The sequence below is a fragment of the Crinia signifera genome, chromosome 11 (assembly GCF_055691185.1).
Source record: "Crinia signifera chromosome 11, ASM5569118v1, whole genome shotgun sequence".
NCBI lineage: Eukaryota > Metazoa > Chordata > Amphibia > Anura > Myobatrachidae > Crinia > Crinia signifera.
Window position 1 is genome coordinate 31,086,692 of NC_139227.1, and position 72,089 is coordinate 31,158,780.

The 72,089-nt window shown below is 45.0% G+C and overlaps 1 protein-coding gene across 1 annotated transcript; it reads left to right on the forward strand.

Annotated features, from left to right (window-relative positions):
- Positions 1 to 11,590: 11,590 nt before the first annotated feature.
- LOC146046024 (uncharacterized) lies at positions 11,591 to 45,500 on the forward strand. The gene is made up of 4 exons (XM_083165190.1): positions 11,591 to 11,713; positions 40,346 to 40,535; positions 41,855 to 41,943; positions 43,688 to 45,500. The coding sequence occupies exons 1-4, from the start codon at positions 11,594 to 11,596 to the stop codon at positions 43,868 to 43,870; spliced, it is 582 nt and encodes a 193-aa protein (XP_083021316.1). The 5' UTR covers positions 11,591 to 11,593; the 3' UTR covers positions 43,871 to 45,500.
- The last annotated feature ends 26,589 nt before the right edge of the window (positions 45,501 to 72,089 follow it).

Genomic DNA, 72,089 nt, shown 5'->3' on the forward strand with positions numbered 1-72,089 from the left:
CTGCACAGCACGGGTGCAACCTGGGTGGAGCGCCTCTCCCCCCATGGTCAGTAGCGTTTCCAAACCCCCCCCCAGGTCAGCAGCTGCAACAGCCTCCCCCCGGCAGTAGCGTTAGCACCCCCCACCCCGGTAGTAGCTTTACCGCCTCCCCCCCACAGTAGCATTAGCATGCGCCCCCCCCGGGCTGCTTCGAGTTGTTTCCCGGTCCGGGAACTTTGAAAAATTGGACTCCCCAAACATAGACGCGTTTTTTTTTCAGATTCATCCTGTTTGACATAATCTGAACGTCGATTTGCCAGTAAAGGCTAATCCCCAAACCCTACTACTAAAGGTTTGGAACTACTACCCCTGATGAAGTCATTTTTATGATGAAACGCATTGGGCCTTTTTCCATCCTAATCGAATTGAACATCGGTTATCGTGTCTGATGTGGGCTGTGGTGATGTCATTGATGCGATCATATGCTTTGCGTTAGCTCATTTGGAGACATGAAGGACATTACAGTTGTGAGAATATATATATATATATATATATATATATATATATATATAGAAAGCACTTACACCCTTGCAGAAAGGATTGGAGCCGTCACACAGTAGTAGGTGAAGAAAAAAAGGGTTTATTGCAATTACATCATTGCACAAAGAGACAGCTGCCGACCTGACAGCCGTTTCAACTGCATGTGAGCACCTCTGATGAAAACTGCTCACATGCAGTTGAAACGGCTGTCAGGTCGGCAGCTGTCTCTTTGTGCAATGATGTAATTGCAATAAACCCTTTTTTTCTTCACCTACTACTGTGTGACGGCTCCAATCCTTTCTGCGAGGGTGTAAGTTTTTTCTATATATATATATATATATATATATATATATATATATATATATATATATTCTCACAACTGTAATGTCCTTCATGTCTCCAAATGAGCTAACGCAAAGCATATGATCGCATCAATGACATCACCACAGCCCTTCCTGCTTAGTGTTCATTTGGATGGCGTGATTGTGGCATTGCCAGGCTTGCCTGCCCATCTTGTTAGCAAATAAAAGCTTTTATAGTAGATACAGCTCATAGCCGTATAGCTCATTTGGGAGCTCAGACAGAGGCAGAACTATTCATTGGGGTAACAGGTGCATTGCATTGGAGCCCCTAAAGATTAACATTCACCCCACTGCAGACCATTTTGAGCAATATCGGGACACAGGACATTGTGCTTGCAACCTGTAACCCACTGTCTCTCCATGTCACCCTGTCCCTATAACTCAGGGGTGGGGAACCTCAGGCCTGGGGGCTGTATGCGGCCCCCCGTAGCCGGTCTGAGTGGTGGCCCTCCTACCCGCCCTGAAGCTTTGCCGGGAGTCAAGTACAGGGGAATTCTCGCGAGAGGTCGGTAGTTCTCGCGAGATTCCTCTTAATCAACAGCAGTCGGAGACTGTCAGCCCTATTCAGCGGAGCGTGGGACGGCTGCAGCAGGACAATTTGTAAGAGACATTTTTACGTTTGGCCCCCGAAGGTTTTTTCCCCATACAAATGGCCCTTGGCACAGAAAAGGTTCCCCACCCCTGCTATAACCCATTGCACCCTGTCACCTTCTGCCTTTCTTAGTCCCCTCTGCCTCCCATTGCCCTCCGTTGTTCCACTTTGCCTCTCTATGTCAACCTCTGCCTTATGCTTTCACTCTCTGTCTCCCCCTGCAACCCACTGCCACATGACACATTGTGAACTTGGGTTGGGGTTGGAGGGGATGCGGTCATCTATTAGAATGAACTTAGGTCTACAGTCATTAGGTCGACCCCACTAGGTTGACTGGCAGGAAGGTCGACCTGACTTAAGGTCGACATGGGCCAAGGTCGACATGACTTAAGGTCGAATTTGCATAAAGGTCGACATGAGGAAGGTCGACTGGTCATAAGGTCGCCATGGGATTTTTCACTGTTTCTTGAGCCGACATGTGCCGGCAGGCGGTATTTCATGCCCTACCATCCACTAGGGCGTGGAGGAGGTTATTAAAGCTGTGGCGAGCGAAGCGAGCCACCGTGCCCGAAGCATTGTGAGCGAAGCGAGCGCTGCGAGGGTCCGATTCTCATTGCCAACTGTGTCCATGTCGACTGTGTCGACATTCGGATAAAAAAACAGTGGAAAAAACCATGTCGACCTTATGACCAGTCGATCTTCCTCATGTCGACCTTTATGCAAATTCGACCTTATGTCATGACGACCTTGGCCCATGTCGACTTTAAGTCAGGTCGACCTTCCTGCCAGTCGACCTAGAGGGGTCGACCTAATGACTGTAGACCTAACTTCATTCTGACAGATGTACCGATTCCGCAACCTGGTTGGTTAACCCATGTAGAGTAGATATGTATACAGATTAAACTGCACATTTGTTTACATATATAATTTGTGATTTGTGCCTCCTCTCCTCCACCCGGAATCCAATTGAGTTGTTTTTCAATTTCAATTTAAAAATATGAATAAACTATTTTATATTACATATCATGGCATTCTAATTGTATATAAGTAAATGTTTATGTATTAGCCTATATAATGAAACATCAAACGGTATATACATTCTGGAAGGTGCTAGATAAATAAGTAGAATGCTGGTTGGTTGCTATGGGCAACAGCTCAACTTAAAAAAAAACACGCACTTCAGTAAATATACCGCAAAGAGGGCGTCTCATGCAAAATGCCCAAGAGTTCCAAATATAATTCTCATTTTATACATACGTCCCTGCCACCACTAGTATTTAATCGCCATTTACTGACTGATTAATCCCCAACTGCAAGTACAGCCTAATTAATTTAAGATACTATTATTTCCCTGCAGAATTGTAACATTACTCATATGATGCCAGTTTAACATATTAATTAATTTTAGAACACTAAAGAAATAAGATTTTTAAATACGGCTATTGTGACACAAATCTCAGGGAATAAAAAGTTCTAATTAACTGTCATACGGTTCAATCAATAATAAAGGGCCTGATTCAGACCTCTTCGCTTTAATCAGCTAAACACCACCCCTGAGGTGCCCCCCCCCCCCTGCAAAGTGAAACCCGCACTAGCATGTAAATGGATGTGCACGCTTACACATCTGCTCACCATCGAATGATTTGCCCACCCTGAGGATGCACTGGCACGCCTGCGTTCGCATGGGGATGTCCAGCGTTTCTATGGGCCATAAAAAGCTGGTTGTGTCCTCTGCGTCCTCTCCATGACTGCCCCCCTGCCTGCACATCAATGAGCCATCACCCCAGCGAGTAAAACTCGCCCATGGCGTTTGCACATGCGTAAACCCCCACAATCGCCCAGGGTAGCAAATTCGGTACTGAGCGATCAGGTCTGAATTGCCCCAAAGCAGAAATAATACATAGAGGGACAGATTTCATAAAGTTGGGTATAAAAAAAACACTAAAGATCAATGGCTTTGGGCCTAATTCAGACCTGATCACACAGCTGCTTATTTTTGGAGCCCTGCAATCAGGTAAAGTGGATTCTCAACCCGCACAAGTCTGCGAATTGCTTAGCACGGGCTCCGAAATTATTGCAGGCCTGCGATTAGCTGCGAATCCAAATGATTTTTCCAGTGTGTGCAGTCTGTGCTCAGCCCAGGACTTACTCGGCAGCTACAATGGAATCAGGCTGATCGGGGCCGGTGCTGACGTCACATGACTTCCTGTGAAAACACCTGGGCATGCCAGCGTTTTAGCTGACACAGCCCAGAAAACAGCCAGTTACCACCCACAAATGTCATCTTACTGTCAATCAACTTGTGTACGACCAGTGATCAAAAAGCAGCAGCATTTTATCACAGGATGGCTTCGCACATGCGTACTATGGGCCCTATGTATGCACAGTCTATCGATACTTGCCCGGCCTGCTTATTATCAGCCATGATCAGGTCTGAATTAGGCTCTTTGACTAATTGGGCCTAAACACGGGTGACTGTGCTGAGCGATAGCTAGAAAGTTTTCTCCCCCCTGGCAACAAAAAATTTCGGGACCTGCTCATTCAATATGCACTGCACTGGGTCTCCGCTCATTAAATATGCACGGAGCAGGACCAGCTGCCTGGGTCGCCTGTCAGCTCAGCCAGTGGCGCCCACCACAGACCCCGCTGGTGCCGCTCCCCCGCGCCGCCGCGGGGTCTGCCACCCGCTATTTTCCCTCGTGGTCCACGACCCCCATAGAAGGAGAATAGAATAAGTGGTGAGCGTAGCGAGCCACCGTGCCCGCAGCGTGGCGAGCGCAGCGAGCACGCAAGGGTTTTTTTTGCGCTCGCCATGCTGTCTGGCTCCGGGCATCCGGGATCCCGACGTCAGGATAATGACTGTCAGGATCCCGACCACACCACGTTCCTCCTACTACAGTATATCACAGAGTCACTACTCTACAGACACTTCTCCTAATACCGAGTCGGCTTACGTCTCCTAATTATTACTCTCCCCAACCCTTATCGTGAAATTCATTCAGTGTTCTCCTGGGGACAGCTCCTTGGATAAGAAACGTGGCTGACATTTTTAATTAGTACAGATATTATATTTATACTGTATATATCCTCTAGATGCAATCTATCACAAAAGGGTGGCGGCGCTCTGTCATGCAGAGCCGGCAACAGGGGGGTCAAGGGGGACAAGTGTGATGGGCCCCGGCAATCTGAGGAGCCCCAGAGCTTCTGTGCCCAGAGCGGCCACTGCCTGTACTAGCTGGCCTGTCAGTAACTCCTAAGGCCTGACTGTCTACTGTGTGTGTGCCCAGCCACCTGTGGCCACTCTGCGTCCTTTTAAGTCAAGGCAGAAAGCAGACCAGCAGGAGCCAGCAAGACGCAGCAGCCAGGAGTCAGGCCAGCAGGATGGAGAACAAGAGAATTCTGCACTTGAAAGCAGGATCTGGAGCCGCGAAAGGTTAGGTGAAGCTCATGCAGAAGAGGGTTGTGTGGGTTTGGGACTAGGTGGCGGGATGGGGGGCCTCAGAAATATCAATGTACAGGGCCACAAGATTTCTGTTGCTGGCCCTGCCGACATGGAAGCGCTCAGCGTTTCTTGGGTGTTCCCATGCAAACGCTGGACGTTCTCATGTAAATACGGGAGTGACGTGGTGTGCCGGGGGCGCGCTGCTGACAAAGATTTCCTGACAGGTTACACATTCACCTTCCCACCAGGAAGCGTACATATTGAACAATTTATTTTAGGTTCCCTTTAAATTTAACCGAAAAGTTCAATTACACCCCACACATGTAAACACCCAATCTGCCATCTCATATACTAATACAAGCTGCTTTCCCTTATTTCCACTCCTGATTTTTCATTATACATATAATTATTCTGTCCTCAGAAGAGTTGGATAAACAGGTTATTTGTAGAGCGATGAAGTCAGACGTGCAGAGTTGTTTTCAGTGGAAATAGCTGATTAAATAGCGATTTATAGCATGACTAATACACAAACATATAACATCAACTTAATGCAAGTGAACAACACAATAAACATTCTGGAATGTAATGCACTTTCTTCTTGCTTTGCAAAATAGGATGCGGTCGCTGCATTGGTTTCTTACCTACATGGGGTAGAGCGAATTCCGAGTCACCAGATTCAGGGGTATTGGAAATCGGATCCTAGAAGGGTACAGGTGAAGTAAATAGTGAATTATTATAAACAGGATGCAGTCAGCATGCCGTATGGGTGTGGTATAACCCACCGACAGTCGGGATTCCGACAGTTATTAGCCCGACGTCGGAATCCCGACTGCACAGCTGGGGGAGCGCAATGGGTACTTGATTCCTAGCACGGCCACAATCGCGGGCATCGCGGGTAATTTTTAGTGGTCTGCGATGCGACCGACGCGATGCCCGCGATTTGCCATTGAAATGCATTGAAAAAAGTCAAAATCGCGTCGGTCGCATCGCAGGCGGCTAAAAAAGGCTTAAATGGTCCAGACGCGATGCCCGCGATTTCCGCTATAGCTGTCCTGGACCCCGGCCTCTGGAAGGGCCCGGGCAGCTCATTTTGCCCACCGGAAACCCCCCCCCCCCGACTGCCTCCTCTGTGCTGCGTTCAGTGCGCTGAACAAAGTAGGTACAGGAGCGCAGGCATATTCAACCCAGGACACCAGCGGCCAATTAAAATGCTGCACCGGCTGTTGAGCCAATCAGAGCTTGCGTACCGGCAGACAATCAGAGCATTGAAAACCCTTACTTCAGACACCTCCATAATTATAAAAGAGGCAGACAAAGGGGGGGGGGGGGGTCTGGTAGTCCAAGATAAGAGAGACTATCTTAAGGAGGCTTATAATCAATTAAACGATACTTCATTTTACAAAATTTTGAAAATAGATCCTACATCACTATTCCTAACAGAATATAAACAACTTCTAGATGAGGCACGTACAAATGATATTATTTCCAAAGAAACCTGGCAATTTCGCTATAATCCCCATCCCATCACACCCACTTACTATCACCTTCCCAAAATTCACAAGTCACTAACCACACCCCCGGGCCGTCCTATTATTTCTGGTATAGGTTCCCTCACTTCTAACTTATCACATTACGTGGATTTTTTTTTACAACCTCTTGTTCCCATGCTCAGGTCACACCTGAAAGATACAACACACTTCCTTCAGAGAATCCAAAACATCTTGTGGAAAGACTTATATGCTTTTATGACCCTTGATGTAAAATCTCTCTATACCAACATACCCCATGAACTTGGTATCAAATACCTTACCAATAAACTAAGGAGAGATAGTGACCTGACATGGGACCAACAATCTTTTATTATCTCTTCTATCTCATTTATCTTAACTCACAATTATTTTTTGTTCTCCAACACACACTATCTTCAGGTGATGGGCACGGCCATGGGGACCAGATTTGCGCCAAGTTATGCCAACCTATACATGGGCGAGTTCGAGGACACCCATGTGTGGGGCGGCGACTTTGGCGCGAATCTGGTCTTCTATGGCCGTTATATTGATGATCTATTTATAATTTGGGATGGTGATTTAAGTTCAGCACAGCACTTTGTCACATCACTTAATGAGAATTCGTTTAATCTTTCTTTCACTTCCAATTTTAATACCTCACATATTGATTTTTTGGATATTTCCCTAAAAATTGTAGATTCACTGATCACCACCGCCAACTTCACCAAATCAGTAGATACTCATTCATACCTCCATTTTAATAGTTCTCACCACAAATTGTGGAAAGTAAACATACCGAAAGGTCAGTTGATGCGCATACGCCGCAACTGTTCCTCAATAGAAACTTTTAATATACAAGCCTCAGAAATCCTTAATTCCTTCAGACAGAGAGGATATCCAGACCCCCTCCTACAAGATGCCCTTAAAACAGTGCAACAAATGGATAGAGAGGCCCTCCTAACAAACACCTCTAAGAAATGCTCTAGGAATGATCATGAAATGACAATTGTGTTGAAACAGCGCATATCAAGTTTACAGGACTGGTAACTATATCAAGCACCTTATAAGCCTCTTGCTATTTTTGCACACAAAGCCTCATTTGCCTTTCTATTGCCACAAATCTAAGTGACTTTAACAAACGGCATCCCAGCTAAACCAGCTTTTATTCTATGTTTCATGTTGTTTGTTCTGTTTGTCTATTGTCATTGTGCACATGTACTGTGAAAGGGGGGGGGTTATGAATTGTTATGAATTCTTATTCTTTATGTTATTTTAATAAAAATCGTTTATTTTTTACCATTATGAATTGGTCATTTAATTACTGAACGGATTTGCGCTTCTTAAAGGGACAGACACTTGTGTGTGTCTGTCACTTACTTTTTACATTCTTGATCATGAAATGGCCTTCATCTGTAAATACAATAAGTCACATTTCCAAATCAGACAGATAATTAATAAAAATTATAGTATTCTTAACCACGATAGAATTCTGAGAGACATCTTACCAGATAAACCTTCTATTGTATATAAAAAGAATAGATCCCTGAAAACGATTCTAGCCCCCAGCCACTTGAGGACCACCAAAGAGCAAGAAAGAGACACTCCAGATTCCTGGTTGGTCTCTAGACCAGCAGGTTTCTATAAGTGTGGTAAAAACAGATGCACGATGTGCAACCACACTCCAAGAAGAACCACTCAAATTACACACGAGAATGAGACACTCTCCATTAGAAATTTCATCAATTGCGATAGCAATTATGTAATTTATCTTCTTTCCTGCACTTGTGGCCTAAAATACGTAGGCCGGACCACCCGTCCTTTGAAGATAAGGTTTATGGAACATCGCCGTAACATTATGAAAGGCCTAACGAGTCATAGTGTCCCTAAACATTTTTTACAAACACATAACAAAAATCCCAAAGCTTTACAAATAATTGGACTCGAACACATACCCGTATCCTCAAGAGGTGGGGACAGATACAATACCCTATGCCGCCAGAAGGTATACTGGACCTTCAAATTAAATTGTTTATTTCCAGATGGATTATACGAGGCACTCGAACTCAACAGTGTATTATGAATATACATCTATATGATGACTATTTGGTTACATCTGCAAATGTACCCATACCCTTAGAGGTAATCCATGACCCTCAATGTTATCTTACCATATTGTGATTATATATAGAGTAATCCCCAATAATAAGTTCTTATACCATCCATAAATATATAATGTCTTAGATCGAACTAATTACTGTGTAACTGTATAATTTAAGTGGATCATACTCATTATTGTTAATATGATCTTTCTACTACCTCATTCAAATTATACTCATTACTAATTCAGATATTCATCATGTATTCTCTGTCTGTCTTTTGTTCATATCATTTTTTCATTATTTCATTTTTTCATATTTTATATATATTTATATCTTTATATATTGTTATATATTTTCATTTATTTATTTATTGATCTCTTTATAGATATCTATTTAATGAGAAATCATTACTTTAGATCTGCCCAGCAGATATAGACCTCTATTAATAATATTAATCTGGCCAACTATTTCTGGTGTCCATCTCCTACTACAATAACAATAATAATAATAAAAGAACAGTGCACGAATGGCAGGTCAAACAAATTATTCAAGTGTGTGCTTTTTTGTTTATGCCCTCTTAGAATACATTCATACTCGTTTTAGAGCGTATCAAATTGTATATATATTAATATCTATCATGTGTCAAAAGACACATATCTCCGCCAATCATGCTGCACGATTCAGCTATCTATAAGATGCCATCCACACGCTGAACTGTACAGACTTCCGCCAACCATAACGGGGAAGTACTTCGGCGACGCACTTCCGCCCTGATATACATGAGTTCCGCAGGGCCGGTGTAAGGCTTCTCAACACCCTAGGCAAAACTTCAAGCTACTCCCCCCCCCCTCAAAAAAATTATAATCACGTGGTCTTCCCATCCCCAACCAGGAAGGTGGGCAAGTACCCTGCTTTACCTAGAGGCCATCTGCACCCTCCCCTTTGCCACCCACAACAGAGTACAAGGAGGGGGGGAGGGGGGCAGCAATGTAGGGAAGTATGTCTCAAGGGAAAGTATGGAGGTGAGGTCTTAGAAGCAACCTGCATTAAGTACAACAAGGATTCTCATAGACATCCTTGATTTTTTGATTTGCAGACTTGGTGGCGCCCCCCAGATCCTGGCGCCCTAGGCAAATGCCTAAAGCTGCCTAATGGTAGAGCCGGCCCTGGAGTTCCGCCAACCACAGCGGGGAAGAACATCAGCGGCGCACTTCAGCCCTGACTCACGTCATTTCCACTGGTCACAATATCCAGAAACAACTGCCGTATTAACGGCACATGGATTCAGCGTTTTGAGACTCCCTGCCCTCCGTGCACTGTCCCACGATACTAAGAAGGTAACTACCCTATCTCCAAAAGCTGTAGATTACAACTTACAGAAACTTCTTCTTTACTGTGTACATCACGTGACTTGCTCCGGTCACGTGACTTGAAACTTTATAGAGTTTTTTGCAATACAAAAACGTACAATACTGCTGTTTATGATGTTATTTAATGAATTATTATTAGATACTTATACTCCTGTGCATACCAGTTTTTTTAACTAATTTTATTTATACTGAATCAACTGTTTTTATATGTATTTACTGTGTTCAAATAATTGGGAACAAAATCACCACCCATTCTACCCGGGCAACACCCCCCTAATTAACTCAGGGTATATATAGAGTTTCCCCTGACATACCAGTCATCATTGCTCCTGAAGAAGACGTGCCAACACGTCGAAACGCGTTGAGCTGACATCAGTATCACCTGCATCTGCACTTTACTCATCCAAGTCTGCATCTGCACTTTATTCATCTACCCGGACCAGCTAAATAATTCAAGGTATCCACAGTCTCAGCAATTTCTCCAATACAAAGACACATCTGGGTTATCCCAAAAACCCGAAAACAACTCCTTGTGGTCTTTCTGAGTGAATCTGGATCCGCTACTCGCTGGATATTCTGCCGGGACTGCTTCTTTCCTCCTCCCCATTATATAGGAGAGAGACTGCCGAACACGATTTGGTAAATATCCGCCACTACAGAGGTGCATCTGAACTGATCACATTTTCCACCCTCTGGAGCATTATCTCTCCAATTGCCCACACCCAATCCCCATTGGTGATTTAGAGAATTCTCTCAAAATGTCCATTTTTTTATGTTTTAAATGATGTATAATAAATGTTTATATATGGTTAATTTGTGTTAGACCCTTTTTCAGTATAAAGCCAGCGCTGTATGACTTTGTATCCAATCAGAGCTCGCGTACCGGCAGACAATCAGAGAGGCAGTGCTGCATTTTAAATGACCTCCGGCATCCTGAGTTGAATAAGCCTGCACTCCGGGACCTCCGGGCTGCAGCTCAGCGGACGAGAAGGTGGGGGAGCAGGAGCCGGGTTATGGTAAAGTCAAGTGAGGACTGAATGTATGAAGCCATTGTTCCAGCCTAAGTGAACAGGTACGTGCAATCCCGCCCATGTGCATGGCTGCGAATGCATCCACAGCTGTGCACATGAGGGGAAAACCATTCAGAATCCCTCACCATCTAACAGGACTGAATTGGGCCCCAGGGCTGCTTCGATGTGTACAGCCTAAACCGTTCTCAACATAAACCCGTCTCTCTCTCTCTCTCTCTCTCTCTCTCTCTCTGGGAATTCAATTGTTTTTAGCGCTGCTGATATGTGGAAAATTGAGAAGGCGCAATAGGGCTTATTGAAACATCTCTGATCATCAATGAGTTAAATCTGGTCCACAGCAGTAGGTCAAGAAGTGGTATCATTGGGACAGCAGGCTGTCTGCTATAATATTCGACAGCGTTTCATGCTATTTTGTTTTCTACTATGACCGGTCCTCTAACATTTTACATCGCTATATTAATGCACAAATTGTTATTTGACTTTATAGTGATCCCCGTGTACTGAAGTTAAAAACAAACTAATGACCAACTCCATGAGATAAGACTAAATAACGTCATTACTGGTGCTTTTAACATAAATAACATGTAATGAATATTATGGGTTCTTAAAAGAATTTATTAATGACTCTTAATATCTGCTCTGCAGTTTGTCATTAGGAGGCAGAGGAACCATGCAATTGTTGTTGTCCTTGTACACATCACCACCGCCTCGCACCGAGATTTGTCTATATAAATCTAATTCTTGTGTGATTTCCGAAACCAGTTGGCTCGATCTAGAGACCCTCCATAAGGTAAGTTTCTCCTACTCTTCTGCTTATTCTTTAACTAGAATGAAACATATACAACACCAACATCAGATGTATTATAGCGCACAGATGTGAGGACAGAGATAAAAGGTTTAGAATATTTAATACAAAGCTTGATGACATTTGTAAAGCTTCTTATGATCATATGTAATCTATGTTTTCATGAATTTGATTTATACTTTTGATTATTGATCAGTTTAAAACATAAGCAGATTTTAAAGAGGGTGGCATATAATTGCCTGGTATCAAGTGAGGATGGCATTATAAGGCATGATATATATTTTTTGCAAAATTAGTACAATTTATTTTTAGAACTGTCCAGATTTGGCACTGTAATCAGCCCCATACATCAGCCCCATGATTACCCGACCCACCTGCACCACCAATCCGCTGACCAGATCTGCAAATAAAATGATCATATTGATGTAAACTTTTTAGGGCTGGTAAGGTTATGTCTGAGGTTGGTCTTATAAAAAGTTTGCAGCCCTAAATGATTGTCAGTCATAAATGATTGACAGTTACTGACTTTTGGAGAATAGCCTGTTCTAGACAAACTCACAGTTGTGCTATTGGGAGGAATTCAGGTACTTATGTATTATCTGGGCTCCCATGTTAAATGCACCCCATTTTTTCATACCTCTACTATCAAACTACGCATGGAGTTGACTTTATATAGTGTGGCGAGCGCAGCGAGCCACCGTGCCCGAAGCGTGGCGAGCGCAGCGAGCCCCGCGAGGGGACGCGGTCTCATAAGAAAAATGGGAGCCCAGATATTACAAAAGTACCAGAATTTCATTTAGCCATTGATTCCCAGGCCCTAATTCAATTAGCCCCGGTAGCTGGCAGCTTTGGGGATCTCTCTTTCTTTAGGATTCTTTCAGCACCCTAATAACTAACCTCTTTTAGCAGCTGTTAACTCGAAAACACATGGATTTGGAAACTTATCCTGGATCGATGTGTCTTTGCGCGAAATTGGGTTAGTGCCCCGAAGGAATAAACAGGATGTAATTGAATAGACCAATTGTACCATCAGACAAAATATTGCAGTCAACACCATTTTTTTGGTTTGTTTATTTTATTTTTTGGTGGGAGACTTTAACGCTAGTAACTGATTTCCCACTATTGTCTATTTCATTATGAAGGACATGACAGTGCACCAAGGAACAGTAAAAGTCTTTTGAATTGTTTTATTTCCTTTCGGTGATTGGTGCTTTTAAATGTAAACCCTTTATCGGATTTGCTTTCAATATTTTTAGGTCTTTATGGTGAAGCTCCACTATTTGGAAAGGGTACTTATGATTTTAAAATCGGGTCAGAAAAATCTCATTGAATCACATCCGATATCGCATGCGATCCGATGCGATTTTCCATAGGATTCAATGTTAACATAGTCCTGTTCATTTCCCCACTATCCAAGTGGGCATAGAGTTGATTTTATAAAGCGTGGTGAGCGCAGCGAGCCACCGAGCCCGAAGCGTGGCGAGCGCAGCGAGCCCCGCGAGGGCCGCTGATTACTTAAAATGTTTTCCTTAAGGTAAGGTATACAATCACAAAATCGGGCGCCCAGATACTACATAAGTACCTTGGAATGTTAGTAACCAGCTTCTGTTGATCATTGTAAATTATTCCCAAATAAATCAATGGGGGGAATATTTTTTATAGTTTGTGAATTCTATGTAGATTATATTCCCTTCTTATATTTTACATTGGTTAGATACACTCACTAACAGAATTTATTTGTGTATCAAGTTTGCATACAGTGCTGCTGTGAGATGTGACTTACCCCCATTTATTTATTATTTATTTACAGTTTCTTATATAGCGCAGCAGATTCCGTTGCGCTTTACAATAGTAGACAGTGATAAAACAAACTGGGTAACAACATACAGACTTGGAGGTAGGAGGGCCCTGCTGCAAGCTTACAATCTACACCGGTACCCCCATACACCTCTGATGGTGTCCCTGATTGTATGCTCTGCACCCCATACCTGACCACCCCAGCTGCCTCATTATTCACCTCCAAACAGCAGGTTACGCTGGCTCTGTGTACAAGCAGTGCACACGTGTCAGGGGATGACATCACAGTTACCCGCCAGCAGGGGCGGATTGGGAATTAAAACCAGCCCGGGAAATATCTCGAAGCAGCCCTGATGGGGGGCGGAGTGGTGTCGTGTGCCGGAGGCGCGCCAATTTTTTTGGGGGTGTGGCCTATCAGTATGGGGCGTGGCCTATTTCACCAAGTTCCATTATACATATGCCACACACCGTCATGCCATTATACATATGCCATACACCATCATGCCATTATACATATGCCACACACCCTGATGCTCCATTACACATATGCCACACACCTTGATGCCATTATACATATGCCGCACACCCTGATGCCATTATACCCATGCCACACACCGTGATGCACTATTATACCCATGCCACACACCCTGATGACATTATACATATGCCACACACCTTGATGCCATTATACATATGCCACACATCCTGATGCCAATATACATATGCCACACACCTTGATGCCATTATACATATGCCGCACACCCTGATGGCATTATACATATGCTGCACACCGTGATGCCCATTATACATATGCCGCACACTGTAATGCCCATCATACATATGCCACACACCGTGATGCCCTGCTTCTGAGGGTCGAGAGAAGTGCCAGACATCCGCCTATATACTGTATAAATATATATATATATATATATATATTAACTCTGCCAGTCACACTAGTCACAGTGCCTTGTTTAACCTGTGGGTAAAACACCCTCCCACCTCGCGCGGGCCAGTGTAGATGATCACACTGGCGGATGCAAGGTGGAAAGGCATTCCCCCTGCGGAAGGCCTCTCTGGCAAAGCAGCAAGGAGAGCGGGTATAATGCTATGTAAATTTTATGTGTCTTTGTAACTTGAAAACAGTTATCATATAAACTTAAACCTCACTAGACTGCCTCTGTGAGCTTATTATTTCCGAGTGCCGCACCACTGGATATATATATATATATATATATATATATATTGTGGAAAACGTATTTGCACCTCAAACGCCATTGGCGTATTACGGTCGGCCTTTACGCAATACTCAGGCGCAGTCGCGTCTTATTAGCATAAATTCACGGACAAGGACGGACGTAATGCATTAATGGCTAAATCATAGTGATATTCCTGTTTGTATGTACATTTGTGTATTCCCCAAATACTTGGAATATGATCGTCCATACTTTATATGTAGAAATGTTGTAATTGCCGCCACAGACGCAAGGTCAGTATGGTGATTGTAATGTGATCACAATACATGACCTTAGATATATTTTGACTGTGTAATCTAGTGAATCATTATGTGGGACACCAAGGACAAATCAATTCAAAACAGGTTCTTGCCTCATGGCCAGAAACAAAGGGAGTATCTAAAGGAAATGCATCATGTGGACAGGAGGGCCAATAAAGAGAGGCCCAGTCTCTTTGTTTTGGCCAATGCCAACCAAGATTGACTCCCCCGCCCCCTTACCTGCTCCCAAAAACATACTGTGTTTCTTAGGCTCTCTCTGATCTCCCAGACACACCAAGAAGATGTGATCCAAGGAGGACTCTTTTCCCCTGTCTCTGTGGCGGTAATTGTATCCATGTGTTTATGCTGGTGTTAGGATGGTCGGGCCTGCGTTCATTTACATGTATAGTTGTTATAGTTTATAACCTGTGTATAGTCAAAACAGTATTGTGTAAGTACCATGTAAATATCTGTTACCCTTTTTGGACCATTTTCCCATATAATATACTATCTGTTATCTCAAATATAACCGTGTGTCTATGTGAATCATTTCTTTATACTTATAATGGCATCTCAGATGCGAAAGAAAGGTTTATTATTATAAGTGTGGATAGCGATTATCGCTGAAAGATAACCGTCAGTAACCTGAAAGTTTATATTGTGTGGTATTTTTCAATATATATATTCTTAGGAGATTAGTCGTATTAATGAGTGATTCACACGCATAGTCACATGTGGGGCCGCATTAGACATGCAGTATAGATTTATTTCTGGATAAGCATATAGTAATGTATATAGGTTTATTTCTTATCAAGCCAGTGAACAGGATCAACTTGCGGGGCACACTGTACAATGGATTCAAGAGCATCTATTCATATGCTAATGTGGTTTACAGCTTTCCAAAGTGTCTGTGAATAGGAGAGCCTTTAGAACTCTGAGTTAGGTATCTGCTTACATCACTATGGTAACCTTGTTGCAAAGGGTAACGGTATATGTATTATAAGGTAACGAATATAAAACCAAGAGAATATAGTGTAACAATAACTTTAGTCACCGGTTTGTTATCATAACGGTTTTTACAATTGACGCAGCCAACGTGGGGCCTACAATCTTTAAAACTGGCACAGCGATACGGAGTGCATCTCATAATGCCGGGGTCACTTTTAACGCGTGAGAGTGTACCCTGAGTATTAATTGAGAGGCGTCCGAGCTGTATCGGTTTGAAAGTTGGTAGGAGTTAGGCCCAAAGACGGTGAAATTGTTATACTGTATTTAAATAATTTTTTTCTCTCATCCTCCCTCTCTAGTGTTTTTTGTTGGTACCTGTACTATAAATCATTGAGTATTGTGCATAAAGACTGTTTTGAAGTGCTGAAATTCTGTTTGCCACAAATGAGGGATTTTGGGTGTTTGAATTGTCTAGATTGAGATACCCATTTATCAGGTCTGTGTTAGAGTTGATAACAAAGCAATTGTAATTTAGCTGTGTGCTGTAAACTGACCCACAGTTTTCCTTCCCCCGCGCTGCTGCATTCCATAAGATAAAGCATTATAGCAGCAGCTGCAAGGAGGGGGAGAAGGAGGAGGGACAGAAGCAGGAGGGGGTTTGAATGGGTTTGTTAAACTGTATTAGCCAGAAGTGTACAAAGTTTTTTTGTTTTTTTAAGTATACACAAGGTGATAAAGGTATAGAGTTATAAAGTGTGATTGTATTGTTATAAAATTGTAAGCTGTGATGCAATTGCATTACTGATGTATGCATGTGAGTCCAGTGAAATCACACTCAAACTGTATGCTAGCACGTTTATTTTTGACTGAGTATACAGACGCACCTGCGTTTACTTGTACACGTGCGTTCGGGCCTGCGCCCTTTAGGCGGACGCATTAGCGATCCATTTCCTTTACAAAATATATTACCAATGATGCAAATACTTATTGATAATGTATTTTAGATTAATACAATCACAATTTATTCGATTTTACATTGTTATTGCATTTGTTAAAACAATTCAAACACCTTTTAAGATAATATTTTGAATTTTAAGGGAATATGTCCTGGAGCAGTATTTGGGGACAGAACTACCATGATGGGAATATTTTCTGTACAGAAAAATAAGTCTGCCTGTGTGAGTCAGAGAGTGCAGTGAGTGAGTACCAGTCAGTAGGCAGTAGGCATTGACTGAAGGTGACCAAAGATTCACCAGAACAGGTGTTGGTTGCGGAAATCCAGATCTGGTAGATCGGTGATGATTTAAACTAAAACTGCCAAGTTGTCGGTTCTGTTTAAACAGAGAGTCACCAGAGGTTACAAGAATCAGTACTGATTTCTGTAATTAACCGTGCTACTGTTGCGTATTTACTATCACCTCAGCTATTAGGTAGTTCAGAATTTGCCAGAATAGGCAGTAACTAGGCTGAGGTGCTCTAGTGGTTCCCTCAGGCAGTGCGGAGGGTCCATTAGCCGCTCTTCGGGGTAATAGTTTGGTGGAGGAACTCAGAACTCCATCGGTCGCTTGACAGAAGAGGTAGCTTTCTTTTGAACAGAGGGGCCGTCTATAGTAAACATAAGGTATCCAGGAATAAGTGACAGCAAATGGGGAACAGAAGTTCTCAGAAGGAGGCTGTTAAGAGGGGCGTGAGTGTCATGCCCAAGGAATCTCCGGGATACATTATGGAAAAGAAATATGACATATGATGTGTCATACCTGAATGAATGGGTCAAACTGACCAAAGAGTGTGAGGTAAAGTTCCCTGATACTGGTAGTTTTGGTCCTGAAGTTCTGCTCACAGTGAAAGATAAAATTTGTCTTATTTCATTTAAAAAGGAAAAGTTATAGCAAAATGATTCTGTAACTATGTGGCAAACAGAAGTTCAAATACAAAGTCATAAGAATTGTTTAATGAACGCGGGCCCAGCTAACTTGAGAAGTACAACTGCACACACACCCCATGTTACATTACCAAGTGGGCAATTACCGCCACAGGAGAACCTAAAATAAATGTACCATCTGAAAATTGTATTAACTTGTACCTTGTTTTAAATCCCACTTAAGGATCCTGAAAGTGAAGCCAATGTAATGCTGACCTCAGCCGCCTCCTACCCGATAAATGTGTGCCAGAGACAAGCCCAGTTAAGGAGGAATTATAAGAACTCCCAGTTAGAGGAGACGGCTGACGCCAGTAATCTACAAGGAGGGGCAGGTAAGTATGACACACCAGACACCACAGAGACAACCATGTTAGAAAACCAAGAAATTACTTGTGTACGCCCACCTTGCACCCGTCATGCCCCTTATGGAAAGCCAGATACGGATGGGGTGATTCCAGTAAGGCAGGTGGGTATACATTGCCCTCTGACAAGGACAGACTTAATGTTTTGATCCGAGAGTTCCCTGACCCAAGACAAAACAAAACGGCCTGTCAAAAGTTTATCAGAGATTTAGGAAAATTCACATAGACTCACAAATAAGGATTGGAGTATCATATTGGGAGCCTGTCTTTCCCCATACATTGGCCAGGTGGGGGAAAATAGGATTTTAAATGGTGTTGACAATCAGGAAAATATACGATTAATTAATCTTCAATTGAGCAAGTATTTTCCTTGTACTACTGAGTACAACAAAATCTTTAGCATTCGGCAAAAGAACACTGAATTTCCTGATGAATATTTTGACAGGGCATTGACAGACATTTCGAGATTTACAGGCATCCCTGACATTAAGACTAGTGAGAGCCTAGACGAACATGATGGCATGAAGTGTTTGAATCGGACCTTTGCAGCATATCCCCAAAGGGTGGTAACAACCCATTGGAAGAGGTAGAGATGAGAATTTTTTTTTTCCCCACTGATGGCAGCTGCCACAGAGACACCAAAATGGGAGAATTGTGCACTGGCTATACCGTAATAGATGGAGAAGGTATAGTAGAGACTGGGTCCCCTTGGACCATCTCTCTCAGCAACAGTGGCTTAATTAGTGCAACTGATCAAGATGCGTCAGCTGGCTGAGGGAAAAGCAGTCAATACCTATGCCAACTCTAAGTACGTTTGTTGGGGTAACACAAGAGATTTGGAGCCCTATGGCGCCTCAGAGATCTTGTGACAGTAGCTGACACTCCAGTGGCGCAAGCATTGTATATTTGAGGACTACTGACAGCCGCACAGCTGCCGAACGGAGTGGCGGTTATCTAGTGTAAAGCCCACACCTTTGATAAGGATTCAGTGTCACTTGATGATAGCCGTGCTGGCGGGACAGCTGGGTGAGCTACGCGCTTTGTGAATAATGTTTTTGTTCCCCCTGTAAATATCTGTGTCTTTATATAGAGGTGCAAGATTTGTGTTCCCTGCAGGAGAAAGCAGTCTGGAAGCCAAAGGGATGTGGACAGGAATGGAAAGATGGACAAGGAAAACCAGTGACTCCCAGAGCATGCCACACTGTCATGGCAGAGATAGCCTATGGCTTGACTTGTCTTGGTAGGGAAGGTATGTGATAACTAGTCAAAACTTACTGGTGGGCCCCAGAGTTCGGTCCACAGGCAGGTAAGACGGCAATGTCATGCCTTACTTGTCTGAGGAAAGACACTGGAGAGGCTGTTCCCACAGAGCCATCTCCACATTCCCTCCTCCAGAGGATTCTTTGCAGGTAATACAAATTGACTTTGTACAGTCCACTCTAGAACTATTTAGGAATTTATTTTGATTCTCTTAGTATGTGTTGATGTATTTGTTTAGAGATATGGTATCCCAAAAGTACACACTGTATATGAAAAGTCTTCCAAGTCATGTGTAAGCTCCTAGGGATTGATGGTAAACTCTATACTCCTTGCGGATCCCAGGAAATTGAGCAAAGTTATGGTTAAAATAAGGGTTTGCTATGGCCTGAGGCATTGCCGATAGTGCTGTATAGTATCAGAACCACTCTCAGAACTCCACTTAACTTGTTTTCTCCCTCCTCCCTTCGAAATATTGCTCAGAAGACATCCACATTATGATGACGAAAGTATAATAATAAAGTGACTGTTCAATATTTTATAAAAAAAGTTGAGAATGCAGCAGAGGAAATCGACAGTGTTGACATCTGAATTGCCTGTAAAGGACTGACATTGTCTTGAGCCAGGGGACTTTTGTTGTGATCTAAAATTTGTTTTGCCCAAGTTGTTTGATAGATCGGTGAGAAGGACCAAACCAAGTACTATTGTTCAGCACCACAGCAGTAAAGGTTGCAGAAAAGGAAGCTTGGATCCATCGTCCCGTTGTAAAAAGGTCAATGTCCCGGAAGTGGTTGATGCTAGAAGCGACGAGAAAGAAGTATCGCTAGAAGCTCTTGTTCCGGGGAGACTGAGAGATGACTAAAACCGACATATCCAAAAAGGAAAAGGCAAAGGAAAGACTACCCTGATTATCCCCTGGCCAGACGAAGAAAGAAGAAACAGGCAGAAGATGAAAACTTTACTTTGTTCCTGTGTTTTTCCCATCTCTTTTCTCCCCAAGGTGTTGCCGCTACCAAAGGGTGGATAAGGAGAGGCGGAGTTCTGACTATGATGTTTATTTTTATCTGTGACAAGCAAGCATTTAAAAGGTGTTTTTGTGAATCCAAACGAATGGTGTTATTTAGGTGGAGCGATGACCCTTACACATGACTCATTGGTAAAATTCTCAAAGAAATGACTGTCCCCCGCTCTCTCAAGAAATTCTCTACATCATCCTGGAAAATTGTTTTGATATGATACCCATCAATGTTTCTTCCATCATCTTCTATAGGTCATATGAAGGTTGTTCACCCTATTACACCCTGCGGCAAGGTTATACAACACACGATCAATGCAGGAACACCACACTTACACACACACACGTCCCCAAATGTATCATTCCAGTCAGGCGTGTCTGGGCTGTGACCCTCTAACTGTTGCAGGGCCATGGTTTGGACATGCCGACAGTAAGTAAATGTACTCCCCCCATTTATTATTAATCTTGGATTAGCCATAGCGCAAAAATGATACATCCCCTCTTACTGCACATACACACACGATCCACGCTTCACAAACCTTTCATTAATGAAAATTTGTATAACAAATTTAAAATTTTTATGAAATATGGAAATTAATGCGAAATTATGAATTATTAATTGTGTAGTGTGATAGTTTTATTTGACTATCAAAGGGTGGACTGTGGAAAACGTATTTGGCGTATTACGTATTAGCATAAATTCACGGACAAGGACGGACGTAATGCATTAATGGCTAAATCATAGTGATATTCCTGTTTGTATGTACATTTGTGTATTCCCCAAATACTTGGAATATGATCGTCCATACTTTATATGTAGAAATGTTGTAATTGCCGCCACAGACGCAAGGTCAGTATGGTTGTAATGTGATCACAATACATGACCTTAGATATATTTTGACTGTGTAATCTAGTGAATCATTATGTGGGACACCAAGGACAAATCAATTCAAAACAGGTTCTTGCCTCATGGCCAGAAACAAAGGGAGTATCTAAAGGAAATGCATCATGTGGACAGGAGGGCCAATAAAGAGAGGCCCAGTCTCTTTGTTTTGGCCAATGCCAACCAAGATTGACTCCCCCACCCCCTTACCTGCTCCCAAAAATATACTGTGTTTCTTAGGCTCTCTCTGATCTTTCAGACACACCAAGAAGATGTGATCCAAGGAGGACTCTTTTCCCCTGTCTCTGTGGCGGTAATTGTATCCATGTGTGTATGCTGGTGTTAGGATGGTCGGGCCTGCGTTCATTTACATGTATAGTTGTTATAGTTTATAACCTGTGTATAGTCTAAACAGTATTGTGTAAGTACCATGTAAATATCTGTTACCCTTTTTGGACCATTTTCCCATATAATATACTATCTGTGATCTCAAAAATAACCGTGTGTCTATGTGCATCATTTCTTTATACTTATAATGGCATCTCAGATGCGAAAGAAAGGTTTATTATTATAAGTGTGGATAGCGATTATCGCTGAAAGATAACCGTCAGTAACCTGAAAGTTTATATTGTGTGGTATTTTTCAATATATATATTCTTAGGAGATTAGTCGTATTAATGAGTGATTCACACGCATAGTCACATGTGGGGCCGCATTAGACATGCAGTATAGATTTATTTCTGGATAAGCATATAGTAATGTATACAGGTTTATTTCTTATCAAACCAGTGAACAGGTTCAACTTGCGGGGCACACTGTACAATGGATTCAAGAGCATCTATTCATATGCTAATGTGCTTTACAGCTTTCCAAAGTGTCTGTGAATAGGAGAGCCTTTAGAACTCTGAGTTAGGTATCTGCTTACACCACTATGGTAACCTTGTTGCTAAGGGTAACGGTATATGTATTATAAGGTAACGAATATAAAACCAAGAGAATATAGTGTAACAATAACTTTAGTCACCGGTTTGTTATCATAACGGTTTTTACAATATATATATATAGTCTCGAAGGTGCGGCACTCTTAACTGCTGTTCAAGAACACGAAGCAGGAACCGGTGGCTTTACATCAACGTTTCAAATTTTATTTCATTTGTCATCAGGATATCCTGATGAAAAATGAAATAAAATCAAATGGTCAGGGCAGTTCGAATTTGTAGTGATCAGGATGCAGTGGAACAGGAATTGGACAGAGTTGCCGAGAAGTTTCGTCAGAGGGGATATTCCCTTAAGACGCTCAAAACGGCCAAAGAGAGGGCATTGAAGTTAAAGAGGAGTGACTTACTGAAACCTGCTGTTAAAACCCAGGGGGAGGTTTTTCCATTTATCTCACAGTTTGATACATCTAGTACAGTGGTACCTATTGCCAGTAAGGCACTTTGGCCTATTTTGGCAAGTGATAAGGACTTACCGGCCTTTAGAAAAGTCCGCCCTCTGGCGTGTTACACCAGAGGACGGAATCTAAGAGATATTTTAGTACACACAGATGTGTCTGGCTTTGATAAAATGACCACAGCTAACACGCTGGTGAAAGCACCAGGATGCTATAGGTGCCCGAAATGTGTCAGCTGTGGCTACCTAATCACCGGTACTAAATTCAAAGACCCTCACTCCTCTAAACTATTCTCCATTCGACATGTTCTTACATGTGATACACGCTATGTTGTGTATATGGTAAGTTGCCCTTGTGGCTTATGCTATGTCGGGATGACATCGCGTAAGTTCAAGGAAAGAATGGCCTCCACCAGTGGCAAAGTAACAAGCAAGGTGGCTGAGCAACCAGTAGCGATGCATTTCAAAGAAAAGGGCCATTCTCTAGCATCTCTTAAATACCAGATTATAGACCATGTCCCTGAATCAATTAGGGGTGGAGACCGCTACAAAAAACTACTTAGACTTGAAGCTAAGTGGATATTTACGCTTAATACAGTAGCACCCCATGGCCTGAATGAGCGGTTGGTATGGAGTTCATTTATGTGACTATTAGGTTTTCTAATATCATGTTGAGCTGTATGATGTCCATCTGGGGCTAATGCTAGGTTCAATTCTATAATATTTTGTGATTTTGATGCCTATCCATACTCATGCTTGATCTGTGTTTTTCATATGTTTGTTTGTATATATGCTTCTATCTTTCTGCTTATTTTTATTTTTTTATTTTTCATTATGTATTTGTTGGTGATGTCCTATATACGGTTGGCGATATTATTTTGTACACCATATGGGCAATTTGCAGCTGGGTTGTCTGCCCGGGATAGTGTGAGTACCCGGGACGGCAGCCTGGCCGGGGTGTGTGGCCACTCACCTGTGTGGTCTGAGCTGTGTGAGAGACAGTTCAGCCACAGGAGATGGTGACTGGTCACACACGTGATACTGTTTGTCTATATTTTGTTTATTATTGTGCCCACTATTTTGATGTACTGTAGTCCGTACCCTTCATTAACATCTATTCTCACCCATGGCCTCAGCTGTGGCGTTACTATGGGAGCGACGCTAGCGTGGTGAGAGCCGTGGGCGTGCGCTCCGTAGGTGACGTCACGGTAGCTTGATGGGTTGCTAGGCTACCAGGGGAGCAGCGGCGGCTTGTGAGAGATGCCATCAGCTGTTCCAGGTGCCGGCGCCGATCGAGGGGCTCCCGTATAGTGTGAGTTGCGGGTGCTCCCGTCTGTGTTATACGTGAGCGGGTCGCCGGCCGGCTTCTGGTTACCATGGCAGCAGATCAGCGTGTGAGAGACGGTGATGCTGTTGCTGTGCGCCAGAGCCGACTGGCGTGCAGCAGAGGCGTGTCTGGCGTGGCTGAGGGCGTATTGGCGGCAATGTGAAGGTATTTAAAATGTGTTTCATTGTGGTGATATTTGTACCTGTTTGAAGTCTCTTGAGGAAGGGGTTGCACCCCGAAACGGCCCGTCGAGGCTCAATAAACATCTTTTCTTCAAAGAAATTGCTGCAGTGACGTGCTTGATCCTCTTGGGGATCCCTGCTTTGTATATATATATATATATATATATATAGTAGAAGATAGTAGAAGAATGGGTAAGGCATCACTCCAGGGCTTAGAAGAAACAGTATTTATGGTGAGACGGTCAACGCAGTTTCGGGTGTTACCCCGTCGTCAGGACCAAAATGAGCACTGCCTCACAATAAATACTGTTTCTTCTAAGCCCTGGAGTAACGCCTTACCCATTCTTCTACTTTATTTGGTGGGCATGCCACCTTGGATGGCACCCAGGCAAGAGTCTTCTGAGTGCGGGGAGTGCCGGACATCAGCGTGACTTATATATATATATATATATACAGTCCACTTCTGTCAGCACTTAATGAATAATACAACAGCAATTTCGGTGCACTCCAATAAACAATAATGCAAAAGTCCAGGAGATAAAAAAGACTTCACAGTCAATAAATCAAATAAGCATCGCTGTAATCAGTGCCAAGAGCTTTCGAGGTTGATACTTCTTCTTCAGTGTATGTTGTGCCCCGAAGAAGAGGTATCAACCTCGAAAGCGCTTGGCGCTGATTACAGCGATGCTTATTTGATTTATTGGCTGTGAAGTCTTTTTTGTCTAAGTGCCTCCTAACTCCTGGACTTATATATATATATATATATATATAATCTATAGGGTTGACTGGCACTCTCTTCACTGAGGTATATGCCACGGTGCCTTCCTCAGATGGGTATACAAACAGTAGAGTTAGATTGAGGGACCTGGGGGGACCCCTAAAGAAACAGGCGGCACTCGATCAGCTGGATGGGTAGAATCCAAATTTTATGTGCAAAGTTTTCAAAAGAATACAAGCATGTCTGCCTGACATGCTTGTATTCTTTTGAAAACTGTGCACATAAAATTTGGATTCTACCCATCCAGCTGATCGAGTGCCGCCTTTTTCTTTGGGGGTCCCCCCAGGTCCCTCAATCTAACTCTACTGTTTATATATATCTATATATATATATATCTATATATATCGTGTTCATTCTAGCACCCGCCATCTTTGAAAACCCATGTAGTTCCCCTTCCCTGCCTGGGGTGTCGCTGTCTGCTGTGGTGTTTCTAGTACAGGTCTGGTTTGCATATCAGTGCTGATATACAGACCACACTGTGCTAGAAGCACTACAGCAGACAGCGACACCCCAGGCAGGGAAGGGGAACTACATGGGTTTTCAAAGATAGCGGGTGCTAGAATGAACACTATATATATATATATATATATATATATATATATATATATATATATATATATATATATATATATATATATATAGCATAACCATGGGACAAGGCTGCACACACTTACTCCATAAATGGAAGGGAGTGCTGAAACTCACAAAATGGTATAACACAAAACTTTGTATTAGAGAGCCAGCAACATCAGAATAGAAAACATTTTATTATAGGCATATAGTGCAAAAAACGGACAAAAAAGCCATTAAAAAGCAGAGGAGACACTACTTATCAAGACCGCAGGAAGAAAGGTCACTGGTAACATGCATGGTCTCACTCCACCAGTCAGTCATAACACCCGACAGGCTGTTTCGGTGCTCACACAGCACCTTAGTCATGGGCAACAAACTGAAGCAACCATACTCATATATATACCCCCACAGGCTAATAAGTAGAGACAGGATTATATGCAACAAAAAAAGCTTGAAATATGCATGCAAATATGCATGACAAATACTTAAAATATGCATTAAAAGTGTTAAAATATGCTACATTAAATAATAATAAAAAGTAATTTTTAACTTATTTATTTAAAAATCAGAAAACAATTAGTTGCAAATAAACCTAAAAAATAGGCCCACAGCATCTGCAGATGTCAGTATGCTGGCTGCTACAGCATACTGCAGCGTCCAAAGCTCTTCTTGCATCAACTGCACGGACCCTCATCTCCAGCGCAGATGGATCAAATGTCAGCATAGCGTGTGAGGGCGGCGCAGTGGAAGGCTTCCTCCCTGCGCCGCATACTCACTGTGACACAGCATTTTCTCCGCGCCACGTGATGTCACTACCCTTCTGCCCACCTCCTCTGCTGCAGAAGTCTGTCTCTTGGTGTAAAGTCCCAGGGCAGGGGCAGACAAAAGTTCAGGAGCTTCGTAATGGCATCTGTCCTGACTGACTTTTATCAACATGGATTGGCAGCCTAGAGCAGTGTCAGTACATCCAAGGTTCCCCACTCTGCACACATATTGCCCCAGCCTGCACACTCTACCACTACCTGGCCAGCAGCAGGGCAAAGCAGTGCTGTGACTCGCGGGTGGGAAGAGGACGTAGCCTAAAATATGCACCATCACTAGATTTTAGGTAAAATATGCAATAACCAGTGAGAATGGGAAAAATATGCAAATGCATATGCAGATATGCAAATGCATATAATCCTGTCTCTACTAATAAGCCTGATTGTACTCACCTGCCACGCCGGGAGTCTGTAACCAGCGCAGCTGCTGGACCCGGAAGTGCGTCACGGTCGTCCAGGCAACGCTGGACGCCGGCTGGCATCAACCAGGAACTCAGACACGAAAAACCGGAAGTGCGTCATATCGTCATAGCGACGCCAGACGCTAGACGCTGGAGACCCAACACCATAGTAAATCCTAGGCATGCTGCGCTGGTCACATGACCAGAAAACGTCAGCACAAGCGCAGGTCAGCTGACCTGAGCGCTATCTACCAGATAGCAACTAGGAATAAACTCCAAAGGCGCATAATCGCGTAATAATACAAAAATTATGAAAAATTTAATAAATAGCGTATGGCGCCATAATGAAGTATAGGTGTTGTTAATGGGGGTCAAAAATGGCAAGTAGTACAGAAGGCATATACATGGCATGGCTGATACATGGAATACACAGTACAACAGACAGACACGCACACACACACATACATAGAGACACACAGAAAAAAGGCAGAATAGAGAACCATAGTGAACAAGACCACTATCCAAAGGATAAAACAAGCAGCATAGTGTTATCAAAATATGACATAAATATGTACATTAAAGCTTAGATAATAGGCCTGTAGGACAACCACGTACAAGTAGCTACTGCTTCTATAAGAAGCAGTGTAATGATTGATATTCATTCAAGCCATTGGGAGTAGTACATTTGAGACGGTGGATCCACAAACACTCCCGCTGGAGAAGTAATTTATTACGATCACCCCCACGTCTCAGTGGGGGGATTTGGTCAATGGGCATTACACAAAAGTCCTTCATGGAATGTTTCACAGTGGCAAAATGCCGAGCCACTGGAGGGGTGTTGGCATCCATTTTGGAGAAGGCTTTCTTTATAGAAGAGCGGTGGGCCGCAACACGTTCTTTTAGGAGTCTCATGGTTTTTCCCACGTACATCATAGAGCATGGGCACACAATGACGTAAATGACATAACGACTATCACAATTGAGATGATGTCGTATGTCATAGGTACGCCCAGACACTGGGTCAACAAACTTGTCACCCAACTTCAGGAACTGGCAATTGACGCAACCGTGACATTTAGTCACTCCCATCTGCTTTTTCAACCATGTTGGATTTTTGATGGGTCCAATATCTGAGGGTGCGAGTACATCCCTAAGGTTGCGGCTCCTCTTGAAGCAAAAAAGGGGAGCTTGTTGGCAAAAGCGTCCCATTGTAGTGTCCGATTGCACTATATGCCAATGCTTCAGCACCATTTTACGGATGTGTGCTGAAGCAATCGAGTAAGTACTCGAAAAAATCAGTCTGTTGTTATCCAACTTTTTATCTCGTTTGATGAACGTTTGGTCACGGGGAATCTCCAAACAGTGTGTCACCGCTTCCGCAACTTATTTTTCATTGTATCCACGTTGTAGAAAACGGGAGCCCATCTCAGAAAGTGCTTGTGGCAAGGCGTCTCTATTGGAGGTTATACGTGCCACCCTAAGTAACTGTGACATGGGTAATCCCCTCTTGAGGGGTAATGGATGAAAGGAATCAGCTGCCAACAAGGAGTTCTTGTCCGTGGACTTTCTGAAAATGGATGTTTGAATCCCGTCGACAGTCCGTGTCACACAAACATCCAGGTAGCTTATGGTAGTTTCACTATATGAAACCGTAAACTTGATCGTGGTGCCCAAGCCATTGAGGACATCAATGAACTCCGTCAGCGCCTGCTCACCCCCAGTCCACACCAAAAATAAATCATCAATATAACAAACGTAAAAGTGAATACATTTGGAAAAAACGGGGTTCGCCATGATATGTTGTTTTTCATATAAACTCATAAATAAATTAGCATAAGAGGGCGCCATGTTTGACCCCATGGCGGTCCCTCTTAGCTGCAAATAAAAAGAGTTCTGGAACAAAAAATAATTTTTCTTCAAAATAATATCCATAAGCAACAACAAAAACTCAACAGGTGGACCAACATAGTGTGGACTGGAGGCCAGCAGAGCGCGGACAGAGTCCATCCCATCCTCATGCATTATATTAGTGTACAGGCTTGCTATATCTAGAGTCACCAGCAGGCAAGACTCGGGAAAGGTGCCAAGTGCTTCCAATTTCTTAATAAAATCATTGGAATCCTGTAAAAAATAATCAATATGTTGTACAACATATTGATTATTTTTTACAGGATTCCAATGATTTTATTAAGAAATTGGAAGCACTTGGCACCTTTCCCGAGTCTAGCCTGCTGGTGACTCTAGATATAGCAAGCCTGTACACTAATATAATGCATGAGGATGGGATGGACTCTGTCCGCGCTCTGCTGGCCTCCAGTCCACACTATGTCGGTCCACCTGTTGAGTTTTTGTTGTTGCTTATGGATATTATTGTGAAGAAAAATTATTTTTTGTTCCAGAACTCTTTTTATTTGCAGCTAAGAGGGACCGCCATGGGGTCAAACATGGCGCCCTCTTATGCTAATTTATTTATGAGTTTATATGAAAAACAACATATCATGGCGAACCCCGTTTTTTCCAAATTTATTCACTTTTACGTTCGTTATATTGATGATTTATTTTTGGTGTGGACTGGGGGTGAGCAGGCGCTGACGGAGTTCATTGATGTCCTCAATGGCTTGGGCACCACGATCAAGTTTACGGTTTCATATAGTGAAACTACCATAAGCTACCTGGATGTTTGTGTGACACGAACTGTCGACGGGATTCAAACATCCATTTTCAGAAAGTCCACGGACAAGAACTCCTTGTTGGCAGCTGATTCCTTTCATCCATTACCCCTCAAGAGGGGATTACCCATGTCACAGTTACTTAGGGTGGCACGTATAACCTCCAATAGAGACGCCTTGCCACAAGCACTTTCTGAGATGGGCTCCCGTTTTCTACAACGTGGATACAATGAAAAAGAAGTTGCGGAAGCGGTGACACACTGTTTGGAGATTCCCCGTGACCAAACGTTCATCAAACGAGATACAAAGTTGGATAACAACAGACTGATTTTTTCGAGTACTTACTCGATTGCTTCAGCACACATCCGTAAAATGGTGCTGAAGCATTGGCATATAGTGCAATCGGACACTACAATGGGACGCTTTTGCCAACAAGCTCCCCTTTTTTGCTTCAAGAGGAGCCGCAACCTTAGGGATGTACTCGCACCCTCAGATATTGGACCCATCAAAAATCCAACATGGTTGAAAAAGCAGATGGGAGTGACTAAATGTCACGGTTGCGTCAATTGCCAGTTCCTGAAGTTGGGTGACAAGTTTGTTGACCCAGTGTCTGGGCGTACCTATGACATACGACATCATCTCAATTGTGATAGTCGTTATGTCATTTACGTCATTGTGTGCCCATGCTCTATGATGTACGTGGGAAAAACCATGAGACTCCTAAAAGAACGTGTTGCGGCCCACCGCTCTTCTATAAAGAAAGCCTTCTCCAAAATGGATGCCAACACCCCTCCAGTGGCTCGGCATTTTGCCACTGTGAAACATTCCATGAAGGACTTTTGTGTAATGCCCATTGACCAAATCCCCCCACTGAGACGTGGGGGTGATCGTAATAAATTACTTCTCCAGCGGGAGTGTTTGTGGATCCACCGTCTCAAATGTACTACTCCCAATGGCTTGAATGAATATCAATCATTACACTGCTTCTTATAGAAGCAGTAGCTACTTGTACGTGGTTGTCCTACAGGCCTATTATCTAAGCTTTAATGTACATATTTATGTCATATTTTGATAACACTATGCTGCTTGTTTTATCCTTTGGATAGTGGTCTTGTTCACTATGGTTCTCTATTCTGCCTTTTTTCTGTGTGTCTCTATGTATGTGTGTGTGTGCGTGTCTGTCTGTTGTACTGTGTATTCCATGTATCAGCCATGCCATGTATATGCCTTCTGTACTACTTGCCATTTTTGACCCCCATTAACAACACCTATACTTCATTATGGCGCCATACGCTATTTATTAAATTTTTCATAATTTGTGTATTATTGCGCGATTATGCGCCTTTGGAGTTTATTCCTAGTTGCTATCTGGTAGATAGCGCTCAGGTCAGCTGACCTGCGCTTGTGCTGACGTTTTCTGGTCATGTGACCAGCGCAGCATGCCTAGGATTTACTATGGTGTTGGGTCTCCAGCGTCTAGCGTCTGGCGTCGCTATGACGATATGACGCACTTCCGGTTTTTCGTGTCTGAGTTCCTGGTTGATGCCAGCCGGCGTCCAGCGTTGCCTGGACGACCGTGACGCACTTCCGGGTCCAGCAGCTGCGCTGGTTACTGACTCCCGGCGTGGCAGGTGAGTACAATCAGGCTTATTAGCCTGTGGGGGTATATATATGAGTATGGTTGCTTCAGTTTGTTGCCCATGACTAAGGTGCTGTGTGAGCACCGAAACAGCCTGTCGGGTGTTATGACTGACTGGTGGAGTGAGACCATGCATGTTACCAGTGACCTTTCTTCCTGCGGTCTTGATAAGTAGTGTCTCCTCTGCTTTTTAATGGCTTTTTTGTCCGTTTTTTGCACTATATGCCTATAATAAAATGTTTTCTATTCTGATGTTGCTGGCTCTCTAATACAAAGTTTTATATATAATGTTAGGTTGTAGACCGCACTCTCACTGTGGAAGAAATACGTCAGCGGTGGGGTGTCCTGTGAAGGGGTGCAGAGTGTACTCCGAACTCCAATTTACAGAAAGTGGTTTCTCTAAGGCAGAGACACAGGCACTCGCCACTTTATCCAAAAATAACTCAGATTTTTGGTAAAAATAAATAAAGTTTATTTCTCAAATGAGCCAGCAGTTCAAAGAGGTTATACACATCACCAAACTCCGACGTTTCGGTCTGTCAAAATGGACCTTTATCAAGGAGCCTAATAGAGCACAGAAAACAATGTAAACAGCAAATAAAAGCTTCTACAAGTTTAGGTACTCATAGGGAATGCAACATAATACAGACATATGCAAGTAAACTTACGTTTTCAGGTGAGATATATGGTACAGCAAAGCCATAAAGAAGCTGCATGCAAACCAGCATGGAGCAGTGGTGGTAAACACTGAGAGGTGCTGGCTTGGTTTAAATAGCCCCAGAACGGAAATGAATAGCGCTGTATGCCGCCGGAGACCCTGGTGACGTCACTTCCGGTGTGACGTTACCTGGAGGGGAGTTGGACTAGTGACACGCAAACAAGATCCGGAAGGCGGAAGTAGCGCTTCCGTTGGTTGGAACGCATCGCTAGGTATGCGTTCCACCTAGTCTCAGGGACTGCGCTCAGACCTGCGATGCGTATAACGCATCGCAGGTGAGGCTATATAGGTGCGCACATGAGGTGCTTTGATCAAGCACCCGGCGTCAGTATCTGAATAAAGTGGAGTGTGTGCGGGCGGGGGATAGCGCGGTGGTGACGTCGAAAGCCCTGTTGGAACGCACCACCCGGAAGTGTGCGTTCCAGGGCATAGTGTCATGAAAGGGAGACGGCGGTGTATTATTGCCAGGTTGGAACGCTACATATTGTAGTGTGCGTTCCAGGGCAACGCGCCAGTGGGCGCATATTGGGTCAATAGGGAACACAATGGTGTGGACGTCAGTGCCTAATTGAAACGTAACCTGATTAGGTATGCGTTTCAGGGCATAGCGCAATAAGCGCATCAGTGGGCATATATGTCATAAGGTCAATAGGGGAGGTCAATGCCTCATTAGGTGTTCAAATAAATGGTATTCCGTTCTGATGGGGAAAATCAATAAACCAAAACCAGTATGCAAACTAAGTGACTAATTGAGACATATAGTGTTAGGTCAGATGGCTATAAACACCACTGTGCAATATTAGCATTTTAAACACCGATAAACGAGTTGAGCCGACTGTGGTCAGAGTAAGGTTAAATAGATAGGGTGTCAGTGAACCCAAAGGTAGGTTATGGGGAGTGACATATAACAGCACCTACTGGTACAGAGGACAAAAAACCAGAGCAAAAGAGAAAAGAAACAAAAAGAGAACAAAAGAGAAAAAAAGGGAAATAAAGGAGAGGGAGCAAGAACCTGAAATTGTGACAGTATAATTTATACATTTATTTCAGAAAGATATTAAGAGGATTGTTTTCATTAAGGCCCCTAGGGGCCAATGTCCCAAGTTCAAAAATCCATCTGCTCTCTTTCTTTTTTAGTAAGAGTCCACGGTCACCACCTCGCGGAGGAGGAGGTACCCAATCGATTAGCCGACATCGTAGGCTGGCGATCTGATGTCCGGCAGAGAGAAAGTGTCTTGGGATCGGTAGGTCTGTTTTGCCAGTTTCCAAAGCTGACCGGATCGAGTTCCTGTGGTTGGCCATACGTTCCCTGAATTTCCGGGTGGTCATACCAATGTATGCCAATCCACAGGGGCAAGTGAGCAAATAAATTACATGGTCTAAGAGACAGTGTAGCCGAAATCTAATTTTTATGGCTTTACCTGATAAGGGGTGTGGGAAAGATGGACCGGTCAACATAGCATTACAGGTGGTACAACCGGTGCATTTATAGCACCCAGGGCGTTGGGAGAGAAGCCAGGAGGTGTTTTGTTTGAGATCAGGTTGGATCATGGGTCGCATGAGGAGCTGCTTAAGGTTTGGACCTTTACGGTATGCCATCATAGGACTTGCATGGCGTTGTAATTTAAGGTGGGGATCAGACGATATCATTGGCCAATTTCTTTGCAGGCTCTTGTTGATAGTGGGGGATGCATGATTGAAAGTGTTCACAAAAGTCATACGTGGACTTTTTTGGGGGTGTTTGACCTCATTGTTGCAATGGTGTGCCATTTTGGTTTTGGCTTTTTTCAGACATCTATGAAGAATTTTGTTGGTGTATCCTCGGGTCTTAAAGCGTTCAGTCATGGCTTCCAACTGTTCTTCCATAATGTCAATATTGCTGTTGTTGCGTATCACACGCATATATTGTGATACCAGCAAGTTCTCCTTGAGGGCCGGGGGGTGCTGACTGCTTGTGGTCAGAAGGGTGTTTCTGTCAGTCAACTTCCGAAATAGACTTGTTTGTAGATGATTGTCAACAATGGATACACAGATGTCAAGGAAACTGATGGAGGTAGGGTTGATAGAGTGGGTGAAGCGGATCGGATGGTCCGTCGTGTTGAGGGTGGAGATCATCTCGAGTAGCTTGGTTTCAGTGTCTTGCCATATCAGGAATATATCATCAATATAACGTTTGAATATCGCCATCTTGTCGCCGAATCTAGGTAGGATGAACTGGTCCTCGTATTCTTGCATGTAAAGGCAGGCATAGGATGGGGCCAGATTGGACCCCATCGCGGTTTCCGCAATCTGGATGTAGTATTTCTGTTGGTGCATGAAATGGTTGCATCTGAGGATCAGCGTGGCAAGGTCAATGAGGAAATCGGTCGGGGGATGGAGATTAGATCGAGTGTCTAGTTTTTTCTTCAGAACCCTGAGGCCATCGTCGTGCGGTATGACAGTATATAAAGAACTAACGTCCATAGTAGCCAGCAAGGGTTGGTCGTCCAGGTTGATGTTCTGTAGTTGTGCGATGAAATCGCTTGAGTCACGGACGTATGTGTGCCCAGATGTTACCAGTGGTTGTAGAAAGTAGTCGACGAAAATTGCCAGGGGTTGCAGGAGGGAATTGCGAGCAGAGATGATGGGCCTGCCCGGGGGGTTGGTGTCTGACTTGTGAATTTTCGGCAGTGTGTATATGATGGGGCAAACAGGAAAAGGTACCGTGAGGAAGCTGTGGTGATCTTTGGAGATCCAGTGGTGAGATACGCCAAAACTCAAGAGTGCATCAACCCTGCGTTTGAATCCAGGGATTGGATTTTGGGAGACCTGGGTATACGTCTGGGTGTCCGAGAGCTGGCGGAGTATCTCAGTATTGTACTGTGTCCAATTCTGGATGACAACAGCGCCGCCCTTGTCTGCCGGCCGAATGACTATCTCTTTATTACGTTTGAGGGTAGTCAGAGCTGTACGTTCCATGGCTGTAAGGTTCTGATAGGATGGTTTCTTTTGGGTGTTCTGGATATCAATCTCGATCATCCTGGTGAACGTCTTGATTGATGGATTGGCGGAGACCGGGTCAAAGGACGAAGGTGGTTTGAATTTGGTGGTAGTAGATGTGGGGGTGGTCGTCGTGATGTCGTTGTTGAAGTGCTCTTGAAGCCTCAGTTTCCTCCCAAACTTGTAGAGATCAACGGATGCTTCGAACGGGTCAAAGTGGCATGTAGGGACAAACGACAGGCCCTTGGAGAGCAGAGAGATCATGGAGGGAGTGAGGGTCATGTCAGAGAGGTTGAAGATTAGATCTTCGCCTGCCTGCGTACTCTTTTGCCCAGAATTTCCTCGGCGGGGGTGTGGCCTTGGCCTCTTCCCTTTCCTTGTCGGTTGTTCCTGCCTCTGGGTGCAGGTGGGCCGGACTCTAAAAAATCCGACTGTGTGCCTGATTGCTCAGTATCAGAGGCCGACGTGGATGAGCCCGTGTTGAATCGGTAGGGGTTCCTCTGTGCTTGTCGCCTTCCTCTGTAGGGGCCCGGTGTGCGGCGGGTACCTTGGTCACCTGATAGCCAGCGGTAAACGTTATGGTTCTGGTAGTCGGTGGTGACTGTTGCTAGTTTGTTCCTTTTGAATGATACAAGATCCCGCTTGTATTCCTCAATCTGGACCCTGAGCTTCTCTATCAAATTGCAGCTTTTGTCGCTTTTGATAGCTGCCAGATGGGCAATGCCGAATGAGTCAATATCCGTTTTGACTTTTTTCAATTCAGAGCCGACCTCCTCCACTACCAAGAGCATTAAATCGAGGGAGCACTTATTGAGTACTCCACACCATCGGCTGCAGAAGGTGGGATTATTGCGGCCGATGGTAGGAACGTTGGCAACTCGAAATCCCCGTGGGATATACTTCTTGCGGTGATAATCAGAAAGGAAATGCCCATGTAGTGTGAGATCGGTCTCTCGTTTCTTCAGTTTGAGGAGCCTGAGGTATAGGTCGTTTGGTGATTCGGTTGGTAGAGCATCAAACTCTAGATGATCAAACAAGACTTTCTCGGCGTCGTCATCAGTTAATGAGACGATGCCTAATTCAGCCTGGGATAGCAGTAATTCATCCAGGAAACCGATTCCACCTGTGGCCATCACAGTGCAGGTCCTGGGGTTTATTTGTGGGAGCAGCAGAGTACTCGGATGATACACAATATACAGAACAGTGGAAGAGAACAACAGCGCAGGTACGATGAGTAACAATAGTTTAGAAAAAAAGAGGAGAACAATTATATAGATGCTCTGGAGCGAACCCTCTGGTTACAGAGGTGATGATCATACATAAACACTTCAGTGTGTAGTTCCAATCCTGCACCAGATTAGCTGGGTTGCAGATGAGGTGGGTGACAGGTCAAGGATGCCTGAGTTTAACCAAAGGTATCCGGTAATAATGTTAGGTTGTAGACCGCACTCTCACTGTGGAAGAAATACGTCAGCGGTGGGGTGTCCTGTGAAGGGGTGCAGAGTGTACTCCGAACTCCAATTTACAGAAAGTGGTTTCTCTAAGGCAGAGACACAGGCACTCGCCACTTTATCCAAAAATAACTCAGATTTTTGGTGAAAAATATATAAATTTTTATATATATATATACATATACATATACATATACATATACATACACAGTACACACACCAAGAATGCAGCACTGCAGACTCCATATGTTTATCACATTGTCATCGGGATCCTGTAGGAGCCCAAATTCAAATGACACCACACGGAATTAGCCCAAATACATGTAAATAAAGCCACACAGAATTCAGCAAAATTCTGTTATGTGGTGGGAGGGGGGTCTATATGCTGTTATGCGGGGGGGGGGGGGTGTCTCTTCACAAGTGTAAAGGTGCCCATACACGCACCAATCCTGGCGCTCGTTCTGGGCTAAACTTGCATCCATCGCATCGCATGCCTAGTGCATGCAATGCAATGCGATAAAAAGACAGTACAAAAAGTATGTGTAGCACATACTTTTTGTACTGTGCGATGAGATGCCGTGGGAGCGCGCATCTCATCGTATAGCATTGCACCGCCGGGATTGGTGCGTGTATTGGCACCTTTAGCTGCTGCCTGTGATGGAGTTTTGTGCCCCTTTAAAAAAGTATATATACACACACATAAGGGGGGCACAAAACTCCATCACATGCAGCAACTTATATGCACTTACACCTGTGAAGAGACCCCATCACACACACCCCCTCCGCATAATAACAAAAAGAACCCCCCTCCCACATGCAGTACATATACATATATTATATTAAACCCAGATATATATTTTTTTTTAAACAGAGCCCAAATCCCAGTGCCAAAGAAAAATATGACAGTCCCTTACACTTTTTGCTGCTGCTTCCGCCTTCCCCCTCTTCAGCTGCTCACTCAGCCGTCCCACCCACGCTGCAGCCGCTCACAATTATAGACGCTGTGTCTTTGCAGTGTAGTCAGTCAGTGGCCGGGTGCGCGGTGACGTCACAGCGCACCCGCGATCGATGTTCTGGCCACCTCTGCATAAGAGCCGCGGGAGGAGCTGCGTGGAGCTGCGCATGCGCAGAAGCCCTCCCGCGGCCATCTTTAAATCTCCCAGTGCCGCAGGCAGCCGCGGCCATCTTTGTTGTGGCATGTGATGCTGCGGCCGCGGCACGCTGTAGTCGTGCGGTCCGCGGCCCAGCCAGGCAGGCGAGCGGCCTGTTCTGGTCACTTATGGACCGGCCCACCGGGAAATTACCCGGTTTCCCGGTGGGCCAATCCGCCCCTGCCCGCCAGCTATGATGCTATACTGACACATCAAGCTTACCTGGGTCGGCCATTGGTGTGTACTCAGTCTAAGGGGTACATTTCCAAAGCTTCTAAAAAATTAAGAGGGGATTTTGCCCATAGCAACCAATCAAATTCTGCCCCAGCCCCGATTTCGGTGCATGTGCAAACCTCAGCAGCGAACGGCTTTGTAGCAAGTTACCCACTCGCCAGGCAGTTTGCTGCGGGGAGGGAGGGCCGGGGACATGTAGGGAGGCACGCCCAAAGTTTTATGGGCATACCCCATATGAGCATGGTGATGCCTGTTGGGGGGGGGGGCACTGACAGCACATGGCGTCAGCGTCTGCTCTGTCTTCAGCGAACAGCAACGGAAATAAAAGTCAGCGTCCATCGAATGATTTCTCTTCACTTTGGCCGCATGCTAGGGGATGTGTTCGCGTTCACAATCATCCCCTCGTGGGATTCGGCGGGGGGACATTCGGCCAGGTGGCGGGCGGTGTTTTTTGGGCTCGCTAGGCAGCAAATGAACACAGCCTGGCGAGCCAACCTGAATCAGGTCCAGAATGTTAACAAACATTTTTAGGGTTAGGGTAACGGAACCCAATAAATTTGGACAATTCGGCATGACGTAGATAATTGGGTGGGATTCACGGATTGCTGGTTCAGAACACAAAGTGATCGGACTGACTGACAAATAGTAATATGCTGATAGTTTATCGACCGTCCTATTGTGAGACCGCTACTAATACTATACTAGTATATTGGGCATATTCATGATTCGCAGATCTGATCTTTGGATATAAAGAAAATCTGCAAATGTCAGTAATGCCTGGACGCACACTGGTGGATTTGAGAATTGTTAAATTGGTAAGAAAATTGCAAAATTTGTAAATCTTTTTTTTTTAATTGCTAATAGAAAATAATATAGTAGAAATCTAATGTAGATAGTGCAAATCTAGGGGGTTATTCTGGTTCACTCACATAGGCAAATTCCTTTTTCAAATATACAAAACCATGTGCACTGCAGGTGGGGTAGATGTAACTTGTGCAGAGAGAATTAGATTTGGGTGGGGCTTTACTTCAAAGTGAGATCTATATTGCAGTGTAAAATCAAAATATCCCACCCAAATCTAATTCTCTATGCACATGTTACATCTGCCCCACCTGCAGTGCACATGGTTTTGTCCATTTGAGAAGGAATTTGCTTTGCGAGTGAACCAGAATAAGGGCCCTAATGTGTTCACTGCAGCATTCGATTCGATGTCCATCTGCTGCCTGAAGCCAGTGTTGAAGTAATAGCAAATCAAATGCACATCGATTGAAAAATCAAATAGAAAATAGTTGAAATTGAAAAGGAGCAGTATTCAGAGCAGGTTGAATAGTCCATATCTAATAGAAATCAAATCAAAAAAGTAATTAAACCTTGTGTAGGCACCTGAAGGTACAGTATCTAGACACTGTAAATCAACTGGAGTCAGTTTAGGATGATGGTTGACAAGTCAATGTAAAATGCACTGTGGTCCCAATATATGTTTGTAGCAATGGGGGTTTACCATGCGATGGAGGGATTATCGTCAGACTGTGTATGTGCTGTGGTTGCATTGCGCATTCCATTTGGAGATGTAAACAGAGTATATATGGGAACTCACAAGGCTCCCTGTATCCCCGATGTTCCTCAGTTTTGCTGTAATTGTGTATGCAGTTGTGATTGAGATTACAATCGCTCAGACGGGAGTCTCTTTTCATTTCTGTCCGGCAGCTTCACTTACCAACATTAGCAGCTCCTTAGCCTAGTCTTGTGAATGCCAGTTGCTTTTGCCTGTGAACCTAAATAAGACAATTGATGTTGTTGACATTCTGGCAATGTCGACTTTATATCAGTGTCAGCATTGTAAATGTTGAAATCTGACATGTCAACATGCTGTCCATGTCAAAATCTAGAAGGTCAAAATTCAGACCATGTTGACATTCTCAGGTCAACACTTGCAAATGGTCAGGGAAGACACACGCAGAAGTATCTCCTAACCAGGGCCGTTCTGCGGTAAAACAAAAACTTTCTGCTTATCAAGTCTCAATGATTTGATAGTTGGCGGCCATTGAATGATTTCTCCAGGGTTTCCAAACATAAATCAGTGGAGACTGAATTATATTTACAGGAATGCCCAGTGTTTGCATGTCGGATCACCACCACTGCCCCTAACTGTGCGAGCACCACACTGCCAGTGCAGGTCAGAGGGCGCTTGCACAAAAGCCCTGCACATAACTAACCATCGGTCCACCGTGCAAATGCGTTTTGCCTACTTTGAAACCTTGCACAGCAGAACGAACCGGGCCATAAAGCAGCCCCAGCACGCCCTTGTGCGCTCACACACAACAAGGTGACGTAGTTGTGGTTCAGCTAAGGGGGGTGTGCCACAAGTCAGGGAGAATGCCCCCATCTATCTGTATGCCAGCTACTGGTGGGCAACACAGGTAATCAGGTGGACTGAGAGCCAGAAGACTGCTCCAATCAACCAATCCTGCTCTCTGTGTGACCGGACCAGCCCCACGGGCCATCGGCCCTAATAGCATTTGCCAGAAGTGAAACGCAATTTGTTCAAATTGCACAAAAAGATGACAAAGTCTCTGGCAAAGAATATTTATACTATAATGTGTATTTGTTTTATTTCTATTTTATAGCCTTCAACCATGATGCTCAATACAGTCCTGATGTGTGTGGCAATGTCCCAAGCGATCCAGGCCATGCTGACATCAGACCCTGGCAATGCCAATGGGAGACTTGCAGACTTTAACTCTGGAACCTATACGGGCAGATACAACTACACAGGTTTACTGCGCAAAGTGAAAGAATCCGGGCCGGTCGTGCCAGGTAAGAGCCATACAGGGGGAAATTTATCAAATCTTGGAGAGAGAAAAAGTACAGAAGTTGTTTGTAGTGCCCCAATCAGCTTCTGTCATTTGTCTAGCCTGTAAAATGAGAGAATCTGATTGGTTGGTACTTTATTGCTCTCCAAGTTATGAACAAGATGTATTTTTCTATAGAAACAAAAGGATTCAAAACCTTGATTTATTTTAAAAATGGAGGCACTTTCTCTGGGCACTGTTAGCATGAGCTAACGGATCTTATTCTGGTCCTTTGGACCCTTCATTCACATGCATGTGCAAACGCAGGGTGTGTGCAGCCAGGGTGAACAAACTGATTGCCCGGGCGCATGCATCCAACATCTGGTGGGGGGCGTGGAGGGGCGTGAGGCGGCGGGCCGGGCCATTTACATATGGGAATGTCCAGCGTTTTATTGGCGTTCCCGTTTACTGGGTGTTCTCATACAAATGCCCCAATGACATGGGTGCGGGGGTTGGTCAGCTGACATCACTGAATCTAACTGGGTGCTATGAGCATCCCATCTTCACTAGAATTTACCCCTAAAACTAGGATGTACTAAGGGGAAAATGCGGTAAAAACCCCCGTTTTCAGATTTCGCATTTTCAAATGTACTTAGACCTGGCCACCGCGTCTTTGCCGGGCAGGGTATTACCACCTTTGCATGGCAATACCCTACAGAAGCCTATGGGCTTCTTATCGCCTCCTGCCGCAGACACTGACCCCACTCTGACAGTCCCATCCTCCGCCAAAATCCTCCTCCCCTTGCAACATGTCACAGCTGGAGGACCTGCCGGCTGCAGGGGGGAGGAGGAGGCGCCAGAGACAGCTGTTGAAGCCCTGGGATGTGACGGAGACTGCCGCAAACCACATCACAGGTATCGCTGGGGGCCTCCGTCACCGCATTGCAGCACTAGCCACATATGTTAGTACAGGTGGGGGGCGATGTATTTTGATACATCCCGCCCTAAGTGTTATCTTTCAGTAAAGCTCCAAAAACCCCAAAACAGATTGCTGTAACATTTATCAGGTACTTATATGTTAGTTAGGCGCCACCTATAGTTAGTAGGCTCATACGTCGGCATGGAGTTGATTTTATATAGTGTGGTGAGCGCAGTGAGCCCGAAGCATGGCGAGCATAGCATAGCGAGCCCCGTGAGGGGACGTGGAAAACTAAGCAAATAGCTAAGTGGGTGCCCAACTAACATGTAAGTACCATTTATCATCCCCGGCTACAACCCTGCCCTGAGGACCCTACACCTTTGTAGCAGACATAGGTGGTAATAACATTCGTCTGCGCGTTTCAGGGAGCTTGGCAAGATCCGAATTGATCAGAATGGACACAGGAACAGCTGAAGAAGATCTGATGGAGGATTACAGTCTGCTGGACCCAAGGGTAAATAATACACATATTAAAAAAATGCCTGTTACCTATATCCAATGGAGGCCTTCAACAATTCTCTAGGGGACAAGCCTTACCAATATAAGGGTTGTGGTGTCACGAAGAGGGTTATGGGAGGGGCGCATCCTCACGGCCTGATCCCCCATCATTCTGGGTGTCGCAAAGTGCCACCCAGCTGTCCTCAGTGCCAGCAACTACACAGTGGGAGGAGCTGAGTGCTGCAGGTAATGTTACAGTTCAGCACCCGGTTCCTGTCAGTGACGATGAGCCGCCATTTTGGTGACACCCCTTGAAGGGTGACAACTGGGAGTGAAGCTAATGCCTATCCAGTCTGTCAATACAGATGTGTACGTCATGATTCAGGTTGGCTGAGGAATAACTGAGTTGTGTTTTTGGAATATTCAGGGCTAGTAAATTACTTATGATGGCCACCGCATTACATGGCAACACGTGGGTGGGGGCGGTGATCAGGAGGACCAGTAGCAATGCAGTCTCTTGTTTGCAGCTTGTGATTTGTCCTCAAGCTCCAAACCCCCCTCCTCATGCGTTTCTGGGTGTAGCGAGGTTTGGACGGGCCCACAGGGTACAGGAGAAAGCCCCCAGTGGGGCCCCACTGACAGAGGGCCCACCTCCTCCTCTAGGGATCAGGTGCACTAGTATTATACTGTAGACATGTATACACTAGCAGTATTTACTATATAAATCTATATAAATTTATCAGGGGGCGCAGATCATGCGCTCCCTAAGACAGAGGTTCCCAAGTGCTGTCCTCAAGGCACCTCAACAGTCCAGGTCTAGGGATATCTTTGCTTGTGCACACATGGTGTAATCAAACTGACTGAGGTACTAATGAAGTCCCATCTGTCTACTCGTGAAACCTGGACTGTAATGGTGGCTTGAGAACTGTTTTCAGGAAGCATTACTCTAATGCATGGGTCCTCAAACTGCGACCCTCCAGATGTTGTGAAACTACAAATACCAGCATGCCTTGCCACAGTTTTGCTATAAAGGAGTGTTAAAACTGTGGCAAGGCATGCTGGGATTTGTAGTTTCACAACATCTGGAGGGCCGCAGTTTGAGGACCCATGCTCTAATGTTTAGCCACAGCCCCTCTAGAGACTGGCCACACCCTAAACATGGGCTCCTGCCACTGCACTCTTCACGCCCCAGTCCGGCACTGGATTTAGCTGTAGATGAAATGGAGGAACCCTGGACAAATAAAGCGATACAGCTAGGGGGAGAACTTGTACACTACCACACACCCTTTCACTAGGTGGAAGGGGTTTATTTACTAAGACGGAATGTTTCCTATAGCAACCATTCAGAATCTACTTATATAATTAGCACCTTCTAAAAGATTATGTTTACCTAGTTAATAGCCTGTCAAAATTAAGGCCTCTGCAATGTACTTCACTTTGAGCTGTGACAGTTTTTACTTTCAATTTGAGCTGTGACAGTTTCTAGCACACACTTTCCACCCCAGTCCCTATCTGCTCCTGCCTCCCATCTGTGTACACAGCTCCCTCTCTCCATATCCAGCAAGTGTGGAACAGATCAATGTCCTTCAAAAATTGCTTTAGCTTTCTGTTATGACATCTTATAGCACACAAAGGAGTGATTTGGTCCGTGGAGTGGCCTCTAGTGGTCACTGGCGGTACTTCACCTCATAGAGGTGAGGAGTAGTTAGTATTTTATATATATAGATATGGTTTACGAACTAGTCCTTTCTCCACCTCAGGCGTTGTCACTGGAGGTCTCTTCCCGAGAGGAGCGTTCACCAAGGAGATGTGTCCGGCTTCTAGAGTCTTGTGCCGGGGACCTACCCTGCTGCAGCCCCTGTGCCACCTGTAACTGTCGTTTGTTCAAAGGCGGGTGCCTTTGCCGAAAAACCAGCACCAATTGCCGACAAGGCAAGAATTAGCAGCGTTGGCCCGTTCGGAGGCCCAGAAGGAAGCTCTACTATATAATGCTCTGTAATATTATCAAACTGTATAGTTACCTCTATTTTCTCTACACAAATTTGTTACTTGCTTTATATAAACTCTCTGTAAGGTATCATAATACGTAGGACCGGTGATTACTATATCTGATTACCATATCTGTACACACGTTATTTCTTCTGCTCCTTTCTCATTAGAAGATCCTGATCTTGGCTTGGGTTAGGAAAGTATTTATCAATCACAGAACCAGTGCGGACATATTAATTTGTCATTCATTGTAAAATATTTAAATATGCAAATAGCGTAGAAAAATTCTTCTTTTAAGATTTAGAACAATGATTAACAGTTTATAAAACAAACATACGATGGGCACATATTGGGCCTTATTCAGGCCTGTTCACTAGGCTGCATATAAATGGTAAATGACGCTAACCGGCTGACCGACAGACCGCTCCCCCCCCCGCGCGCACCAATCCCCGCATTTGCATGCAAGGGGATGTGTACGCTTACACATCCCCCCACATGCGGTCACACAGGTGAAAAATCATTCGATGGTCGCTGAAAAGTCATTCGAATGATTTCTTCCCCACTCGCAGATAAAAGTCAGTCTGTGCAGACCCCCACCATTGAAAACAGGCCAATTTTGGCCACTACTGAACCTAGTCTGAATCAGGCCCATAATTGTCTGCAATTTACTGGCACAGTTAGGTCAATATAGCCATTATATTGGCTATACTGTAGGCATCATACTGGCAGCAACAAATCAGAACTCATTACATATGGGCCTGTACGTCTTTGCAAATTACAGTCAAATCGGAGAAAACCACTAACAGAATAGTAACGATAACTAGTGACCATAACTAATAGTATAGACCCCTTTTACACTTACATTAAAATCATTGCACGTGAACATGCATCAACCAAGGATTTGGTATTTAGACAATACCAGGGTCAGGCCGAGACCCGTGAATCTGTCAGCTGACTAGACCTGGCAAATTAGACCTAGGTCACATGTGTTAAATGTCATTATCCAGTTACGCATATGGGCAGGGGTGCCGACAGGCCAGTTGGGCCCCAGTAAAATTGAGGGGGTGTGGCCACCTGCTGGGGTGTGGCCTCTGGGAGGGGCCACACCGCTTTGAAAAAACTAACAAAACAAAACAAGAGGGGGAGAGAGGACCGGCTGCCGCTGCAGCAGTCTCTCTCTCTAGCTCAGCACACGGCACTGAGCAGCATGTACTGAGCTGGGGAGAGAGGCTGTGCTGCAGCAGCCTGTCATCTCTCTCCCCACTGCTCGGCTACCTGAAACGGGGGAGTGTGACCTGTGTGACCAAACAGCAGGCCGAGGCCTAGGTAAAAAGCCACAGTGGACCTCCCTCGTCTCTAGGATCATACAACGAGGAGATGTCAGGGAGTTCCAGCTCATAAAATTGCGACCCAATTGGCAAATCATGGGGTGGGGGAAAAAATGTAATTTAGAGGTTAGTGAAATATAATTCTCCTGATTAGTTAGATTTATATTGTTTTTTTTTTTGTTTTTTTTTTTATCTGGGAACATGCTTTTCTCTTCTTTGTCTTACTGTCATTTAAATAAACTATATACAAAATGAAGACACCATTTCTATCAATGATATTTCTTTGCTCGTACTTAATCCGGAGATATTATTTACAGTTGGAACAGATTTATATTACGTGTATTCATCAGGTTGTCCTGAGACTTCGTCCTCGTGTGTCTGTGACCATTGGACAATTGCACTATATAGGATGACAAATCTATCTATCTATCTATCTATCTATCTATCTATCTATCTATCTATCTATCTATCTGTCTGTCTGTCTGTCTGTCTATTTATATAGCGCACACATATTCCACAGCACTTTACTTCTGTATCTAAATGTGCGTACAGATGCATTGATTTGCTTTCGCATACCTCCCAACAGTCCCGATTTTAGCGGGACAGTCCCGATTATCAGGGCCTGTCCCGCTGTCCCACCCGCGGGCGGCAGTGTCCCGCGGTGTGGGGCGGCTGTTGGGAGTCCCCCCTGTCAGCTGCTAAGCAGCGGGGAATAAACGCTGTGCGCATGCGCACAGTGTCTATTCCCGCAGCCAGGGGGCTGGGGGCATGGCTAGAGGCTCACAGAGCCTCTGGGTCATGCCCCCATAGCGGCAAAATGGGGGCGTGGCCTCGCGGGAGAGCCGCGAGTATAGGCCACGCCCTCAAATTAGGCCGTCCCGCCTGCAGACCTGGCAGAGTCACCTACAACCGATTCTCAAATTCACCCATTAACTTTATAATGTATATATCATCAAATCTCTAATATTGCGATCCTCAAAATATGTATACAGTTCAAGTGTTTCATTATACATTGATGCCAGCTACGTTCTAACCCTTTCATGAAACCAGCCCACTTTGAGTGGCACTTTAACAAACCAATGGATACAGAGACTGACACACCTTGATCTACATGTCATGAATATTCATTAAACGGGCAGGTACTTAATGGGCTTCCGGGGCTCATTCAGGTTGGTCCTGACGAAGCTGCTAGGCGAAGCGTACGCCGACTGTACACTTCGTGGCTTCTCCCCCTGCTTCCCCTACCCCACTTGAATGCATTTTGATCTGCTTATTTCCTTAGCGGTATAGGTAGCGGTTCCCGCATATACGAGTCTGCCCGGCAGACACACGCTGTGTGTGACGTCCACACAGCGCTTACCTGTCTCCCGGCGAGCCAACCACGCCGCAGCACTTTATACTGTTAACCCACGGCCTCATATGTAAATATCGGGCTGCCGTACTTGTGGCAACTCGGGGCTAGTATTGCTATCTTCTCATGGAACACCTAACATTGGCTAGTGAAATCCACGCTAAATTATAGGTGGAGACCGCAATTGGGTCATACACACTAACGAATCTAGGCAATTTATTGGCCAGATCGCTTGCCATAATTTTTCAGACTGAGTGTTTATTTCAAATAAGCAATAACCTAGCCACCATTAACAGTATCATTTAGGTGATTATCACCAGGAATTACCATCTACATAAGGAAAAACTGTGTATCAAACACGTGTACTGGTAATATTTGAATAAACCAATTCAACCACAGATCAAAAAATAAACACATTTATAAATAATAAAGTTTATTATAAAACTTGCATGGGACAGGGGGGTCCCACGTTGTGAGGATTTAATTATCCTTTTTATTCCAATGTCCTTGTATGTGTATGTGTATATGTATTGTGTCTTTTATTTCGCTTAAATTAAATTTTATTAAGTATCAATTAAAAGTTACATTTTATTCTTTCTTTCTCTGGTGCACCACATAGAGACATTCTCCAGTTGTTTTTGTCTCTTCAAAAACCATCATGTTCTGCTTTAACTAATCAATGTCCAGTGGTAGCACACCCTTTTGGCAATGGCACATGTTCCATAAAAATTACCTAATACAAGGGGCCATTTAAAAATGTATTATATACTAAAAACCTGTGCGATTAACACCCCCCTCTTTTTGTGTTGTTCAGAGTTGGGAGGTATGCTTTCGATTTCCCCTCTACACATCCCTTTCGATTTTGCCTTTGATTTTCCCATTTGTTTTCACATTCTATCTGCACTTTTGCATTCGATTCAATTTAAATTCTATGGTGCAGTGTACACATTTGATTCAGTAATTCTGGATCGAATTCGATATTTCCTTGCCTGCTTTTTTTGATATAGAGAAAACTGGAGCGTGTATCAAATCGAATGCCAGTCGAAAGTGTCCTAAAAACCATTCAATTTAAATTAGGTTTCCATTCGATTTTGCTTCTATAAGCAAAATCGAATCAAAAACACGGAAAAATCGAAGCGTGTTGTTAATGGTGATTAAAATATAACCAGAGTGACAATAAGTGAAAAGCGTTGGTTACGTAATAAGTCCGCAACCAACGTACCCTTTATACCTAACTACGTGCGAACAAAGCGTTGCGCAGCGTAGCGTACCTTTTATTGTATTATGTATACCAAGAACCAATACCTTAATCAGAGATTCCTTCGCAGTACTTTGTCTCTAATCTGCGAATATACCTTATCGGACTGTGTCCGCAATATACCTTATCGCTATTATGCGAATAAACAGACACGACCACTGTATAGAAATATGGAGATAAGAACTCCGTAAAAAGGTTGTATTTGAGTCCCTAATGGACAAAAGGGGGTTACAGAAATAAGAATAAACAGGTATAACAAGTAATACAATATACTAACAATGAATACTAAACAGACTCTGCTAAGGGGAAAGAAAACAGATACAAGACACAATCAGCCAATCAATACAATAAGGATAAATACCGTTAATGCAACCGTTACCGTTCTCATCAAATATGCGAAGTGTAGTCCGGTCAGAGCTCACTATCGTTCAGGGATGAACTATAGTCCGGTGGTCAGGTCAGGGAAAGGTAGATGTGCCGAAGAGACTTTGGCTGCTCTGGGTCGCCTATCTTATAGGGTCAGAAAGGGGAGGTCAAAGGCCGTTCTCATTGGTCAGGGGTCGAGTGTCAGGTCAGCTGTGATTGGGGGGTAAGCTGATACACCTGGTTTGGCTAGGTCCAGGGGAGTGAACTTTAAGAGTCCTTTGTTCGGTGGTTTCGGCGTCAGCAGTGATAAGAACTGGTTTCATCTGGATTTCTTTGTTACATTCTTTCAACAGAAACTGTCTCTGGATTATGGATTATGTCCATAACCATCGGGCAGTGTATATTGCGAAATATTCGCAATGACCGGAATACTTCGCATAATGAACTGAGCGGAACGGTACTAAACACGATACAGACAGATGTATGCAGGGCTAACTAAGCTATGTGTGGTGTTCTAAACCTTTAACTATATTTTACTTAGTGTCAGTATGTATTTATGAATTTATGTGTGATAGTATGGTTACTCTTCTGGTCCACTTTGTCACGCATACTCGGGTATGGAAACTTTATTTGCGCAACTCTGCGAACCAAAATGGCGGCCATACTATCCTAAAATGGCGTGTGTGTAACTCGACTTCCATAGTCCACCCTTTAACAGTAATTATAAAACTGTTACAATACAAAACATTTCACACGACAATACAGAAATTCATAATCCTAACAGAGAAATTGGGATACATGAATTAAACATATAAGGGGAGTAAACCATCTGCTCTCGGCCGATCCAGGATCATGGATAAACGATGGGCTGCATTTATCGAACAACCTACTCAGGGTCACGAAGGATAATGTACAATTTTGGGATAAAAATAAAAACAGGGGTGGTTACAACATATACACGTTCACAAATATGGTTTCTTTAAAGGGAGGTGGTTTCGATTTTAGGGTCATATACCAAACCCTGGTCTTCCTCTGTATCTCTCGTTCTTACACTCATGATTTCGGTCCGTTTTGTCTTTCCCCGGGTCACCACCTTTAAACATTTGAACAATAGCACAAAGACTATGATGGCACCACCGATACAGAGGAGGAGTTTTCCTATGCTAGCTATGATCCCCTGCGCCCATTCTCCTAAACCAGAGAACCAGTGCATTGGATTCAACCAGGAGGTCCATTCACTAACTTTGTTACCTATTTCTGCCAGGCTGATATTATGTTCCCTTCTAAATTCCCATTTAAGCTGAAGAATCTCATCCATCCGGTGATCGATGATTTCTTCTGGGTCTTCAGTATTGTTGGTGATATATGTACAACATTTCACCCCAAACTGTGTAGAAAGGGTGACACAATATCCTCCTGTCATAGCTGTCAGATAGTTCAACACCATTCGATGTTGGACTAGCTCTCTTTTATACGCTTGCAACTCCTTCCCAGTGTATCTAAAGGTGTCATCATAAATCTCAGTGATGTTATCTACCAAGCTGGCTAATGCTTGTATATATTTAAAATTTATGACTCCTCTGGCGGTATGGGTGATATCTAAAGCAATGAGGAGTTGGATACCGAACGACTCGTGTATCATTTCGGAAGCTAGGGGTTCTTTCCTGATGGTTAAATCCCTTTTATGGATTTGGTCATAATGGGTATGAGTGTAAGGAGGAGAAATACCTCTGTGTATGTTCATCATCTCATCATGTGTGAGGGTCATCACTTCCGGTAACACTCTGCCTAGATAACAAATACCAACGTAGTTCATGGAGAGCCATTTGTACGCCCTCCTACCACAAATATAATAAACATCGTCAGGGAGAAAATAAGGGACAGAGTATTTCATGATCTTGTCACACATTATCCATAAGAACATCCCCGTCCCCTGTTCCCTGACTTGTTCCTCACAGATTTCTGGCTGTAGGGTTACATTACAGTAGCCGGCTGATACTCTGCCGGCCATCATTTTACTTCTCTTCACCGTGTAGACATATTTATAGTGTCTCCCACTGGTTCGGATTTTTAACAACAATTCTTTATCAATAGGCTCTCCATCTGGACGCTGGGAGTAAGTTATTGTCTGGTTATGCCATGTCACTTCCCAAGTACCAATCGCTCTGGAACTCGAGAAGTTCATACATACCAGGGATTTATCCACTTTGTATGGGTGTAATCTAAGACTAGGGGACCTGGTATACAGGTATCTCTTATCCAATGGCCTCCCCTTATTTAATACGCTTATCTCTGAAATATTAAGCGGGTATGGGACTAGGCCTACACTACTCCTTTTATGTAACACTTGTGAACACACCCAGCATTCTGTTTGGTTTAAGACCTTACCCACTAGTGAGTGGTAATCACTCAAAGGATGTCGGCCTGTAGTTGCCTTACTTGTCGACTGACATCGCTGGATGCATTCTTCTTCCATTTTAGGTTGACAATATCTACAGACACAGTACTCACCAGACAATAACTCATCACATAGCCCTTGAACTACGTTTCCCTCATACCTTTTACCTTCTCCTGTCATGGGCAAAGTGTCAAGCTGGTTTAGGGATTCTACCTCACCCATATCTGGGTCCATTATTACACTGTCAGAACTCCGCTCCGATCGCTCTAGAATGTGGCAGCCACCGAGTATCTTTGGGTGAATAAAAGAACACAGAAAGAAAACAAAGACATATATGCATAACTGTGAACCTTTTGCTTGGAGTCCTTCCATCATCTGTACCAGGGGACTTTTATTTTGCTCTGCTCTTAGACCTTTGTTCGCTCAGGTTGCTCGACCTTGGCTGCTTCTCAGTGTTCCCGAAACAATGCTTCTAGCGACACTTCTTCTCTCTCGCTCTCTGCACACTGGGACTCTGGGTTACTGGCTTTCTTGCAGTGGGACGAATGTATCCAAGTCTCTCTCTCTGCGACTTTAATTGATGTAGTGCTGGTCAACAAAACTTGGTACGGTCCTTCCCAACGGTCTATCAAACAACCTGAGCGTAAAAAATTTCGGATCATAACAAAGTCTCCTGGTTTAAGATTATGACAATTCTCGGTAGGCATATCAGGGTTCAGTAACTTCAGCTGCTTTTGTTGCTCCCTTAGCTGTTTGTTTAGCTTTAGGATATACTGTACAGTTAGCTCATTGTTACATTTGAGATCATCCTGTGGGTCTATCATAATGTGTGGCTGCCGACCAAACAATATCTCGAAGGGGGACAAGTTGAGCGGAGTCCTGGGAGTGGTCCTAATGCTATACAACACAATAGGCAGTGCCTCTGGCCATAACAACCCTGTTTCAGCCATAACTTTACCCAATTTGTTCTTAATAGTACCATTCATTCTCTCAACTTTGGCGCTCGCCTGGGGACGATATGGAGTATGAAGTTTACTATTAATCCCCAGGAGTTTACACATGATTTGGAAGACCTCTCCTGTGAAATGAGTGCCTCTGTCACTCTCAATGACCTTTGGGATACCATACCTACAGACAAACTCCTGACATATTTTCTTTGCTGTAAAGGTAGCAGTGTTGGAGGCAGCGGGGAAAGCCTCCACCCAGCTGGAAAACATGTCAACACAAACTAATACATATTTCAAATTTCTACAGGGTGGTAACTGTATGAAGTCGATTTGTATTACCTGGAAAGGGCCTTCTGTAGGAGGGATGTGGGATGGCTCTGTTGGGATGGCTTTTCCAACGTTCTTCCTCAAACAGGTGAGGCATGACATTGCCACTCTACCTGCTTGAGAAGCGAACCCTGGTGCACACCAGTAGGCTTTTACCAGCTTGCACATACCTTCCTTCCCAAGATGTGTCAGCCCATGGGCCGCCTCGGCTAGACTAGGAAGGTATGCTCTGGGGGCCACTGGTTTCCCGTGTCCATCTCTCCAAAGTCCGGTAGACTCTTGGCCACATCCCTTCGACTTCCATACTGCTCTTTCCTGTGGGGAACACAAATTCTGCATGTCTATCAGTTTGGATGTGAATACCATGTTCAGTGTACAAAGGTTGGTGGGATGGGTGAAAATATTTACAGGGCATGCGGCCCTTTTCGCTGCCTCATCAGCGCGGCTGTTACCAAGTGACACCGGGTCCTTCTCTGATGTGTGAGCTTTGCACTTGATAACAGCCACTCTGTCTGGAAGCTGAATAGCTCCCAAAAGTCTCCTAATATATGTCGCATGCGCCACTGGTGTGCCAGCCGCCGTCATGAAATTTCGGAGGCGCCATAGGGCTCCAAAATCATGGACTACTCCGAAAGCATATCTGGAGTCGGTATATATGTTGACTGATTTTCCTTGGGCCAGTTCACATGCTCTGGTCAGTGCCACCAGTTCCGCTACTTGTGCTGAGTGAGGTGGTCCCAAGGGTTCAGCTTCCACAATACCTTCTCCATCTACTACTGCGTAGCCTGTGCACAGCTCTCCCGTGTCCGTCTGTCTATGACAGCTACCATCTGTGAATAAGGTTATGTCTACCTCACTTAATGGGCTGTCGCTTATGTCAGGACGTGCTGTGAAGGTCTGATTCAGGTAGGTCATGCAATCATGTTTATCCTCACCCTCACTAAACTCTGCTTTACCATATTCAGCAACATTCCCATCACCCTCCACCCTTTGTGCCTTGGAGGGCACATGAGGAAGGAATGTGGCTGGGTTTAGTGTGTTGCATCTTTTGATGGTAATATTTACTGGGGCCATCAGCGCCAGTTCCCACTTAGTGAACCGTGCTGAGGACACATGACGTGTTTGGGCAGAATTTAGGAGGGCAGAGACAGCATGGGGAGCATGAACAGTTAAATCGTGTCCCAACACTACGTCCTCACTCTTACTTACTAGTTGTGCTATTGCAGCCACACTTCGTAAGCAAGTTGGGAGTGAGCGTGCTACTGTGTCCAGCTGGCCACTGTAGTACGCTATTGGTCGGTTGGCATCACCATGCTTTTGTACAAGTACTCCTGCCGCACACCCACCTGATTCAGTTCCGTACAGTTCAAAGGGTTTCCCATAATCTGGCATTCCCAGTGCTGGGGCCTTTGTTAGGCTCACCTTTAGTTCCTCGAAAGCCAGCTCAGATTCCTCAGTATGAGAGACCCGATCTGGCTTAGTTGAGGAAACCATCTCTTGTAGTGGTAATGCCAGAATAGAGAAACCTGGGATCCAATTGCGACAGTATCCACACATGCCTAGGAACGTACGGATCTGATGCTGGGTCTGTGGCAGTACCATATTCTGAATCGCTTGGATTCTGTCGTCGGTGAGGTGTCTCAGCCCTTGGGTAAGGCAGTGGCCCAGATACTTAACCCTGGTCTGGCATAATTGCAGCTTATCCTTAGATACTTTATGTCCTGTCTCTGAGAGATGCATCAGCAGCTGTCTAGTGTCATCCACTGATGACTCCAGTGACTCAGAACACAACAATAAGTCATCAACATATTGTATCAGTATCGAACCACTCATGGGTTGAAAGGATTGCAAACAATCATGCAAGGCCTGGGAGAAGATGCTGGGGCTGTCTATGAACCCCTGGGGAAGTCGTGTCCAGGTATACTGTACTCCTCTGTATGTAAAGGCGAACAGATACTGGCTGTCAGGGTGCAAAGGGACGGAGAAGAACGCTGAACACAAATCAATGACTGTGAAATGAGTACAGTGAGGTGGGATTTGCATTAGGATGACAGCTGGGTTTGGCACTACGGGGAATTGGCTCTCAACTACTTTGTTTACCCCTCTTAAATCCTGCACTAGTCTGTAGCCCCTCCCCCCGCTCTTTTTCACAGGAAAGATGGGACTATTGGCCGTGCTGGAAGTTCTAACTAGGATTTCCTGTTGGAGCAATCGTTGGATCACTGGGAATATTCCTAGCTCAACTTCAGGTTTTAAAGGGTATTGCGGTATTTTTGGGGCTATCCTGCCTTCTTTTAAGCGGATTTCTACTGGAGCTACATTTGCCATCAGCCCAGCATCCTGTCCATCTTTAGTCCAAAGGGAACCCGGTATTTGTGCTGTAATTTCAGCTACCCTAGATGGATTTGACTCTACAACAGTGGAATACAACATTAGCCTCTGAGGACTGTCCAGCATATCTTGCACTTCTTGTGTAAGATTTTTAGGAGTGTCTAGGAATACCCCATCGGGAGTGCAATAGATGACACATCCCATTTTACATAGTAAATCTCTACCCAGGAGGTTAGTCGGGGCCGCTGCAGCCAACAGAAAAGAGTGTTTGGTATGCAGAGGCCCGATTGTAACCTCCGCTGGTTTCGTCAGTGGGTAATGTTGTATTTTTCCTGTTACCCCAATTGCCGCTACTGATTGGTTAGTGAAACCCAAGTGAAGAGGAGTGTTGAGAACAGATCTGGCCGCCCCTGTATCAACCAAAAAGGTTTGCCTTACTCCAGCTATATCAACCTTCACCTGAGGTTCCTCTCTAAGGTGTTGAGTTAATCTAACTGGCTGTAGGATACAGGTATGACCTGTTTCCTATTGTCTGACCTGGGTTGCCCTTAGCACAGTGTCAGCCATCAGATGGGGAGGAGGCATGTTGCGTGACCTGTCTGTCTCCTCCCATTGTCTAGGGGCTGGGTATCTCCGTGTCTCACCTTTGTGAGATTCCCATTCTCGCTTATGTGTTTGGTAACTCCTGGGGTTTCCTGCACCACAATGAGCTGAGTAATGACCTTCCCTATTGCAGTTGTAACAGATAATTGGTTTTCTACCTGTGTCCCTGGTGTTTCGTGGTTGTTGGTATGCAGCTTTGTTTGGGGCATTAGTAAGGGCTTGGATGCTAACCATCATCAGTTTGTCAGTTTGCAGTTCCCTGTGCTTCTTAATGTTGCGGTCGTGGTCCACAGCAGATTCCCGTAGGGCATCCACTGTCATTCCATGCCAATTTGGAAAAGAGGTTTGGACTCTGGCTCTCAGGTTTTCCCTAAGCCCTTCCACCAGCACAGAGACAATCATCTCCCTCAGGTGGGGGTCGTCCTTAGGCTCGGAGACACCAGTGTACTTTGATACCTCCAGTAAGGCTTTTGTAAAATAATCAGCAGCAGTTTCGCCATCTTTCTGTTTGATGGTGAAAATCTTGCTATATTCTACTGCTGCAGGAAAATACACTCCCAACTGTAAGTTAATCAGGCGTATATTCTCTTGGTTGATCTCATCATTTATCTCCTTGTCCACTTTCAATCCACTATCCTGAATGAATTTCGGGATGTCAATGTGAGTGGGGAGACAGGCCCTCAACATGATTCTCCAATCCTTGTTGGTGGGCTCATCAGAGTTTCCTAGATCCCTTACAAATTTCCGGCACAATGCCAGATCTTTCCTTGGGTCAGGGAAATCTGAAATGATGGACCGCAGCTCTAACCGTGTCCATGGGTTTAGCATGTTCATCTTTCTGGTAGGTATCACACCCTCTCTGTCTGCCTTACCATAGGGAACCTCCAGTGTGCGCATAGGATATGTTTGTACCACATTCGCATTACTGGGACCTGCTTGGGAGTCATTTGTGTCTGTGCTGTGTGGTGCATCATTACCTGAGTCCAATACTATGCTGTTGGCATCAGCCGTCTCCTCCTCCTGTGCTGGGGCCTCAACAGCGGGTTGAGCTTTTCCCTCAATCATATTAATTGCATGAGAGACGGCCAGTGCCAACAGCTGCTCGTTTTCCTCTCGGGTTTCCTTGTAAGGGGATAAGACAGGGTACAGGTTAGCAACGGATACATTATTACTTATACTTTTCTTATGAGTCATTATCCCCTTCGGCACATATGGGGGTGGGGGAGCTGATTCTATTGTGGCAGCGGTTGCATTTATATTGTGGCTGATTGCGTCAGGTATTGCCAGACCTCTGCTTCCCCATTGTTCCTGTCCTTCCTTCTGCCACAATTTAAGAATATTGATATGCTTCACTCTCTCCTTACGACTGGAGAGTAGGCATATTTCATCTTTTACTGCTGATAAGATTTCCGGATCGAAGCTACCAACACTGGGAAATTCTAACTTGCTGCCTTGTGTCATTTTTCTCCATTTATTTTGGTAAACAACTGCGAGTTCACCGTGCTTCCTGCACATAATAAAAGCAGCCGATCCTTTTGGCCGGCTTGCTTCCTCCCTAACATGCACGTTATCACAGCGTGACCCGTTATTACCCATATTTACAGGAATAAACGTTCACAGCTTAATAGATATCGGTGGGTTATTACTTATCTGAGAGCTCCCCAAACACTCACTTCTACAGCTTCCTAGAACATCCCACAGTCAAGCAGGTGCGAAGGATACGAGGTACGATACTCAATCACCAAGTCTTTCAACTAGCAGCGAACTTCTAGCCAACTTGCTTAGTGCGGCACAATTTTTCCAGGGTATAACAAACTTGTTTTCCTATACCCCCAAAAATTGGATTTCTAAAGTAGCTAATCGGAAACAAGTGTGTTCCGATGTATCTTCTTGTACCCTCCTAGCGGAATCAATTCCACTGAAGGGGCAGTTCCTATGGGCACGTCGTCACGTGAACCCTAACCTTGTCCTACCTGGACTGTCCTACACTGGACTACACTGCGCTTGAGTCGTGTCGTCACACACCCGTTCGCCTCAGTTATGTTTCACACTGGGCGCTGGTTACACCTTGGTCTTATGCATATATTTGAAATATTTCTGTACAGAAAATCTTCCCAGGCTGATACCTTTTCACTAGATACTTATGCAGGTATAAATCCCTTATAATACGCTATAGGAATCTATTAAAATAATGCTTGAGTTGCTTGCTTATGAAAAAAAAAAATGAACAAAAGAAAAAAAAACTTATTTTTCTCTTTATTAAATCACCACCCTATCCACAGTATATTGCTATACTGTTTAAATAAAGCTAGTGGTTCAATACTGTTCACCTTTGAGTTCCTATGTGTGCTGCATGTGCAGTACCAATGAACAGCCACGTGTGTACATGCGCTGTTCACAGGCCGCCGGTGAATCGGCCACCCACGTGTTCTATAGTGTATTTGCAAGGTTGCACTCGGGTTTCGCTATACGCAGTAATTGCGCCTAAATGTGGACTAAATCCCTTAACTCCGTCCGAAAGTTACGTATCAAGATGCGAAATAAATCCCGCACTTAATCCGTAAATCACGTACAGAGATGCGAAAATTTCCCGATATGGGCACGTGCGCGCGCACCTTGCGTAATACACAATAGACGCTTTACGTTACTGCAAAAGGCCCAGGGCTTGTCGCCACGTGGCGGAGTCTCTGGTTTTGCAGTAACTAACAATAAAAGTTATAGTTTTGCACAGAGGGGATCCTCTATGTACTATAATAAACACAGACTCCACGTGTGCGAACCTTATCGCACGTGGTACATATACTATAATAAACAAGCAACCCAAGACACTATACCCCGTTAAACTACTTGTGGCAGGCAGAAGTACAGTTTACTAAACACTTAGGTATGATATGCTTTAAAACACGTGGCTTTCACTTATTGTACTCCGGGTTCAGCGCTAGCACTTCCCGAACCCCGCACCGCCGCGGACTCGGCCTATCCAGCAATGGAAACAAATAAATACTTCCACCCTTTTGCTGGTATAGGTCGAGTCGCACGCCTGGTACTGAGTTCTGGAATGTGGAGCGGACGGACGTGCCCCCAATTGTTAATGGTGATTAAAATATAACCAGAGTGACAATAAGTGAAAAGCGTTGGTTACGTAATAAGTCCGCAACCAACGTACCCTTTATACCTAACTACGTGCGAACAAAGCGTTGCGCAGCGTAGCGTACCTTTTATTGTATTATGTATACCAAGAACCAATACCTTAATCAGAGATTCCTTCGCAGTACTTTGTCTCTAATCTGCGAATATACCTTATCGGACTGTGTCCGCAATATACCTTATCGCTATTATGCGAATAAACAGACACGACCACTGTATAGAAATATGGAGATAAGAACTCCGTAAAAAGGTTGTATTTGAGTCCCTAATAGACAAAAGGGGGTTACAGAAATAAGAATAAACAGGTATAACAAGTAATACAATATACTAACAATGAATACTAAACAGACTCTGCTAAGGGGAAAGAAAACAGATACAAGACACAATCAGCCAATCAATACAATAAGGATAAATACCGTTAATGCAACCGTTACCGTTCTCATCAAATATGCGAAGTGTAGTCCGGTCAGAGCTCACTATCGTTCAGGGATGAACTATAGTCCGGTGGTCAGGTCAGGGAAAGGTAGATGTGCCGAAGAGACTTTGGCTGCTCTGGGTCGCCTATCTTATAGGGTCAGAAAGGGGAGGTCAAAGGCCGTTCTCATTGGTCAGGGGTCGAGTGTCAGGTCAGCTGTGATTGGGGGGTAAGCTGATACACCTGGTTTGGCTAGGTCCAGGGGAGTCCTTTGTTCGGTGGTTTCGGCGTCAGCAGTGATAAGAACTGGTTTCATCTGGATTTCTTTGTTACATTCTTTCAACAGAAACTGTCTCTGGATTATGGATTATGTCCATAACCATCGGGCAGTGTATATTGCGAAATATTCGCAATGACCGGAATACTTCGCATAATGAACTGAGCGGAACGGTACTAAACACGATACAGACAGATGTATGCAGGGCTAACTAAGCTATGTGTGGTGTTCTAAACCTTTAACTATATTTTACTTAGTGTCAGTATGTATTTATGAATTTATGTGTGATAGTATGGTTACTCTTCTGGTCCACTTTGCCACGCATACTCGGGTATGGAAACTTTATTTGCGCAACTCTGCGAACCAAAATGGCGGCCATACTATCCTAAAATGGCGTGTGTGTAACTCGACTTCCATAGTGTGTACACAGCTTCAAACAGACCCCTTTGTATTGCAGAGCAAGTATTTATTAAAATATGTGGTTACCAAGGATGCCAGCTATCATTGATTCAAAAAATTCACATAATGCCACACAGATTATAGCAAAATTCACATTTTGCCACATGGTTTGAGCCAAAATACACACTATACCAAACAGATTGAGCAATAATGCACAATATGCTTCATAAACAGGAGCATTGTGCGCATACATTTTTTTTACCATAATGCCCATTACATGTGTAGCACACCATAATGTCCATTACATATTATGCCAAACACCATAATGCCTATTAAAAATTATGCTACATAAGTGCTGCTTACCTACATGCTCATTGCCAGGGGTTCCATGCTCGTTGCCATGTGGGATTACATGCTCATTGCCAAGGGGGAACACATGCTCATGTAACTGGGGGACAGCCGCCACCGGGCAGAAATGACAGCCATTGACAGCCTGGCAGAGAGCAGCGGGCTGCCTGGCTGTATTTAGAGCACTGCAGGTCCCGGCTATTTGAAATAATACCTCTTTCACATCAGAAAATGCAGGGACTTACCTGGGAATATGGTCCCAGGACCATGCAGGGACAGGCTGGCCCCTTTTACATCAGCCTAGTCCCTGCATTTTCTGGTGTGAGGGGGAAAGAACCCCCCTTTCGAAAAGCAGCTATATCTTAGGAACCAACTGACCCATTTACATAAGACCAGTAGCATATTGAAAAACTTTTGAGTGGGCTTTGAATGATTTTGGTCCCATGAAACTGGGATGTTTGGTTCCAGATAAATCTGTCCTCAAACAACATGAAAAGCCATGAAATTACATTTCAGAAATTTAAAAAAAATCTGCTTTCTCACAATATCTCTGGAACCAATAAACACATAGGGACCAGCCTGGTATCAGATTGAAGGCCCAGCGATTTGGATTCGACTGAGATCTGGAGGAGGAACTGGCAGCCGTTGGAACTGGGTGGGGGTTGGAATTAGTGGGTCCCATATTATCCTACGACGAAAACGTTCCATCTTTGCCTGGCAGTATCTCTGGTTCCCGGGGGGCTAGCAACGCGGGGCCGGGCTCGTTGGAAAGACCTGACCCTCAGCTACAAAATAGGCCTATTTGGAGAGTCGAAAAAATTATTCAGAACGAGGTTCTGTAGCAGCGCTTAAGTTAATAATTGTTAAATGGATTGACAGATTGGATGATCTTTACAAATAATTTTTATATTAATAAATTACCTGTATATACAGTATAGGCTTAAAAAAGATAGATAGAATACAACATGTACATATAAACAATAAACCTTGAATATTATAAAATAATAATAAAAACACTCTCTGCGGGGCGTGGCCTAACGGACCATCAGGGAGGACGGCTTTCTCCGGAGCTCCCGCTTCCCCCGATTAAAAGCCTTATCCATCGGGCTCCCACTAGCCTGCCGGGGCCCACCGGAGCACTACCACCCCAGCGCAGGTCACCCGGGACGTCCTGGTGACGGTTGCGGAGCCGGGCAGTGCTTGTCAGCGCTGTCGCGGGTTGCGGCCTAGCCGGACGGACGGAGCCGGGGCCTAGATTTGGGCGACAACCGGCGGCTCGCGTAACGGAACGCACAGGGGCGGCCGGAGGTGAACTGGAGAGGCCCCCCCTGGCGATACAGCGGCGAGGAGAGCCAAAACGAAGCTGAGGGGAGACGGGGGAGCCCGCGGCAGACGAGGAGGGAGCGCGGCCTACCCGGCGTCCAGGCCTGCAGAGCCTGTAGAAGCGGAGGGGAACCTCCGGAATCTGAAGCAGCTGCCTGAGCCTGTACCCATAAGCATCCACACGGAAGAGAGGTGAGGGGGAGCTGGGCACCTGGGAGGCCTGTGTCAGATAGGAACGGAGGGGACTACTGGACAGCAAATTAAAGAAGCAGTGAGAGGCCTAGGCCATAAACAGACAGAGGCCAAACAGAAAGAGCTCTGCCACCCTGACACTGGACAGTGACAGAAAGCCAGATACACCCACCCTGTGTCACTGAGACGTTCCTAAGACCTGCTATACCCTCTGCGCCCCCTACCTGAAGCTGTCATAGTGGTAACTGATTTGTGCCAGGCCTGCCATTCCCGGCAGACCCCGCAGCCCAACAAGGAATACCCCCCGGGGGGAGCTGGCATGCCGAGTGCGCCTCCCCCTGTAAGACCTAGGCTACCTGGAACACCCTCGTCTCTGGTGGCAGGCCCCCACAACATACTCTTCATAAGCCTCGTCCTGCTGGTATGAGTGCATAATGCTGATCTGTTGAACCTGCGAGCCCCGCGATCCGCGCTGCCCCTATGTAAACCATAAAGCCTATCCTGAATGTGGTTACTCTGAATGATCTATTTTGAATACCCCTGACTCAACTTACCTCTCCTCTGCAACTAAAAATCTACTTCGGTCGGCCCTATATATTGTTATACTGGCCAGTATGCCTTCCAAGAGGTCCAAAGTGTCCAAGACAGTACCCCAGGTACCCTTCTTCAAACCATCCCCCAGGAGACCCGAGGGCGGGTTGGTAGCTAACACCCTCGCTACACGACCCCCGGCAGACTCGCCCCCTCCACAGGGTGCCCCATCGGGCCCCCCAGCCCGTTCGGAGATCCCGGACGATGCTGCCCTGACTGTTGGTAACTTGAAGATTTTGTTAACACAAATGAGAGATGATGTAATGAATGAAATTCGCACCTCCATTCAGTCCTGTCAACGGTCGATTGACAATCTGGGGGAACGTACAGACACACTTGAGACCAAGATGGGTGAGATGGTGGGCTCTCATAACGATCTAATAGACTCCCACGCTGCTCTGGTGGAAGAGGTTGCGACACTTAGGGAGAAAATAGTCGACATGGAGGACAGATCTCGGAGGAATAATATCAAAATCCGAGGCATTCTTGAAAATGTCTCCAACAGTAGCCTCCACGATTATGTTCTAGACGTTTTCAAGAAACTGCTCCCATCTGTTACCCCTGCTGACCTCTTATTAGATAGAGTGCATAGACTGCCCAAGGCTAGAACGGCACCGGAAGATGCTCCAAGAGATGTGCTAATGAGGGTACATTACTTTCATATTAAGGAGGCCCTCCTGAAAGCAGCAAGGCCCTCGGCGGAGTCCGCCTCGGCCCTAGGGCCCCTACAACTCTTTGGAGACTTATCCAGGGCGACCATACTCAAACGACGCGCTCTACAGCCTGTGACACAGGCCCTTAGGAAGGCGAACATCTTGTACCGCTGGGCTTTTCCAACCCGACTCCTGATCCAACAGGAAGGGTCCACAGTATCAGTCTCATCTGCAGAGGAGGGAATGAAGCTCTTGACAAAATGGAGGCTGAATGAATCAATCCAGGACGCGTCTCCCGCACAGCGACTTCAGCAGGACTGGTCGCTGGTGGGCTGATGGCCCTGTATCACCGACCATCTACTTATTGACGGAACTAAGCCCAGAGACAGACGGTCTAAGCTAACCTGTGGGGTTTTTCCTTTCTGCCTATTTAGATGTAACCTAACTGGCATTTCAAATAAGTTTCTATTACAGTTTTGCGGATCTTCAGCTGGCCGTGTTAGGCTGAACTGACCCAGACAAGCTAAGTTATATGGTTGTTTGCATTGATAGGCCGGTAATTGGCCACGGTTAATCTGTATTGCTTAAGTTATGAGTCTAAGTACCTAGATCCTGTTTGTCTATGGACACTCTCCACTTGCACATATATCCAGAGCCAGGTCTCTAACAGAGTCTACAAATCTTAAGAACTGTACAGTACACTGTGTGACCGTTATATAGCTTAAGAAATTTTGGTTTCCAGAATATATTGGCTCCAACGGTCATTACTCTTATATAGGATGGACTCACCATTATCTATCCTACTAGAGGTGGGTGCAGTGCTGATTGCGGGGCCAGAGCCCACTACCCCCCTGAACTAATGGTTGAGGTGACCCCGGGATGGTACCTCACTTCGACCCCCCTATGGGTCGCCAGCTATGTTTTCTTTTTCCTTTATCTCTTAACTTTTCTTTCCTCTTTGTCCTCCCCTAATGTGTCCTGTCACGTCATCCCTTTGCCCCCTAGAGAATTCACACAGCTCGATACTCCTCTCCTGTATAGCACTGGAGATGTTACTAAGAGGTTGCTTAGGCATCAATCAACACTTCAAGGATGGTTAAGATAGTATCATTGAATGTCAAGGGCTTAAACTCACCCCAGAAAAAGAAGCTGGCATTGGCTTACTTTCATAAATTGAAAGCACATGTTGCTGCTGTGCAAGAAACCCACTTCACCAAAAATTCCCCTCCAAAATTCTATGACAATAGGTACCCACAATGCTTCACAGCAAACGGCCCCCAGAAAAAAGCAGGAGTGGCGATACTGATATCTGCCTCTTGCTCTTTTAACGTAGGCTCACAAATCGCCGACCCTGAGGGCAGGTTCTTGATTTTAGTAGGTCAACTAGAGGGAATCGAGACTACCCTGGTCACGTGCTATGCCCCGAACACCAACCAAATAGCATTTAGCAGGAAGCTCCTCTCGGTAGTACAGAAACACTCTAAAGGGGCCCTTTTGATATTGGGAGACTTCAATCAAGTTCTAGACCCGATTATGGATAAAACAGGCTCCCTTAGACGTGGTGTTCACCGCCCCCCTGACCACTCAAAAAGACTTAAGCAACTTATTAACGAATACGACCTACAAGATATCTGGCGAGCGAAGCATCCTAGTACTAGGGACTATACCTTTTTCTCGCATCCCCACCGGACGTACTCGAGGATAGATCTGGCTCTGTCCGACAAATGGACTCTGGCTTCTGTCAGCAAAGCCGAGATATTGCCCATTACATGGTCGGACCATTCCCCGGTACTGTTGGTGTGGGATCTGAGATCTTTCCGAACCCCCCCTGGCCCATGGAGGTTGGGAGGCCTGGCATTGATTCACGCAGAATCAAGGAAGGCCATACAAGATGCTCTTTCGCTATATATGTCTACCAACAACATAGTTGACACTGGAGCTTTCAATCACTGGTGTGCTCTGAAGGCAGTGGTGAGGGGTTCCGCAATTCAGGCAGCGGCCAGATTAAAGAAAGCAAGCGCTAGGGAACTGGCAAAGGCAGAGGAGGACCTTGTTAAATTGGAGGCAGAACATAAGGCTAATCCTTCTGATAGAAATATATACGCGGCCCTGACTCAAACTAGAGATAAGATTAATGCTGCTTCTCTACGAGAGGTACAGAAAAATATCTCTAAATTGAATCAACGATATTACCTGCTGGGCAACAAGGCGGGTAGACTCCTGGCTAGGAAACTGAGAGGAAGGAGGGCCAGGACCAAAGTGGATCTCCTGGTCAACTCCAGGGGTGCTAGAGTTGCGGACCCCTTCCGCATAGCAGACACCTTCGCGGAATACTACGCTGAACTTTATAACTTAAATAGAGACCCACACACTTCTCAACCGACTAAGACAGATATTAATGCTTTTTTAGATAGCATAGATCTGCCTGTGTTGGACTCTGGGACCTGCCGGGCCTTGGACAATCCCTGGACGTTGCTTGAGGTAGAAGCGGCAATTGATAGCCTGCCAAATGATAAGGCCCCCGGTCCGGATGGTTACCTATCAAATTTTTTTTAAATGCTTCAAGAAGGAACTAGGCCCAGTCTTGCTTAACATTTTTAATGAAGCCTCTCTGACAAAAAGCTTCCCTAAAGAAATGCTTGAAGCCCGAATAGTAACGATCCCGAAACCTGGAAAACCTCCCACCTCAGTACAGAACTTCCGCCCCATAGCCTTATTGAACACAGACCTGAAATTATATGCCAAACTGATAGCGAACAGAATGGCCCCCCTATTACCGTCACTCGTAGGTGATGACCAGGTGGGTTTTGTCCCGGGCAGGCAGGGCCCGGATAACACACGGAGAGTGTTTGACGTTGTTGAAGTGTGTGACCGTAATAAAACTCCACTGCTACTGCTATCCCTGGACGCCGAGAAGGCGTTTGATAGATTACATTGGGAATACCTGAGGGAGGTGCTCTTAAGGTTCGGCTTTGGGGGAAGATTCCTGGACTCTATACTTGCGTTGTATTCATGTCCTTCCGCGAGGGTGTTTGTGAACGGTTGTCTCTCCTCTAGTTTTTCAATTTCTAACGGCACTAGACAGGGGTGCCCCCTGTCCCCGCTTATTTTTGTCTTGGCCATGGAGCCTCTTGCGGCTAGAATCAGGGCAGAAAACCGAATTGCTGGTCCGACTATTGGCGGTTTATCTCACAAAATATGCCTGTTTGCTGACGATGTCCTCCTCTGCCTTCAAGAGCCTGAAGGATCTCTACCTGCGTTGCACGAAGTCCTAGAGGCATATTCCTTAGTCTCCTATTATAAGCTAAACACGTCTAAGACAGAGGCTCTGCCGTTAAACATCCCTATTGCCTCTGTAGCTCGCATGAAGGACCTTTACCGATACGCATGGCAGGCGAAAGCAATTAAATATTTGGGAGTGTACGTTACCAAAGATTCATTTGTAAATGAATGTAACTATATGCCACTCCTGGGAGCACTCAGTAAGTTAATTTCGGAGTGGTCTATGCACGAAATTTCTTGGTTGGGTAGATTGGCGGCCTCAAAAATGATCCTCCTCCCTAAGCTTATTTATCTATTTAGAGCAATACCTAGGAGACCCCCCAGATCCCTGTTCTGTAAATTTAATGCCCTGTTCACTAAATATATCTGGAAGGGCACAAAACCCAGAATATCCAGGAAAATTATGGCCTTACCAAAGGCCCTGGGAGGGGTTGGATACCCCGATGTGGAAAAATATTATTCTGCCTGTAGACTGAGCCAAGCTAGGGATTGGCTAGACACCAAGAAATCAAAACCCTGGGTAACCCTAGAAAATTCGCTAACACTGGGCGTCCCTTTGGGGGACCTCCTTTGGGTTCCCCCTCGGGCCGTACCTAACAAAACTGAACTTTGCTCGGCCACTAAGACGACGTTAGAGGCATGGTCGGAAGTGCTTGGTGACTGCGGTGAGATCAGCCTACCATGTGCTGAATTATCGCTATCCGCTATCTCTACACTTATCCCAAATTTAAGACTAGATAACTGGATGAGGGCCGGGATTACCTCTCTGGGGCAGATGGCACGGGAGGGACATCTGCTGCAGTTCTCCACACTGCAGGAGGAATATGGGCTATCTAAAAATGACTTTTATAAATACCTCCAGGTGCGCCACTGGCTTATGTCCAACCGTGCAGGCCCCACGGAGATTCAACCTGCCCCCAAAATCCTCACCTCCAGACTGTCTCGCCAGACCCATAGGGGGGGAATCTCTCGATGGTATGACCACCTCATATCAAACACTAAACAGGGTAAGCTCCCAGCCCAGTTGAAGTGGGAAATAGACCTAAAAGTTACATTTACTGAAAAGGAATGGGACTCCATATTATATGCGGGCTTCAAAATGTCCAAATGCTTGACTCACGCTGAAATGTTTTTTAAGTTATGCCATAGGACATATTTCACACCTACTAGATTACACGCCATCTGGCCACATGTCTCGCAAATGTGCTGGAGACAGTGTGGAGGAGTGGGAACTATATTACATGTGTTTTGGGAATGCCCAAGGTTGAGCCCATTATGGAATGAAATAACTTCCCTTATTAACACTGTCCTTCGAACCACGGTGCGGCTAGACCCAACGCTGGCACTCCTGCACCGCTCTGACCTGATTTCCGGCAGCGACCTGTACATCCTGAGGCATATTCTAATTTCTACTAAAGCAGCTATTGGTCAATGCTGGAAATCAGTAGAGGTTCCATCGGCCCGGCAGATAGTGGATAAGGTCCATAAACACTTCCTTTTCGAAACCACAAACATCCAATATACCTCAGCAACCACTTCGATCCACTTGAAATGGCTTAAATGGAGTGAGTATAGAGAATCCCAGGGGATGTCCCTTGCTGAGGACGACACCTGGACCGCCTTGACCCTGAACTCTCCGAACCAACTATAATACCCTAGACCTAACTCTCTGCTCTGAAAGGCACTTACACACGGAGTGAGCGCTGTCTGATGGAAATTGCTCTGTATATGCATTCCCCTATGTGTCTGTCTCTCTCTCTCTCCTTCTCTCCTTCTCTCTCTCTTTCTATACCTCCCTTCCCTTGCTTAAAGTTCTCTTAGTAATACCTGATAAATATAGGTCGAGATATATCTTGTATGAGCATTGTTATCATATTATCTCTAATTTCAGTGTAAATGTACAAACTACATGTTTCAATGCCTAACATATAGCTACTTGTATGTAATATATCAGTATGTATATCTGACCTAATAAAAACTTATTATATATAAAAAAAAAAAAAAAAAACACTCTCTGCTTGCTGGACTAGTTTTTTAAGTTTTTTGCACTATAGCATTTGATGTTGAGGAACGTTTAGCAAAATTAGAAATGAAATGTATATTCAACCTCAACTCCATGGTCCCCAAAGGACTAAATGTAGATTACGAATATAAATGGCTTATATGAACTATAAGGGGGGTGGTATGGTACCAACAATATACCACTAACTATGTGTTTTCTGCTTTTTCCCCTTTTCCTCCCTTCTCATGTATATCCGGCTCATAATGAGTTAACAGTCAGTGTAGTCATAAATAACGTTTTTTTCTGCTGCTAAATCAAATCTATGTATTTACCCTGTTAAATGTGCAATTTTTGTAATTTTTTGTAAAAATTTTGGTGTATGTCGACTTTTTCTCTATGTCGACTTTTGTGTCCACTTGCATGTAAAAAACTTTTTTTAAAACTTTTTTATGCAAAGTTTTATGATAATTTTATTGTATGTTTAAAAATGTGTCTTCATTAACAATGCATTTTAAATTCGGTATTTTAGACATATTTTATTATGTGTGTAGTATACCCAGATGTAGCTAATAGATTAAAGCCGGATACAGGTTGATTTCCATTGGCCAACAAACATCATGTGACGGAACAGGTCGGTGTTAAAAGCATCTCCCTGCAGCCAAGGTGGCACATCTTGAAAAAGGATATACCCTATATCCGAAACGCGTTGATTGAGCCGCAATACTATTCAGCAAGAGCAAGGAACAGCGGGACGGACTCCGGCAGCGTCACCATCATCTTCCCCCGGCGTTGTCTGCAGCACGCCCAGCACAGAAGGAGAAGCCGCCGGCACCCGCTATCAGCTACTGCCTTCATCTGGACTTTCGTTTTTACCGTTGTTTGTCGTGTGGATACGTGGATCTTTTATGTAATAAATCCTACCTACTTGTTTCCTGACGTCTACGACCATCTATTGATAAAGAAACCTCTTATATGAACGCGAGAGCGAATTCTCATGTAAGTTGAATTCATGTTGGCATTTCCTGCACTGTGAAGTTTACCTTAAAGAAACCGTTACGGGCATACCTGAATTGAAGTGCACTGTAAGTTCACTTCTAATCTATACCCAGAAGAATCACAGGCAGTGAATAGAGATGCTACATTACAGATAATTCGGTACTTGTGAGTTATCCGGGCTGCCGATTTTGTCCTTAAGTTTGGTTAACTTAAGGACACCCGACCGACGCGATGCCCACGATTTAGCTCCAAATCGGGGGCATCGCGTCGGTCGTGGCCGTTATAAGGGGCCGCGACGCGATGCCCCCGATTTCCCATAGACAGTAATGTTAAAAGACACGATATCGGGGGCATCGCGTCGGTCGTGGCCGTTATAAGGGGCCGCGACGCGATGCCCACGATTTCCCATAGACAGTAATGTTAAAAGACACGATGGACCCGATTTCCCATAGACAGTAATGTTAAAAGACGCGATGGACCCGATTTCCCATAGACAGCAATGTTAAAATAAAATTATAATGTGAAATTGGGCAATATGTTTTTAAAAAAAATGTTTCATGGCCCCCCACCACCGTTAATGCCACCCCGCTATTGACGCCAACCCGAAGCGTGGCGAGCGCAGCGAGCCCGCGAGGGGCGGCGGTACGCGTCCTCCGACCTTTTCATGCCCTACTATCCACTAGGGCGTGGAGTGAGAATAGAATAGTGTGGCGAGCGCAGCGAGCCACCGAGCCCGAAGCGTGGCGAGCGCAGCGAGCCCCGCGAGGGGACGCGGACACCTGTGAAGCCCGCAAGGGCACGCGGATACCTGTGAAGGTGTCCGCGTCCCCTCGCGGGGCTCGCTGCGCTCGCCACGCTTCGGGCTCGGTGGCTCGCTGCGCTCGCCACACTATTCTATTCTCACTCCACGCCCTAGTGGATAGTAGGGCATGAAAAGGTCGGAGGACGCGTATCGCCGCCCCTCGCGGGCTCGCTGCGCTCGCCACGCTTCGGGTTGGCGTCAATAGCGGGGTGGCGTTAACGGTGGTGGGGGGCCATGAAACATTTTTTTTAAAAACATATTGGCCAATTTCACATTGTAATTTTATTTTAACATTGCTGTCTATGGGAAATCGGGTCCATCGCGTCTTTTAACATTACTGTCTATGGGAAATCGTGTCGGAAATCGGGTCCATCGTGTCTTTTAACATTACTGTCTATGGGAAATCGTGGGCATCGCGTCGCGGCTCCTTATAACGGCCACGACCGACGCGATGCCCACGATTTCGGGCGCGATGAAAAAATCGGCAGCCCGGATAACTCACAAGTACCGATAATTCTTTATGTATTATCTCCACAGCGCTGGTTAATTGCAAATCTTTTTTGCTACATGTATTCCAATTTGGGTTAGGGCGTTAACCCCTTGCAAATTACCAGCTGCAGCAGTCTATTCAGCGCTGGGTACACACCTATCCTACTTTCTCACATTACTGACATTGGTTGCAGCTGTGGTAGAAACTGGTGCGTCAGGCTGTGTAGAGCTTTCTTCAGGCACACTTAACAGATGGCGGCGGTTGCGTTCATAGAGGGCATTAACAGACTGCACCACGTAGCTATTTGGATGCACTGCTCGCTTTGCATACGGACTGGCTGGCCTTGAGACAGTGGTGGCATGCGGTATGCCGATCTGTCATAAGAAGCTTTGGCAAACATTCTGCGCTTGCTGATGGTGTCCCGTACCTGTGGTTCTACTCTGGGTTGCAGGAGCTGCTTTGCCATTGTGATGTCTGTGCGAGTGCGCCGTGCTAGTAAGCATTGTGTAGGGGATGGGAGTCCATCTCGGGGAGTGTTTCTCAAGTTCAGCAGTGCCAAATATATATCTGATCGATCTCGTGCACACTTTTCCATTAGGTGCTTTGCAGAGCGGACTGCACGCTCCACCAACCCATTGGACTGTGGGTAGTGCGGACTACTAGTGATGTGCTGGAAGTCCCATGTGTTTGCAAAGTCTTTGAAGTCTCTGCTCTTGAACTGCATGGCATTGTCAGTGATCAGCTGTTGTGGGGTGCCATGTGCTGCAAAGTGTCTCTTCAGCTTTGAGATTACCATGTGACTTGTGGTGCTGGGCAAGTAGTTTCTCCTCTACCCCCTTATGCCCACACACCCCTATCACTACCCAGCCTCCTGTTTTCCTGTGTCGTGACCTCCGCCAGTGGGGAGCCGCTGACTCATCAACACCCTACTATACTATTGCACACACACACACCTCAACAACACGCACACACACCCCCCCACACACACCCACAAATGTCACTGTACCATCCACACTATCAATGTACATCTTACTCTGTAACCGCTTTTTAATTAAACAAAACAATACACCCCCCCCTTCCACATCATATGCTCTCTATTTAACACATTTCCCCTATAACTCAAGTTGCAATACAGGCCATCTTTCATACAATTCTAACCATATTTCTCACAATACAAACGTTCACAAATTACGACGGTGTGAAGAGCGCCCGTAGGGCGCGATGAATCACCTAGTTATATACTAAATAACAAACCATAATGCCCATTACATATTTGACACATAAATGATGCTTACCTACATGCTCATTGCTAGAGGGTTCTTTCTTGATGCCAGGGCCTTCATGTTTGATGCCAAGGAGGCTTTGGCTTCATGCTTGTTGCCAAGAGGGAGTGCATGGCATGTTGCCAAGGGGGAAATAAATGCTCATTGCCAAGGGGGGAGAAAATGCTGTTGTCAAGGGGGGCAATTGCTCGTTGTCAAGGGGGAGCCGCCGGACGCACACAATTTAATAAAATGACAGCCGGGCAGAGAGAGCAGTCTGTGCGCTGCCCGGCTGTATAGTGTAAGCAGCGGCAGCATCCTCGTCCCCTATTTTCACTTCTCCCGCTGGGCGGCCGCGAGTCAATAGGAGATCGCGGTCAGGCAGCCAATCATGAGCGGCTGCTAGACCGCAAGCTCCTATTGGCTCACGGCCGTCCACTCCAGACTAGGGAGAAAGAGCCTTGATACCAGACTATGCTGCTGCTGCCGCTGCTTTGAGTGTACTGTAGGCAGAGGGCAGAAACTAGATCCAGCCGGGCAGCGCACAGACAGCTCACTGCTGTCTGTGCGCTGCCCGGCTCCCAATTCGGTACATTCGGTACATGATTAATTTGCCGGTACAGACCGTAAAAAAAGGTACTGTACCGGCAAATTCGGTACTGTTGGAGGGTATGCAGGAAGCTTGCCAAGTGTGCTGCAATCAAATACTGTAAGTCCTGAAAGTCTTTAATTTCCGGAACAGTCACCTGTATTGCATGTACATCAGGTCCCAATTTGAGTAGACCTAGCTTCATACTGTCAGGGAGGCCCAACAGTGATTTAACCTGCTGATCCACAATGTGGAATAGTAAATCAGCACGGGTAAACTGTATCTGTGCCCAGTGTGGTGATGATTTGGCCACCATATGCTATCAATTTGATCCTGTCCTGTGGGTTTATCTGTGCATTAGGATCTAGTTCACGCAGTTGTTTGTAGGACATGACATTGCACTTCGCTCCTGAGTCTATTTTGACTGTGGCCACCTTGTTCGTATGCTTTGCTTTCAGCTTGATAAATATTTCACCCTTCTCATCCAAGTAGTCTA

What these genes read in the sequence shown, in the direction of transcription:
- LOC146046024 (XM_083165190.1), top strand. Translation starts at nt 11,594, where the DNA reads ATGCAATTGTTGTTGTCCTTGTACACATCACCACCGCCTCGCACCGAG. An exon ending in ATCTAGAGACCCTCCATAAG is followed by an intron (nt 11,714 to 40,345) that starts GTAAGTTTCTCC and finishes TCTATTTTATAG; the next exon opens with CCTTCAACCATGATGCTCAA. An exon ending in ATCCGGGCCGGTCGTGCCAG is followed by an intron (nt 40,536 to 41,854) that starts GTAAGAGCCATA and finishes TGCGCGTTTCAG; the next exon opens with GGAGCTTGGCAAGATCCGAA.